This window comes from Heterodontus francisci, chromosome 29 (assembly GCF_036365525.1).
Source record: "Heterodontus francisci isolate sHetFra1 chromosome 29, sHetFra1.hap1, whole genome shotgun sequence".
Lineage (NCBI taxonomy): Eukaryota > Metazoa > Chordata > Chondrichthyes > Heterodontiformes > Heterodontidae > Heterodontus > Heterodontus francisci.
In genome coordinates this window covers 47,839,666-47,911,754 of record NC_090399.1, presented here as the reverse complement: position 1 = coordinate 47,911,754, position 72,089 = coordinate 47,839,666, and the positions used below count along the sequence as shown (strand labels likewise).

At 45.1% G+C, this 72,089-nt stretch overlaps 7 non-coding genes across 7 annotated transcripts; all 7 read right to left on the bottom strand.

Annotated features, from left to right (window-relative positions):
* Window positions 1-11,984: 11,984 nt before the first annotated feature.
* On the bottom strand, window positions 11,985-12,056 carry trnah-gug (transfer RNA histidin (anticodon GUG)). Its single transcript has one exon. It is a non-coding gene; the product is annotated as a tRNA-His (tRNA).
* A 3,161-nt stretch (window positions 12,057-15,217) lies between these two features.
* trnah-gug (transfer RNA histidin (anticodon GUG)) lies at window positions 15,218-15,289 on the bottom strand. The gene has a single exon. It is a non-coding gene; the product is annotated as a tRNA-His (tRNA).
* Window positions 15,290-18,461: 3,172 nt separating this feature from the next.
* On the bottom strand, window positions 18,462-18,533 carry trnah-gug (transfer RNA histidin (anticodon GUG)). Its single transcript has one exon. It is a non-coding gene; the product is annotated as a tRNA-His (tRNA).
* A 9,678-nt stretch (window positions 18,534-28,211) lies between these two features.
* On the bottom strand, window positions 28,212-28,283 carry trnah-gug (transfer RNA histidin (anticodon GUG)). The gene has a single exon. It is a non-coding gene; the product is annotated as a tRNA-His (tRNA).
* A 19,423-nt stretch (window positions 28,284-47,706) lies between these two features.
* On the bottom strand, window positions 47,707-47,778 carry trnah-gug (transfer RNA histidin (anticodon GUG)). Its single transcript has one exon. It is a non-coding gene; the product is annotated as a tRNA-His (tRNA).
* Window positions 47,779-50,955: 3,177 nt separating this feature from the next.
* trnah-gug (transfer RNA histidin (anticodon GUG)) lies at window positions 50,956-51,027 on the bottom strand. Its single transcript has one exon. It is a non-coding gene; the product is annotated as a tRNA-His (tRNA).
* Window positions 51,028-57,454: 6,427 nt separating this feature from the next.
* trnah-aug (transfer RNA histidin (anticodon AUG)) lies at window positions 57,455-57,526 on the bottom strand. The gene has a single exon. It is a non-coding gene; the product is annotated as a tRNA-His (tRNA).
* Between the last annotated feature and the right edge of the window lie 14,563 nt (window positions 57,527-72,089).

Here is a 72,089-nt window from a genome sequence, read left to right as displayed (position 1 = left end):
CCTGACTCTTAATTTGCATTGAACTTGCGGAAAGCTTACCGGAATTTACCATGTGGACCAAAGTCCCACCGTCACACGCAGACAAGGTCTCCACTCCGGCGAAGAATTTACTCCGTGCGCCTCTCGCTTGCAGCATGATTATTTGAAAAGACGGTTGAAAGGTACCTATTGAATGAAAACATTTAACCAAATGCAGATCTAGTGTCAGGAAATTAATCCAGATGATGAGGCAATCCTCCCGTTTCCTCGAGATCGATATTACCCAAATCTTTCCAGAGGGAGCGGGGTAAATAAAATGAGCCTTGTGAAGCAGTGCGTTAAATATTAAGCCGACAGTTGTGAGGGGGTTCGACGCTCCGCGGGGAAATGCGAGCGAATTGCAAATGCAACGCATTAAGGACTCGGCCATCACAACTGTGGCTACTTATTCATCAACAATTTAAACTCTGCTATGACAGCAACACACTGTGGTCACTGGCAGTCCAACTTGCGACAGCAATGTTGGAAATGTTCAGCAATTGAAGCAGCATCGGTGGAGAGAGGAGGGAAGATAACATTTCCGATCAACGACCGTTCACTTTAAAATTAATCCTCACCTCGCTGACTCTGCACTGTGTGTTGAATCTCGGTAACGACAGTTTAGTTGGTTCTCTGATATTCAATTTGCTGCAAATTCCTCAACTCGAAAAGAACTGCAGCGATCCGTGCAATAATCTAATTCCTCTGATATTTAATGGCAATATAACATCAGTATTCTGCTGGATACTGAATGTGAACAGCAGAAATGTGGTGGTCTGCTCCCACAGTGCACAGACCAGCCCCAGTCTCTGTTGCTGCCCGCCGGCTGCTCAAACCTTATCTCTGATTATAAATTGCAACCAGATTCAAGCTAAACGTGCAGGATAGAGATGAATCACCGAGGCAAAGATCAAATATATAAAATAGATTACTTACACCAGAGAAATAATCACACAATATCTATTGACCATTAAAATGCAGCATTATATGAAGACAACAAAGACTTTCAGTACTTTTGGCGATCTGTGATAGGTGTTTAGAGGCAAAGAAAGTCCAGGTCATCAGTAAGCATTGAAATTATCAATAGATTCCGAAGATAATGTTGTGAACAATCGGGCCGCTGCCCTTCGGAAGGCCAGACCTGCTTTTGCAGCGCTTGTCTGCCTAGCCGTCCCACAGGTCTAAATGCATGGACTGGTTTCAAGGGAGAGATGTACATTAGTGCGAATGGGAGATGGACCTCGAGGAAGAGCGGTGGCGGCAAAGCAGCGTAAAGTTGTAAGTATTGATGATTATTATTATAGATGTTAAGGCGGCAGTAAAGTGACAACGAAATGGAAAGACTAAAGTAAAGTGGGGTTAGTGATTGTGGAAGGGAGGAAAATGTGAGGGAAGAGGCAGGTTTGAATTGGGGAGCATCAAGCACAGACATACGACAGTGCGAGGTTTGGATGGAGCAAATTGCTTTTGGTCAGCAAACAAGCATATAGATATAAAGGGATTTGAGTGGATTCTCCAAGTGGGCGTCGAGGAGAAAGTAGAACTGCAAACAGCTTTTGCCGTGACTCGGATTCGAGCCGAGGTTGCTGCGGCCACAACGCAGAGTACTAACCACTATACGGTCACGGCTCCACACACTAGCTGCGGTAACATCGCGGAGCAGCTGCAGCAATGTCACAACCGACACTGCCTCGAAACGATGCATTTTTGCGATGGGACCAACATCAGATCTGCAACAAATTTTGGCAGCAATGTAATACGACACACGCCCCAGGAGCGATTACAGCTTTAATCAACTGCCTTAGACCGTTCGCCCAGGCTGTCCTAAACAACACATTTCAATTTCGAAACTAACTGAAAGCTGCCTTTCCTGATGACTGCCCGCCCAGCCCATAGTTTTGCGTTGCAAGTTGGGGGAAATATCAAACGCTGCGGTTCGAAACGGAGTCGACTTTTTCCGCGTAAAGAGTCATATATTCCCCAACGTCATACAAAGGCGAAATGCTGAAGATGCTGGAACCTTGATATATAAAAAGCCACTGCTTGAGCTAATTAGCAGCTTTGACTTTGTCATGAGAAACAGAGTTAATGTTCCAGGTATATGATATTTAGGAAATTAAACAATGACGAAAGGGTTGACTTGTTCAAATCGCATTGTTGCTGTCAGCAATTTCAACCCCAGGTGTCCCATATGACAGGTGAGGATACTCAGCATTATACCAATGAGGAACGCATCCACAGCCTATATATGGTGGGATTCATCGTTCCTGTTCCACTGAATCTTTCGAAAAAAAAATATTTGATGACACTTGTTTCACCTTCCATCGGACACTGTTGAAAGAAAACTTATAATTCACATTTCCGTCTCTTTGTAAATTAAGATGCAGAGTAACCGGATGTAGGCAGCGAGGAATCTGTCAGGCAAACTGCCACGCAGAAAAGTGTAGAAAATGTGAGGCGCAGAAACATACACATAGACAGAAATAAGCACACAGGCAGACAATTACATTCGCGCCACATAAGTGCCAGGCAATGACCAACTGCAACAAGTGAGTATCCAACCATCTCCGCTAGACAGTCAATGGCATTACCATCGCTGAATCCCGAACTATCAACATCTGCCGGGTTACAACTAGCCAGAAACTGAACTAGATCAGCCATATAAGTACTGTGGCTAGAGGAGCAGGTCACAAGCTGCTAATTTAACTTCTGAATCCCCAAAGCCTGCCCACCATAAACAAGACAGGAAGGCAGGCACCACCAGTTCCGAAGAAGGGTCACTGACCCGAAACGTTAACTCTGCTTCTCTTTCCACTGATGCTGCCAGACCTGCTGAGTGATTCCAGCATTTCTTGTTTTTGTACCAGTCAGGAGTGTTTTGGAATACCCTCCATTTGTTGGTTGAGTGCAGCTCCAGCAACACTCAAGAAGCTCGACCCCATCCAGGACAAACAACGCGCTTGACTGACATCCCCATGAATCAACTTCAACATTCGCTCCTTCCACCACGGACTCACAGTGGCTGCAGTGCACTTTAAAATCCTGATTGCTTTCATCGAGCCTCTGTTGAGTCACTAGCTCGCTAGCTTAGCTTCCTGCTGCAGTAAGTTAAAGCTATTGAACCAACTTCGTTCAGCTGATGGACAAGTAAATGCCACTGCCAGGCAGTTTCTGTTTAACAAGGCAATTTAAGACACTTGAAGTTTGAAAAATCTATGACAATGCCTGACTCTTAATTTGCATTGAACTTGCGGAAAGCTTACCGGAATTTACCATTGTGGACCAAAGTCCCACCGTCACACGCAGACAAGGTCTCCACTCCGGCGAAGAATTTACTCCGTGCGCCTCTCGCTTGCAGCATGATTATTTGAAAAGACGGTTGACCAAATGCAGATCTAGTGTCAGGAAATTAATCCAGATGATGAGGCAATCCTCCCGTTTCCTCGAGATCGATATCGATATTACCCAAATCTTTCCAGAGGGAGCGGGGTAAATAAAATGAGCCTTGTGAAGCAGTGCGTTAAATATTAAGCCGACAGTTGTGAGGGGGTTCGACGCTCCGCGGGGAAATGCGAGCGAATTGCAAATGCAACGCATTAAGGACTCGGCCATCACAACTGTAGCTACTTATTCATCAACAATTTAAACTCTGCTATGACAGCAAAACACTGTGGTCACTGGCAGTCCAACTTGCGACAGCAATGTTGGAAATGTTCAGCAACTGAAGCAGCATCGGTGGGGAGAGGAGGGAAGATAACATTTCCGATCAACGACCGTTCACTTTAAAATTAATCCTCACCTCGCTGACTCTGCACTGTGTGTTGAATCTCGGTAACGACAGTTTAGTTGGTTCTCTGATATTCAATTTGCTGCAAATTCCTCAACTCGAAAAGAACTGCAGCGATCCGTGCAATAAACTAAATCCTCTGATATTTAATGGCAATATAACATCAGTATTCTGCTGGATACTGAATGTGAACAGCAGAAATGTGGTGGTCTGCTCCCACAGTGCACAGACCAGCCCCAGTCTCTGTTGCTGCCCGCCGGCTGCTCAAACCTTATCTCTGATTATAAATTGCAACCAGATTCAAGCTAAACGTGCAGGATAGAGATGAATCACCGAGGCAAAGATCAAATATATAAAATAGATTACTTACACCAGAGAAATAATCACACAATATCTATTGACCATTAAAATGTAGCATTATATGAAGAAGACAACAAAGACTTTCAGTACTTTTGGCGATCTGTGATAGGTGTTTAGAGGCAAAGAAAGTCCAGGTCATCAGGAAGCATTGAAATTATCAATAGATTCCGAAGATAATGTTGTGAACAATCGGGCCGCTGCCCTTCGGAAGGCCAGACCTGCTTTTGCAGCGCTTGTCTGCCTAGCCGTCCCACAGGTCTAAATGCATGGACTGGTTTCAAGGGAGAGATGTACATTAGTGCGAATGGGAGATGGACCTCGAGGAAGAGCGGTGGCGGCAAAGCAGCGTAAAGGCGTAAGTATTGATGGTGATTATTATAGATGTTAAGGCGGCAGTAAAGTGACAACAAAATGGAAGGACTAAAGTAAAGTAGGATTAGTGACTGTGGAAGGGAGGAAATTGTGAGGGAAGATGCAGGTTTGAATTGGGGTTTATCAAGCACAGACATCCAACAGTGCGAGGTTTGGATGGAGCAAATTGCTTTTGTTCAGCAAACAAGCATATAAATAAACACGGATTTTCGTGGGCTCTCCAAGTGGGCGTCGAGGAGAAAGGAGAACTGCAAACAGTTATTGCCGTGACTCGGATTCGAACTGAGGCTGCTGCGGCCACAACGCAGAATACTAACCACTATACGATCAAGGCGCCACACACTAGCTGTGGTTACGAACCCGGGCAGCTGCAGCAATGTCACAACCGACACTGCCTCGAAACGATGCATTTTTGCGATGGGACCATCATCAGATCTGTAAAAAATTTTGGCAGCAATGTAATACGACACACGCCCCAGGAGCGATTACAACTTTAATCCACTGCCTTAGACCGTTCGCCCAGGCTGTCCTAAACAGCACATTTCAATTTCGAAACTAACTGAAAGCTGCCTTTCCTGATGACTGCCCGCCCAGCCCATGGTTTTGCATTGCAAATTAGGGGAAATATCAAACGCTGCGGTTCGAAACGGAGTCGACTTTTTCCGCGAAAAGAGTCATATATTCCCCAACGTCATACAAAGGCAAAATGCTGAAGATGCTGGAACCTTGATATATAAAAAGCCACTGCTTGAGCTAATTAGCAGCTTTGACTTTGTCATAAGAAACAGAGTTAATCTTCCAGGTATATGATATTTAGGAAATTAAACAATGACGAAAGGGTTGACTTGTTCAAATCGCATTGTTGCTGTCAGCAATTTCAACCCCAGGTGTCCAATATGACAGGTGAGGATACTCAGCATTATACCAATGAGGAACGCATCCACAGCCGATATATGGTGGGATGCATCGTTCCTGTTCCACTGAATCTTTCGAAAAAAATATTTGATGACACTTGTTTCACCTTCCATCGGACACTGTTGAAAGAAAACTTATAATTCACATTTCCGTCTCTTTGTAATTTAAGATGCAGAGTAACCGGATGTAGGCAGCGAGGAATCTGTAAGGCAAACTGCCACGCAGAAAAGTGTAGAAAATGTGAGGCGCAGAAAGATACACATAGACAGAAATAAGCACACAGGCAGACAATTACATTCGCGCCACATAAGGGCCAGGCAATGACCAACTGCAACAAGTGAGTATCCAACCATCTCCGCTTGACAGTCAATGGCATTACCATCGCTGAATCCCGAACTATCAACATCTGCCGGGTTACAACTAACCAGAAACTGAACTAGATCAGCCATATAAGTACTGTGGCTACAGGAGCAGGTCACAAGCTGCTAATTTAACTTCTGAATCCCCAAAGCCAGCCCACCATCCACAAGACAGGAAGGCAGGCACCACCAGTTCCGAAGAAGGGTCACTGACCCGAAACGTTAACTCTGCTTCTCTTTCCACAGATGCTGCCAGACCTGCTGAGTGATTCCAGCATTTCTTGTTTTTGTACCAGTCAGGAGTGTTTTGGAATACAAAAACAAGAAATGCTGGATTCACTCAGCAGGTCTGGCAGCATCTGTGGAAAGAGAAGCAGAGTTAACGTTTCGGGTCAGTGACCCTTCTTCGGAACTGACAAATATTGGAAAAGTCACAGATTATAAACAATTGAGGTGGAGGTTGGGCAAGAGATAACAAAGGAGAAGGTGCAGATTGGACCAGGCCACATAGCTGACCAAAAGGTCACGGAGCAAAGGCAAACAATATGTTAATGGTGTTTTGAAAGACAAAGCATTAGTACAGATTAGGTGTGAATATACTGAATATAGAACATCAGCAAGTGCAAACCTGAAGAAAAACAACCTGAAAAAAACAGTGGGTAAGCAAACTGAACAAACTAAGATGAAATGAAATAAATGCAAAAAAAGATTGTAAAATATGTAAAAAGGAATGCAAAAAAAAGGAAGAAAAAATAACTAAAAATGACTAAAAATGAAAGTAAAGTGGGGGGCTGTCATGCTCTGAAATTATTGAACTCAATGTTCAGTCCGGCAGTCTGTAGTGTGCCTAATCGGTAGATGAGATGCTGTTCCTCGAGCTTGCGTTGATGTTCACTGGAACACTGCAGCAATCCCAGGTTTTGAAAGACAAAGCATTAGTACAGATTAGGTGTGAATATACTGAATATAGAACATCAGCAAGTGCAAACCTGAAGAAAAACAAGTTTTGAAAGACAAGGTCTCTTTTACCTTGTTCACCTTCATTGCTTTCTATTTCCCTCCTGGTGTTTGATAAGGTATCTACCAAAACTCGTTTTCACTGCCACATCTCCTTCCTCAGTGACTGTCTCCGGCTCCGACTGATTCCACATGGATTCCAACTGCAGTTTCACCCATCATGCTTTGAAACCACCCAGGATCACAGGTATCTCCGAGAAATACAACGTTCCTCGGACTGCTACTCTCGCCGCATCCTGAGATCTACACTCAGTGCTATGCGCCGCCATATGCACACACTGGACCTCTCTCTCCAGCAGCACCGTCTCACCTTATCTCAAATCTGTTCTACTCCGCAGTTTCATCTCATCTTACGTCTCATCCGACGCATTAACAAAAAACTTTTTTTCTTCCTTTCAGGTGTTAAGGAACGCAAGCTCCAGCAGCTGATGGGGACAAATGCCCCTCCAGATCCTCCTTCCGCTTCACTTCCCTCTGACCCCACCCCTTCTGATCTGACCCCTTGCCGTGTATTCACTATACCCTCTGACCTCCCCCTCTCTGATGCTGAGCGTTCTGTACTCAGCAAAGGACTCAGTTTTATCCCCTTACGCCCCCACCTCAATGAATTTCGCGCTCGGCATGACGTTGAGCTCTTCTTCCGTCGCCTCCGCCTCCGGGCTCACTTCTTTGACCAGGAGTCCTCCCCCCGACCAGCAGACCCATTCACCCGCCTCCAGCATTCTCCCTCTACCTGGACCCCTCACCCTGGCCTCTTACCCGCTCTTGATCTCTTCATTGAAAACTGTCGGCGAGACATTGTTCCTCTCAATTTCTCTGCCCCCCTCACTTACTCTAACCTGTCCCCCTCTGAACTTGAGGCACTCCGTTCTCTCAGGTCTAACCCCGACATGGTCATCAAACCTGCAGACAAGGGTGGTGCTGTTGTTGTATGGCGTACCGACCTCTACCTTGCAGAAGCTCAATGCCAACTCACAGACACCTCTTCCAACCTCCCTCTGGACCATGACCCCACCACCGAACATCAAGCCACCGTCCAAAGGACTGTCACTGACCTCATCTCCTCTGGAGATCTTCCCTCCACAGCTTCCAACCTCATAGTCCCGCAACCCCGGACAGCCCGCTTCTACCTCCTTCCCAAAATCCACAAAAGGGACTGTCCCGGCAGACCCATTGTGTCAGCCTGCTCCTGCCCAACTGAACTTATTTCTTCCTATCTAGACTCTACCTTTTCTCCGCTGGTCCAGTCTCTTCCCACCTACATCCGTGACTCTTCTGATGCCCTACGTCATTTTGACAATTTCCAGTTTCCTGGTCCCAACCGCCTCCTCTTTACTATGGACGTCCAATCGCTCTACACCTCCATCCCCCACCAGGATGGTTTGAGGGCTCTCCGCTTCTTCCTGGAACAGAGGCCCAACCAGTCCCCATCCACCACCACCCTCCTCTGCCTGGCTGAACTTGTTCTCACATTGAACATCTTCTCCTTCAACTCCACGCACTTCCTTCAAGTAAAAGGTGTCGCTATGGGTACCCGCATGGGTCCTAGTTATGCCTGTCTTTTTGTGGGATATGTCGAGCATTCTTTGTTCCAGTCCTACTCAGGCCCCCTCCCCCAACTCTTTTTCCGGTACATTGATGACTGTATCGGTGCCGTTTCCTGCTCCCGCCCCGAACTAGAAAACTTTATCAACTTTGCTTCCAATTTCCACCCTTCTCTCACCTTTACATGGTCCATCTCTGACACTTCCCTTCCCTTCCTCGACTTCTCTGTCTCCATCTCTGGGGATAGGTTGTCTACCAATATCCATTATAAGCCCACTGACTCCCACAGCTACCTCGACTACACTTCTTCACACCCTACCTCCTGTAAGGACTCCATTCCATTCCCCCAGTTTCTCCGTCTCCGACGCATCTGCTCTGATGATGCTACCTTCCATGACGGTGCTTCTGATATGACCTCCTTTTTCCTCAACCGAGGATTTCCCCCCACTGTGGTTGACAGGGCCCTCAACCGTGTCCGACCCATTCCCCGCACCTCTACCCTCACCCCTTCCCCTCCCTCCCAGAACCGTGACAGGGTTCCCCTTGTCCTCACTTTTCATCCCACCAGCCTCCATATCCAAAGGATCATCCTCCGCCATTTTCGCCACCTCCAGCGTGATGCCACTACCAGTCGCATCTTCCCCTCCCTTCCCCTGTCAGTATTCCGAAGGGATCGTTCCCTCCGCGACACCCTGGTCCACTCCTCCATTACCCCCACCACCTCGTCCCCGTCCCAGGGCACCTTCCCTTGCAATCGCAGGAGGTGTAATACCTGCCCATTTACCTCCTCTCTCCTCACTATCCCAGGCCCCAAACACTCCTTTCAGGTGAAGCAGCGATTTACTTGTACTTCTTTCAATGTAGGATACTGCATTCGCTGCTCACAGTGTGGTCTCCTCTACATTGGGGAGACCAAGCGCAGACTGGGTGACCACTTTGCGGAACATCTCCGCTCAGTCCGCAAGCAGGACCCTGAGCTTCCGGTTGCTTGCCATTTCAACACTCCCCCCTGCTCTCATGCTCACATCTCTGTCCTGGGATTGCTGCAGTGTTCCAGTGAACATCAACGCAAGCTCGAGGAACAGCATCTCATCTACCGATTAGGCACACTACAGACTGCCGGACTGAACATTGAGTTCAATAATTTCAGAGCATGACAGCCCCCCACTTTACTTTCATTTTTAGTCATTTTTAGTTAATTTTTCTTCCTTTTTTTTGCATTCCTTTTTACATTTTTTACAATTTTTTTTGCATTTATTTCATTTCATCTTAGTTTGTTCAGTTTGCTTACCCACTGTTTTTTTCAGGTTGTTTTTCTTCAGGTTTGCACTTGCTGATGTTCTATATTCAGTATATTCACACCTAATCTGTACTAATGCTTTGTCTTTCAAAACACCATTAACATATTGTTTGCCTTTGCTCCGTGACCTTTTGGTCAGCTATGTGGCCTGGTCCAATCTGCACCTTCTCCTTTGTTATCTCTTGCCCAACCCCCACCTCACTTGTTTATAATCTGTGACTTTTCTAATATTTGTCAGTTCCGAAGAAGGGTCACTGACCCGAAACGTTAACTCTGCTTCTCTTTCCACAGATGCTGCCAGACCTGCTGAGTGAAACCAGCATTTCTTGTTTTTGTTTCAGATTTCCAGCATCCGCAGCATTTTGCTTTTATTTTAGTGTTTTGGAATACCCTCCATTTGTTGGTTGAGTGCAGCTCCAGCAACACTCAAGAAGCTCGACCCCATCCAGGACAAACAACGCGCTTGACTGACACCCCCATGAATCAACATCAACATTCGCTCCTTCCACCACGGACTCACAGTGGCTGCAGTGCACTTTAAAATCCTGATTGCTTTCATCGAGCCTCTGTTGAGTCACTAGCTCGCTAGCTTAGCTTCCTGCTGCAGTAAGTTAAAGCTATTGAAGCAACTTCGTTCAGCTGATGGACAAGTAAATGCCACTGCCAGGCAGTTTCTGTTTAACAAGGCAATTTAAGACACTTGAAGATTGAAAAATCTATGACAATGCCTGACTCTTAATTTGCATTGAACTTGCGGAAAGCTTACCGGAATTTACCATGTGGACCAAAGTCCCACCGTCACACGCAGACAAGGTCTCCACTCCGGCGCAGAATTTACTCCGTGCGCCTCTCGCTTGCAGCATGATTATTTGAAATGACGGTTGAAAGGTACCTATTGAATGAAAACATTTAACCAAATGCAGATCTAGTGTCAGGAAATTAATCCAGATGATGAGGCAATCCTCCCGTTTCCTCGAGATCGATATCGATATTACCCAAATCTTTCCAGAGGGAGCGGGGTAAATAAAATGAGCCTTGTGAAGCAGTGCGTTAAATATTAAGCCGACAGTTGTGAGGGGGTTCGACGCTCCGCGGGGAAATGCGAGCGAATTGCAAATGCAACGCATTAAGGACTCGGCCATCACAACTGTGGCTACTTATTCATCAACAATTTAAACTCTGCTATGACAGCAAAACACTGTGGTCACTGGCAGTCCAAATTGCGACAGCAATGTTGGAAATGTTCAGCAACTGAAGCAGCATCGGTGGAGAGAGGAGGGAAGATAACATTTCCGATCAACGACCGTTCACTTTAAAATTAATCCTCACCTCGCTGACTCTGCACTGTGTGTTGAATCTCGGTAACGACAGTTTAGTTGGTTCTCTGATATTCAATTTGCTGCAAATTCCTCAACTCGAAAAGAACTGCAGCGATCCGTGCAATAAACTAAATCCTCTGATATTTAATGGCAATATAACATCAGTATTCTGCTGGATACTGAATGTGAACAGCAGAAATGTGGTGGTCTGCTCCCACAGTGCACAGACCAGCCCCAGTCTCTGTTGCTGCCCGCCGGCTGCTCAAACCTTATCTCTGATTATAAATTGCAACCAGATTCAAGCTAAACGTGCAGGATAGAGATGAATCACCGAGGCAAAGATCAAATATATAAAATAGATTACTTACACCAGAGAAATAATCACACAATATCTATTGACCATTAAAATGCAGCATTATATGAACAAGACAACAAAGACTTTCAGTACTTTTGGCGATCTGTGATAGGTGTTTAGAGGCAAAGAAAGTCCAGGTCATCAGTAAGCATTGAAATTATCAATAGATTCCGAAGATAATGTTGTGAACAATCGGGCCGCTGCCCTTCGGAAGGCCAGACCTGCTTTTGCAGCGCTTGTCTGCCTGGCAGTCCCACAGGTCTAAATGCATGGACTGGTTTCAAGGGAGAGATGTACATTAGTGCGAATGGGAGATGGACCTCGAGGAAGAGCGGTGGCGGCAAAGCAGCGTAAAGTTGTAAGTATTGATGGTGATTATTATAGATGTTAAGGCGGCAGTAAAGTGACAACGAAATGGAAGGACTAAAGTAAAGTAGGGTTAGTGATTGTGGAAGGGAGGAAAATGTGAGGGAAGAGGCAGGTTTGAATTGGGGAGCATCAAGCACAGACATCCAACAGTGCGAGGTTTGGATGGAGCAAATTGCTTTTGGTCAGCAAACAAGCATATAAATAAACACAGATTTTAGTGGGCTCTCCAAGTGGTCGTCGAGTAGAAAGGAGAACTGCAAACAGCTTTTGTCATGACTCGGATTCGAACCGAGGTCGCTGCGGCCACAACGCAGAGTACTAACCACTATACGATCACGGCGCCACACACTAGCTGTGGTTACTAACCCTGGCAGCTGCAGCAATGTCACAACCGACACTGCCTCGAAACGATGCATTTTTGCGATGGGACCAACATCAGATCTGTAAAAAATTTTGGCAGCAATGTAATACGACACACGCCCCAGGAGCGATTACAGCTTTAATCCACTGCCTTAGACCGTTCGCCCAGGCTGTCCTAAACAGCACATTTCAATTTCGAAACTAAGTGAAAGCTGCCTTTCCTGATGACTGCCCGCCCAGCCCATGGTTTTGCATTGCAAGTTGGGGGAAATATCAAACGCTGCGGTTCGAAACGGAGTCGACTTTTTCCGCGAAAAGAGTCATATATTCCCCAACGTCATACAAAGGCGAAATGCTGAAGATGCTGGAACCTTGATATATAAAAAGCCACCGCTTGAGCTAATTAGCAGCTTTGACTTTGTCATGAGAAACAGAGTTAATGTTCCAGGTATATGATATTTAGGAAATTAAACAATGACGAAAGGGTTGACTTGTTCAAATCGCACTGTTGCTGTCAGCAATTTCAACCCCAGGTGTCCCATATGACAGGTGAGGATACTCAGCATTATACCAATGAGGAACGCATCCACAGCCTATATATGGTGGGATGCATCGTTCCTGTTCCACTGAATCTTTCGAAAAAAAATATTTGATGACACTTGTTTCACCTTCCATCGGACACTGTTGAAAGAAAACTTATAATTCACATTTCCGTCTCTTTGTAAATTAAGATGCAGAGTAACCGGATGTAGGCAGCGAGGAATCTGTGAGGCAAACTGCCACGCAGAAACGTGTAGAAAATGTGAGGCGCAGAAAGATACACATAGACAGAAATAAGCACACAGGCAATTACATTCGCGCCACATAAGGGCCAGGCAATGACCAACTGCAACAAGTGAGTATCCAACCATCTCCGCTTGACAGTCAATGGCATTACCATCGCTGAATCCCGAACTATCAACATCTGCCGGGTTACAACTAGCCAGAAACTGAACTAGATCAGCCATATAAGTACTGTGGCTACAGTAGCAATTCACAAGCTGCTAATTTAACTTATGAATCCCCAAAGCCTGCCCACCATCCACAAGACAGGAAGGCAGGCACCACCAGTTCCGAAGAAGGGTCACTGACCCGAAACGTTAACTCTGCTTCTCTTTCCACAGATGCTGCCAGACCTGCTGAGTGATTCCAGCATTTCTTGTTTTTGTACCAGTCAGGAGTGTTTTGGAATACCCTCCATTTGTTGGTTGAGTGCAGCTCCAGCAACACTCAAGAAGCTCGACCCCATCCAGGACAAACAAGGCGCTTGACTGACACCCCCATGAATCAACTTCAACATTCGCTCCTTCCACCACGGACTCACAGTGGCTGCAGTGCACTTTAAAATCCTGATTGCTTTCATCGAGCCTCTGTTGAGTCACTAGCTCGCTAGCTTAGCTTCCTGCTGCAGTAAGTTAAAGCTATTGTAGCAACTTCGTTCAGCTGATGGACAAGTAAATGCCACTGCCAGGCAGTTTCTGTTTAACAAGGCAATTTAAGACACTTGAAGTTTGAAAAAACTATGACAATGCCTGACTCTTAATTTGCATTTAACTTGCGGAAAGCTTACCGGAATTTACCATGTGGACCAAAGTCCCACCGTCACACGCAGACAAGGTCTCCACTCCGGCGAAGAATTTACTCCGTGCGCCTCTCGCTTGCAGCATGATTATTTGAAAAGACGGTTGAAAGGTACCTATTGAATGAAAATATTAAACCAAATGCAGATCTAGTGTCAGGAAATTAATCCAGATGATGAGGCAATCCTCCCGTTTCCTCGAGATCGATATCGATATTACCCAAATCTTTCCAGAGGGAGCGGGGTCAATAAAATGAGCCTTGTGAAGCAGTGCGTTAAATATTAAGCCGACAGTTGTGAGGGGGTTCGACGCTCCGCGGGGAAATGCGAGCGAATTGCAAATGCAACGCATTAAGGACTCGGCCATCACAACTGTGGCTACTTATTCATCAACATTAAACTCTGCTATGACAGCAAAACACTGTGGTCACTGGCAGTCCAACTTGCGACAGCAATGTTGGAAATGTTCAGCAAATGAAGCAGCATCGGTGGAGAGAGGAGGGAAGATAACATTTCAGATCAACGACCGTTCACTTTAAAATTAATCCTCATCTCGCTGACTCTGCACTGTGTTGAATCTCGGTAACGACTGTTTAGTTGGTTCTCTGATATTCAATTTTCTGCAAATTCCTCAACTCGAAAAGAACTGCAGCGATCCGTGCAATAATCTAAATCCTCTGATATTTAATGGCAATATAACATCAGTATTCTGCTGGATACTGAATGTGAACAGCAGAAATGTGGTGGTCTGCTCCACAGCGCATAGACCAGCCCCAGTCTCTGTTGCTGCCCGCCGGCTGCTCAAACCTTATCTCTGATTATAAATTGCAACCAGATTCAAGCTAAACGTGCAGGATAGAGATGAATCACCGAGGCAAAGATCAAATATATAAAATAGATTACTTACACCAGAGAAATAATCACACAATATCTATTGACCATTAAAATGCAGCATTATATGAAGAAGACAACAAAGACTTTATGTACTTTTGGCGATCTGTGATAGGTGTTTAGAGGCAAAGAAAGTCCAGGTCATCAGGAAGCATTGAAATTATCAATAGATTCCGAAGATAATGTTGTGAACAATCGGGCCGCTGCCCTTCGGAAGGCCAGACCTGCTTTTGCAGCGCTTGTCTGCCTAGCCGTCCCACAGGTCTAAATGCATGGACTGGTTTCAAGGGAGAGATGCACATTAGTGCGAATGGGAGATGGACCTCGAGGAAGAGCGGTGGCGGCAAAGCAGCGTAAAGTTGTAAGTATTGATGGTGATTATTATAGATGTTAAGGCGGCAGTAAAGTGACAACGAAATGGAAGGACTAAAGTAAAGTAGGGTTAGTGATTGTGGAAGGGAGGAAAATGTGAGGGAAGAGGCAGGTTTGAATTGGGGAGCATCAAGCACAGACATCCAACAGTGCGAGGTTTGGATGGAGCAAATTGCTTTTGGTCAGCAAACAAGCATATAAATAAACAGAGATTTTAGTGGGCTCTAAAAGTGGCGTCGAGGAGAAATGCAAACAGTTATTGCCGTGACTCGGATTCGAACCGAGGTCGCTGGGGCCACAACGCAGAGTACTAACCACTATACGATCACGGCGCCACACACTAGCTGAGGTTACGAACCCTGGCAGCTGCAGCAATGTCACAACCGACACTGCCTCGAAACGATGCATTTTTGCGATGGGACCAACATCAGATCTGTAAAAAATTTTGGCAGCAATGTAATACGACACACGCCCCAGGAGCGATTACAGCTTTAATCCACTGCCTTAGACCGTTCGCCCAGGCTGTCCTAAACAGCACATTTCAATTTCGAAACTAACTGAAAGCTGCCTTTCCTGATGACTGCCCGCCCAGCCCATGGTTTTGCATTGCAAGTTGGGGGAAATATCAAACGCTGCGGTTCGAAACGGAGTCGACTTTTTCCGCGAAAAGAGTCAAATATTCCCCAACGTCATACAAAGGCGAAATGCTGAAGATGCTGGAACCTTGATATATAAAAAGCCACCGCTTGAGCTAATTAGCAGCTTTGACTTTGTCATGAGAAACAGAGTTAATGTTCCAGGTATATGATATTTAGGAAATTAAACAATGACGAAAGGGTTGACTTGTTCAAATCGCATTGTTGCTGTCAGCAATTTCAACCCCAGGTGTCCCATATGACAGGTGAGGATACTCAGCATTATACCAATGAGGAATGCATCCACAGCCTATATATGGTGGGATGCATCGTTCCTGTTCCACTGAATCTTTCGAAAAAAAATATTTGATGACACTTGTTTCACCTTCCATCGGACACTGTTGAAAGAAAACTTATAATTCACATTTCCGTCTCTTTGTAAATTAAGATGCAGAGTAACCGGATGTCGGCAGCGAGGAATCTGTGAGGCAAACTGCCACGCAGAAACGTGTAGAAAATGTGAGGCGCAGAAAGATACACATAGACAGAAATAAGCACACAGGCAGACAATTACATTCGCGCCACATAAGGGCCAGGCAATGACCAACTGCAACAAGTGAGTATCCAACCATCTCCGCTTGACAGTCAATGGCATTACCATCGCTGAATCCCGAACTATCAACATCTGCCGGGTTACAAATAGCCAGAAACTGAACTAGATCAGCCATATAAGTACAGTGGCTACAGTAGCAATTCACAAGCTGCTAATTTAACTTCTGAATCCCCAAAGCCTGCCCACCATCCACAAGACAGGAAGGCAGGCACCACCAGTTCCGAAGAAGGGTCACTGACCCGAAACGTTAACTCTGCTTCTCTTTCCACAGATGCTGCCAGACCTGCTGAGTGATTGCAGCATTTTTTGTTTTTGTACCAGTCAGGAGTGTTTTGGAATACCCTCCATTTGTTGGTTGAGTGCAGCTCCAGCAACACTCAAGAAGCTCGACCCCATCCAGGACAAACAACGCGCTTGACTGACATCCCCATGAATCAACTTCAACATTCGCTCCTTCCACCACGGACTCACAGTGGCTGCAGTGCACTTTAAAATCCTGATTGATTTCATCGAGCCTCTGTTGAGTCACTAGCTCGCTAGCTTAGCTTCCTGCTGCAGTAAGTTAAAGCTATTGAACCAACTTCGTTCAGCTGATGGACAAGTAAATGCCACTGCCAGGCAGTTTCTGTTTAACAAGGCAATTTAAGACACTTGAAGTTTGAAAAAACTATGACAATGCCTGACTCTTAATTTGCATTTAACTTGCGGAAAGCTTACCGGAATTTACCATGTGGACCAAAGTCCCACCGTCACACGCAGACAAGGTCTCCACTCCGGCGAAGAATTTACTCCGTGCGCCTCTCGCTTGCAGCATGATTGTTTGAAAAGACGGTTGAAAGGTACCTATTGAATGAAAATATTTAACCAAATGCAGATCTAGTGTCAGGAAATTAATCCAGATGATGAGGAAATCCTCCCGTTTCCTCGAGATCGATATCGATGTTACCCAAATCTTTCCAGAGGGAGCGTGGTCAATAAAATGAGCCTTGTGAAGCAGTGCGTTAAATATTAAGCCGACAGTTGTGAGGGGGTTCGACGCTCCGCGGGGAAATACGAGCGAATTGCAAATGCAACGCATTACGGACTCGGCCATCACAACTGTGGCTACTTATTCATCAACATTAAACTCTGCTATGACAGCAAAACACTGTGGTCACTGGCAGTCCAACTTGCGACAGCAATGTTGGAAATGTTCAGCAAATGAAGCAGCATCGGTGGAGAGAGGAGGGAAGATAACATTTCAGATCAACGACCGTTCACTTTAAAATTAATCCTCATCTCGCTGACTCTGCACTGTGTTGAATCTCGGTAACGACTGTTTAGTTGGTTCTCTGATATTCAATTTTCTGCAAATTCCTCAACTCGAAAAGAACTGCAGCGATCCGTGCAATAATCTAAATCCTCTGATATTTAATGGCAATATAACATCAGTATTCTGCTGGATACTGAATGTGAACAGCAGAAATGTGGTGGTCTGCTCCACAGCGCATAGACCAGCCCCAGTCTCTGTTGCTGCCCGCCGGCTGCTCAAACCTTATCTCTGATTATAAATTGCAACCAGATTCAAGCTAAACGTGCAGGATAGAGATGAATCACCGAGGCAAAGATCAAATATATAAAATAGATTACTTACACCAGAGAAATAATCACACAATATCTATTGACCATTAAAATGCAGCATTATATGAAGAAGACAACAAAGACTTTCAGTACTTTTGGCGATCTGTGATAGGTGTTTAGAGGCAAAGAAAGTCCAGGTCATCAGGAAGCATTGAAATTATCAATAGATTCCGAAGATAATGTTGTGAACAATCGGGCCGCTGCCCTTCGGAAGGCCAGACCTGCTTTTGCAGCGCTTGTCTGCCTAGCCGTCCCACAGGTCTAAATGCATGGACTGGTTTCAAGGGAGAGATGCACATTAGTGCGAATGGGAGATGGTCCTCGAGGAAGAGCGGTGGCGGCAAAGCAGCGTAAAGTTGTAAGTATTGATGGTGATTATTATAGATGTTAAGGCGGCAGTAAAGTGACAACGAAATGGAAGGACTAAAGTAAAGTAGGGTTAGTGATTGTGGAAGGGAGGAAAATGTGAGGGAAGAGGCAGGTTTGAATTGGGGAGCATCAAGCACAGACATCCAACAGTGCGAGGTTTGGATGGAGCAAATTGCTTTTGGTCAGCAAACAAGCATATTAATAAACAGGGATTTTAGTGGGCTTTCCAAGCGGCGTCGAGGAGAAAGGAGAACTGCAAACAGTTATTGCCGTGACTCGGATTCGAACCGAGGTTGCTGCGACCACAACGCAGAGTACTAACCACTATACGATCACAGCGCCACACACTAGCTGTGGTTACGAACACGGGCAGCTGTAGCAATGTCACAACCGACACTGCCTCGAAACGATGCATTTTTGCGATGGGACCAACATTAGATCTGTAAAAAGTTTTGGCAGCAATGAAATACGACACACGCCCCAGGAGCGATTACAGCTTTAATCCACTGCCTTAGACCGTTCGCCCAGGCTGTCCTAAACAGCACATTTCAATTTCGAAACTAACTGAAAGCTGCCTTTCCTGATGACTGCCCGCCCAGCCCATGGTTTTGCATTGCAAGTTGGGGGAAACATCAAACGCTGCGGTTCGAAACGGAGTCGACTTTTTCCGCGAAAAGAGTCATATATTCCCCAACGTCATACAAAGGCGAAATGCTGAAGATGCTGGAACCTTGATATATAAAAAGCCACCGCTTGAGCTAATTAGCAGCTTTGACTTTGTCATGAGAAACAGAGTTAATGTTCCAGGTATATGATATTTAGGAAATTAAACAATGACGAAAGGGTTGACTTGTTCAAATCGCATTGTTGCTGTCAGCAATTTCAACCCCAGGTGTCCCATATGACAGGTGAAGATACTCAGCATTATACCAATGAGGAACGCATCCACAGCCTATATATGGTGGGATGCATCGTTCCTGTTCCACTGAATCTTTCGAAAAAAAATATTTGATGACACTTGTTTCACCTTCCATCGGACACTGTTGAAAGAAAACTTATAATTCACATTTCCGTCTCTTTGTAAATTAAGATGCAGAGTAACCGGATGTAGGCAGCGAGGAATCTGTGAGGCAAACTGCCACGCAGAAAAGTGTAGAAAATGTGAGGCGCAGAAACATACACATAGACAGAAATAAGCACACAGGCAGACAATTACATTCGCGCCACATAAGTGCCAGGCAATGACCAACTGCAACAAGTGAGTATCCAACCATCTCCGCTTGACAGTCAATGGCATTACCATCGCTGAATCCCGAACTATCAACATGTGCCGGGTTACAACTAGCCAGAAACTGAACTAAATCAGCCATATAAGTACTGTGGCTACAGGAGCAGGTCACAAGCTGCTAATTTAACTTCTGAATCCCCAAAGCCTGCCCACCATCCACAAGACAGGAAGGCAGGCACCACCAGTTCCGAAGAAGGGTCACTGACCCGAAACGTTAACTCTGCTTCTCTTTCCACAGATGCTGCCAGACCTGCTGAGTGATTCCAGCATTTCTTGTTTTTGTACCAGTCAGGAGTGTTTTGGAATACCCTCCATTTGTTGGTTGAGTGCAGCTCCAGCAACACTCAAGAAGCTCGACCCCATCCAGGACAAACAACGCGCTTGACTGACATCCCCATGAATCAACTTCAACATTCGCTCCTTCCACCACGGACTCACAGTGGCTGCAGTGCACTTTAAAATCCTGATTGCTTTCATCGAGCCTCTGTTGAGTCACTAGCTCGCTAGCTTAGCTTCCTGCTGCAGTAAGTTAAAGCTATTGAAGCAACTTCGTTCAGCTGATGGACAAGTAAATGCCACTGCCAGGCAGTTTCTGTTTAACAAGGCAATTTAAGACACTTGAAGTTTGAAAAAACTATGACAATGCCTGACTCTTAATTTGCATTTAACTTGCGGAAAGCTTACCGGAATTTACCATGTGGACCAAAGTCCCACCGTCACACGCAGACAAGGTCTCCACTCCGGCGAAGAATTTACTCCGTGCGCCTCTCGCTTGCAGCATGATTATTTGAAAAGACGGTTGAAAGGTACCTATTGAATGAAAACATTTAACCAAATGCAAATCTAGTGTCAGGAAATTAATCCAGATGATGAGGCAATCCTCCCGTTTCCTCGAGATCGATATCGATATTACCCAAATCTTTCCAGAGGGAGCGGGGTCAATAAAATGAGCCTTGTGAAGCAGTGCGTTAAATATTAAGCCGACAGTGGTGAGGGGGTTTGACGCTCCGCGGGGAAATACGAGCGAATTGCAAATGCAACGCATTAAGGACTCGGCCATCACAACTGTGGCTACTTATTCATCAACAATTTAAACTCTGCTGTGACAGCAAAACACTGTGGTCACTGGCAGTCCAACTTGCGACAGCAATGTTGGAAATGTTCAGCAAATGAAGCAGCATCGGTGGAGAGAGGAGGGAAGATAACATTTCAGATAAACGACCGTTCACTTTAAAATTAATCCTCACCTCGCTGACTCTGCACTGTGTGTTGAATCTCGGTAACGACAGTTTAGTTGGTTCTCTGATATTCAATTTGCTGCAAATTCCTCAACTCGAAAAGAACTGCAGCGATCCGTGCAATAATCTAAATCCTCTGATATTTAATGGCAATATAACATCAGTATTCTGCTGGATACTGAATGTGAACAGCAGAAATGTGGTGGTCTGCTCCCACAGCGCACAGACCAGCCCCAGTCTCTGTTGCTGCCCGCCGGCTGCTCAAACCTTATCTCTGATTATAAATTGCAACCAGATTCAAGCTAAACGTGCAGGATAGAGATGAATCACCGAGGCAAAGATCAAATATATAAAATAGATTACTTACACCAGAGAAATAATCACACAATATCTATTGACCATTAAAATGCAGCATTATATGAAGAAGACAACAAAGACTTTCAGTACTTTTGGCGATCTGTGATAGGTGTTTAGAGGCAAAGAAAGTCCAGGTCATCAGTAAGCATTGAAATTATCAATAGATTCCGAAGATAATGTTGTGAACAATCGGGCCACTGCCCTTCGGAAGGCCAGACCTGCTTTTGCAGCGCTTGTCTGCCTAGCCGTCCCACAGGTCTAAATGCATGGACTGGTTTCAAGGGAGAGATGCACATTAGTGCGAATGGGAGATGGACCTCGAGGAAGAGCGGTGGCGGCAAAGCATCGTAAAGTTGTAAGTATTGATGGTGATTATTATAGATGTTAAGGCGGCAGTAAAGTGACAACGAAATGGAAGGACTAAAGTAAAGTGGGGTTAGTGATTGTGGAAGGGAGGAAAATGTGAGGGAAGAGGCAGGTTTGAATTGGGGAGCATCAAGCACAGACACCCAACAGTGCGAGGTTTGGATGGAGCAAATTGCTTTTGTTCAGCAAACCAGCATATAAATAAACACGGATTTTAGTGGGCTCTCCAAGTGGGCGTCGAGGAGAAAGGAAAACTGCAAACAGTTATTGCCGTGATGCGGATTTGAATCCAGGTCGCTGGGGCCACAACGCAGACTACTAACCACTATACGATCACGGCGCCACACACTAGCTGTGGCTACATACCCGGGCAACTGCAGCAATGTCACAACCGACACAGCCTCGAAACGATGCATTTTTGCGATGGGACCAACATCAGATCTGTAAAAATTTTTGGCAGCAATGTAATACGACACACGCCCCAGGAGCGATTACAGCTTTAATCCACTGCCTTAGACCGTTCGCCCAGGCTGTCCTAAACAGCACATTTCAATTTCGAAACTAACTGAAAGCTGCCTTTCCTGATGACTGCCCGCCCAGCCCATGGTTTTGCATTGCAAATTGGGGGAAATATCAAACGCTGCGGTTCGAAACGGAGTCGACTTTTTCCGCGAAAAGAGTCATATATTCCCCAACGTCATACAAAGGCGAAATGCTGAAGATGCTGGAACCTTGATATATAAAAATCCACTGCTTGAGCTAATTAGCATCTTTGACTTTGTCATGAGAAACAGAGTTAATGTTCCAGGTATATGATATTTAGGAAATTAAACAATGAAGGAAGGGTTGACTTGTTCAAATCGCATTGTTGCTGTCAGCAATTTCAACCCCAGGTGTCCCATATGACAGGTGAGGATACTCAGCATTATACCAATGAGGAACGCATCCACAGCCTATATATGGTGGGATGCATCGTTACTGTTCCACTGAATCTTTCGAAAAAAAATATTTGATGACACTTGTTTCACCTTCCATCGGACACTGCTGAAAGAAAACTTATAATTCACATTTCCGTCTCTTTGTAAATTAAGATGCAGAGTAACCGGATGTAGGCAGCGAGGAATCTGTGAGGCAAACTGCCACGCAGAAAAGTGTAGAAAATGTGAGGCGCAGAAAGATACACATAGACGGAAATAAGCACACAGGCAGACAATTACATTCGCGCCACATAAGGGCCAGGCAATGACCAACTGCAACAAGTGAGTATCCAACCATCTCCTCTTGACAGTCAATGGCATTACCATCGCTGAATCCCGAACTATCAACATGTGCCGGGTTACAACTAGCCAGAAACTGAACTAAATCAGCCATCTAAGTACTGTGGCTACAGGAGCAGGTCACAAGCTGCTAATTTAACTTCTGAATCCCCAAAGCCTGCCCACCATCCACAAGACAGGAAGGCAGGCACCACCAGTTCCGAAGAAGGGTCACTGACCCGAAACGTTAACTCTGCTTCTCTTTCCACAGATGCTGCCAGACCTGCTGAGTGATTCCAGCATTTCTTGTTTTTGTACCAGTCAGGAGTGTTTTGGAATACCCTCCATTTGTTGGTTGAGTGCAGCTCCAGCAACACTCAAGAAGCTCGACCCCATCCAGGACAAACAAGGCGCTTGACTGACACCCCCATGAATCAACTTCAACATTCGCTCCTTCCACCACGGACTCACAGTGGCTGCAGTGCACTTTAAAATCCTGATTGCTTTCATCGAGCCTCTGTTGAGTCACTAGCTCGCTAGCTTAGCTTCCTGCTGCAGTAAGTTAAAGCTATTGAACCAACTTCGTTCAGCTGATGGACAAGTAAATGCCACTGCCAGGCAGTTTCTGTTTAACAAGGCAATTTAAGACACTTGAAGTTTGAAAAATCTATGACAATGCCTGACTCTTAATTTGCATTTAACTTGCGGAAAGCTTACCGGAATTTACCATGTGGACCAAAGTCCCACCGTCACACGCAGACAAGGTCTCCACTCCGGCGAAGAATTTACTCCGTGCGCCTCTCGCTTGCAGCATGATTGTTTGAAAAGACGGTTGAAAGGTACCTATTGAATGAAAACATTTAACCAAATGCAGATCTAGTGTCAGGAAATTAATCCAGATGATGAGGCAATCCTCCCGTTTCTCTCGAGATCGATATCGATATTACCCAAATCTTTCCAGAGGGAGCGGGGTCAATAAAATGAGCCTTGTGAAGCAGTGCGTTAAATATTAAGCCGACAGTTGTGAGGGGGTTCGACGCTCCCCGGGGAAATACGAGCGAATTGCAAATGCAACGCATTAAGGACTCGGCCATCACAACTGTGGCTACTTATTCATCAACAATTTAAACTCTGCTATGACAGCAAAACACTGTGGTCACTGGCAGTCCAACTTGCGACAGCAATGTTGGAAATGTTCAGCAAATGAAGCAGCATCGGTGGAGAGAGGAGGGAAGATAACATTTCAGATCAACGACCGTTCACTTTAAAATTAATCCTCACCTCGCTGACTCTGCACTGTGTGTTGAATCTCGGTAACGACAGTTTAGTTGGTTCTCTGATATTCAATTTGCTGCAAATTCCTCAACTCGAAAAGAACTGCAGCGATCCGTGCAATAATCTAAATCCTCTGATATTTAATGGCAATATAACATCAGTATTCTGCTGGATACTGAATGTGAACAGCAGAAATGTGGTGGTCTGCTCCCACAGCGCACAGACCAGCCCCAGTCTCTGTTGCTGCCCGCCGGCTGCTCAAACCTTATCTCTGATTATAAATTGCAACCAGATTCAAGCTAAACGTGCAGGATAGAGATGAATCACCGAGGCAAAGATCAAATATATAAAATAGATTACTTACACCAGAGAAATAATCACACAATATCTATTGACCATTAAAATGCAGCATTATATGAAGAAGACAACAAAGACTTTCAGTACTTTTGGCGATCTGTGATAGGTGTTTAGAGGCAAAGAAAGTCCAGGTCATCAGTAAGCATTGAAATTATCAATGGATTCCGAAGATAATGTTGTGAACAATCGGGCCAATGCCCTTCGGAAGGCCAGACCTGCTTTTGCAGCGCTTGTCTGCCTTGCCGTCCCACAGGTCTAAATGCATGGACTGGTTTCAAGGGTGAGATGTACATTAGTGCGAATGGGAGATGGACCTCGAGGAAGAGCGGTGGCGGCAAAGCAGCGTAAAGTTGTAAGTATTGATGGTGATTATTATAGTTGTTAAGGCGGCAGTAAAGTGACAACGAAATGGAAGGACTAAAGTAAAGTAGGGTTAGTGATTGTGGAAGGGAGGAAAATGTGAGGGAAGAGGCAGGTTTGAATTGGGGAGCATCAAGCACAGACATCCAACAGTGTGAGGTTTGGATGGAGCAAATTGCTTTTGGTCAGCAAACAAGCATATAAATAAACAGGGATTTTAGTGGGCTCTAAAAGTGGCGTCGAGGAGAAAGGAGAACTGCAAACAGCTATTGCCGTGACTCGGATTCGAACCGAGGTTGCTGCGACCACAACGCAGAGGACCAACCACTATACGATCACGGCGCCACACACTAGCTGTGGTTATGAACCAGGGCAGCTGTAGCAATGTCACAACCGACACTGCCTCGAAACGATGCATTTTTGCGATGGGACCAACATTAGATCTGTAAAAATTTTTGGCAGCAATGTAATACGACACACGCCCCAGGAGCGATTACAGCTTTAATCCACTGCCTTAGACCGTTCGCCCAGGCTGTCCTAAACAGCACATTTCAATTTCGAAACTAACTGAAAGCTGCCTTTCCTGATGACTGCCCGCCCAGCCCATGGTTTTGCATTGCAAGTTGGGGGAAATATCAAACGCTGCGGTTCGAAACGGAGTCGACTTTTTCCGCGAAAAGAGTCATATATTCCCCAACGTCATACAAAGGCGAAATGCTGAAGATGCTGGAACCTTGATATATAAAAAGCCACCGCTTGAGCTAATTAGCAGCTTTGACTTTGTCATGAGAAACAGAGTTAATGTTCCAGGTATATGATATTTAGGAAATTAAACAATGACGAAAGGGTTGACTTGTTCAAATCGCATTGTTGCTGTCAGCAATTTCAACCCCAGGTGTCCCATATGACAGGTGAAGATACTTAGCATTATACCAATGAGGAACGCATCCACAGCCTATATATGGTGGGATGCATCGTTCCTGTTCCACTGAATCTTTCGAAAAAAAATATTTGATGACACTTGTTTCACCTTCCATCGGACACTGTTGAAAGAAAACTTATAATTCACATTTCCGTCTCTTTGTAAATTAAGATGCAGAGTAACCGGATGTAGGCAGCGAGGAATCTGTGAGGCAAACTGCCACGCAGAAAAGTGTAGAAAATGTGAGGCGCAGAAACATACACATAGACAGAAATAAGCACACAGGCAGACAATTACATTCGCGCCACATAAGTGCCAGGCAATGACCAACTGCAACAAGTGAGTATCCAACCATCTCCGCTTGACAGTCAATGGCATTACCATCGCTGAATCCAGAACTATCAACATGTGCCGGGTTACAACTAGCCAGAAACTGAACTAAATCAGCCATATAAGTACTGTGGCTACAGGAGCAGGTCACAAGCTGCTAATTTAACTTCTGAATCCCCAAAGCCTGCCCACCATCCACAAGACAGGAAGGCAGGCACCACCAGTTCCGAAGAAGGGTCACTGACCCGAAACGTTAACTCTGCTTCTCTTTCCACAGATGCTGCCAGACCTGCTGAGTGATTCCAGCATTTCTTGTTTTTGTACCAGTCAGGAGTGTTTTGGAATACCCTCCATTTGTTGGTTGAGTGCAGCTCCAGCAACACTCAAGAAGCTCGACCCCATCCAGGACAAACAAGGCGCTTGACTGACACCCCCATGAATCAACTTCAACATTCGCTCCTTCCACCACGGACTCACAGTGGCTGCAGTGCACTTTAAAATCCTGATTGCTTTCATCGAGCCTCTGTTGAGTCACTAGCTCGCTAGCTTAGCTTCCTGCTGCAGTAAGTTAAAGCTATTGAACCAACTTCGTTCAGCTGATGGACAAGTAAATGCCACTGCCAGGCAGTTTCTGTTTAACAAGGCAATTTAAGACACTTGAAGTTTGAAAAATCTATGACAATGCCTGACTCTTAATTTGCATTTAACTTGCGGAAAGCTTACCGGAATTTACCATGTGGACCAAAGTCCCACCGTCACACGCAGACAAGGTCTCCACTCCGGCGAAGAATTTACTCCGTGCGCCTCTCGCTTGCAGCATGATTGTTTGAAAAGACGGTTGAAAGGTACCTATTGAATGAAAACATTTAACCAAATGCAGATCTAGTGTCAGGAAATTAATCCAGATGATGAGGCAATCCTCCCGTTTCTCTCGAGATCGATATCGATATTACCCAAATCTTTCCAGAGGGAGCGGGGTCAATAAAATGAGCCTTGTGAAGCAGTGCGTTAAATATTAAGCCGACAGTTGTGAGGGGGTTCGACGCTCCCCGGGGAAATACGAGCGAATTGCAAATGCAACGCATTAAGGACTCGGCCATCACAACTGTGGCTACTTATTCATCAACAATTTAAACTCTGCTATGACAGCAAAACACTGTGGTCACTGGCAGTCCAACTTGCGACAGCAATGTTGGAAATGTTCAGCAAATGAAGCAGCATCGGTGGAGAGAGGAGGGAAGATAACATTTCAGATCAACGACCGTTCACTTTAAAATTAATCCTCACCTCGCTGACTCTGCACTGTGTGTTGAATCTCGGTAACGACAGTTTAGTTGGTTCTCTGATATTCAATTTGCTGCAAATTCCTCAACTCGAAAAGAACTGCAGCGATCCGTGCAATAATCTAAATCCTCTGATATTTAATGGCAATATAACATCAGTATTCTGCTGGATACTGAATGTGAACAGCAGAAATGTGGTGGTCTGCTCCCACAGCGCACAGACCAGCCCCAGTCTCTGTTGCTGCCCGCCGGCTGCTCAAACCTTATCTCTGATTATAAATTGCAACCAGATTCAAGCTAAACGTGCAGGATAGAGATGAATCACCGAGGCAAAGATCAAATATATAAAATAGATTACTTACACCAGAGAAATAATCACACAATATCTATTGACCATTAAAATGCAGCATTATATGAAGAAGACAACAAAGACTTTCAGTACTTTTGGCGATCTGTGATAGGTGTTTAGAGGCAAAGAAAGTCCAGGTCATCAGTAAGCATTGAAATTATCAATGGATTCCGAAGATAATGTTGTGAACAATCGGGCCAATGCCCTTCGGAAGGCCAGACCTGCTTTTGCAGCGCTTGTCTGCCTTGCCGTCCCACAGGTCTAAATGCATGGACTGGTTTCAAGGGTGAGATGTACATTAGTGCGAATGGGAGATGGACCTCGAGGAAGAGCGGTGGCGGCAAAGCAGCGTAAAGTTGTAAGTATTGATGGTGATTATTATAGTTGTTAAGGCGGCAGTAAAGTGACAACGAAATGGAAGGACTAAAGTAAAGTAGGGTTAGTGATTGTGGAAGGGAGGAAAATGTGAGGGAAGAGGCAGGTTTGAATTGGGGAGCATCAAGCACAGACATCCAACAGTGCGAGGTTTGGATGGAGCAAATTGCTTTTGGTCAGCAAACAAGCATATAAACAAACAGGGATTTTAGTGGGCTCGAAAAGTGGCGTCGAGGAGAAAGGAGAACTGCAAACAGTTATTGCCGTGACTCGGATTCGAACCGAGGTTGCTGCGACCACAACGCAGAGTACTAACCACTATACGATCACGGCGCCACACACTAGCTGTGGTTACGAGCTCGGGCAGCTGTAGCAATGTCACAACCGACACAGCCTCGAAACGATGCATTTTTGCGATGGGACCAACATCAGATCTGTAAAAAATTTTGGCAGCAATGTAATACGACACACGCCCCAGGAGCGATTACAGCTTTAATCCACTGCCTTAGACCGTTCGCCCAGGCTGTCCTAAACAGCACATTTCAATTTCGAAACTAACTGAAAGCTGCCTTTCCTGATGACTGCCCGCCCAGCCCATGGTTTTGCATTGCAAGTTGGGGGAAATATCAAACGCTGCGGTTCGAAACGGAGTCGACTTTTTCCGCGAAAAGAGTCATATATTCCCCAACGTCATACAAAGGCGAAATGCTGAAGATGCTGGAACCTTGATATATAAAAAGCCACTGCTTGAGCTAATTAGCATCTTTGACTTTGTCATGAGAAACAGAGTTAATGTTCCAGGTATATAATATTTAGGAAATTAAACAATGACGGAAGGGTTGACTTGTTCAAATCGCATTGTTGCTGTCAGCAATTTCAACCCCAGGTGTCCCATATGACAGGTGAGGATACTCAGCATTATACCAATGAGGAACGCATCCACAGCCTATATATGGTGGGATGCATCGTTACTGTTCCACTGAATCTTTCGAAAAAAAATATTTGATGACACTTGTTTCACCTTCCATCGGACACTGTTGAAAGAAAACTTATAATTCACATTTCCGTCTCTTTGTAAATTAAGATGCAGAGTAACCGGATGTAGGCAGCGAGGAATCTGTGAGGCAAACTGCCACGCAGAAAAGTGTAGAAAATGTGAGGCGCAGAAAGATACACATAGACTGAAATAAGCACACAGGCAGACAATTACATTCGCGCCACATAAGTGCCAGGCAATGACCAACTGCAACAAGTGAGTATCCAACCATCTCCGCTTGACAGTCAATGGCATTACCATCGCTGAATCCCGAACTATCAACATGTGCCGGGTTACAACTAGCCAGAAACTGAACTAAATCAGCCATATAAGTACAGTGGCTACAGGAGCAGGTCACAAGCTGCTAATTTAACTTCTGAATCCCCAAAGCCTGCCCACCATCCACAAGACAGGAAGGCAGGCACCACCAGTTCCGAAGAAGGGTCACTGACCCGAAACGTTAACTCTGCTTCTCTTTCCACAGATGTTGCCAGACCTGCTGAGTGATTCCAGTATTTCTTGTTTTTGTACCAGTCAGGAGTGTTTTGGAATACCCTCCATTTGTTGGTTGAGTGCAGCTCCAGCAACACTCAAGAAGCTCGACCCCATCCAGGACAAACAACGCGCTTGACTGACACCCCCATGAATCAACTTCAACATTCGCTCCTTCCACCACGGACTCACAGTGGCTGCAGTGCACTTTAAAATCCTGATTGCTTTCATCGAGCCTCTGTTGAGTCACGAGCTCGCTGGCTTAGCTTCCTGCTGCAGTAAGTTAAAGCTATTGAACCAACTTCGTTCAGCTGATGGACAAGTAAATGCCACTGCCAGGCAGTTTCTGTTTAACAAGGCAATTTAAGACACTTGAAGTTTGAAAAAACTATGACAATGCCTGACTCTTAATTTGCATTGAACTTGCGGAAAGCTTACCGGAATTTACCATGTGGACCAAAGTCCCACCGTCACACGCAGACAAGGTCTCCACTCCGGCGAAGAATTTACTCTGTGCGCCTCTCGCTTGCAGCATGATTATTTGAAAAGACGGTTGAAAGGTACCTATTGAATGAAAACATTTAACCAAATGCAGATCTAGTGTCAGGAAATTAATCCAGATGATGAGGCAATCCTCCCGTTTCCTCGAGATCGATATCGATATTACCCAAATATTTCCAGAGGGAGCGGGGTCAATAAAATGAGCCTTGTGAAGCAGTGCGTTAAATATTAAGCCGACAGTTGTGAGTGGGTTCGACGCTCCGCGGGCAAATACGAGCGAATTGCAAATGCAACGCATTAAGGACTCGGCCATCACAACTGTGGCTACTTATTCATCAACAATTTAAACTCTGCTATGACAGCAAAACACTGTGGTCACTGGCAGTCCAACTTGCGACAGCAATGTTGGAAATGTTCAGCAAATGAAGCAGCATCGGTGGAGAGAGGAGGGAAGATAACATTTCAGATCAACGACCGTTCACTTTAAAATTAATCCTCACCTCGCTGACTCCGCACTGTGTGTTGAATCTCGGTAACGACAGTTTAGTTGGTTCTCTGATATTCAATTTGCTGCAAATTCCTCAACTCGAAAAGAACTGCAGCGATCCGTGCAATAATCTAAATCCTCTGATATTTAATGGCAATATAACATCAGTATTCTGCTGGATACTGAATGTGAACAGCAGAAATGTGGTGGTCTGCTCCCACAGCGCACAGACCAGCCCCAGTCTCTGTTGCTGCCCGCCGGCTGCTCAAACCTTATCTCTGATTATAAATTGCAACCAGATTCAAGCTAAACGTGCAGGATAGAGATGAATCACCGAGGCAAAGATCAAATATATAAAATAGATTACTTACACCAGAGAAATAATCACACAATATCTATTGACCATTAAAATGCAGCATTATATGAAGAAGACAACAAAGACTTTCAGTACTTTTGGCGATCTGTGATAGGTGTTTAGAGGCAAAGAAAGTCCAGGTCATCAGTAAGCATTGAAATTATCAATAGATTCCGAAGATAATGTTGTGAACAATCGGGCCACTGCCCTTCGGAAGGCCAGACCTGCTTTTGCAGCGCTTGTCTGCCTAGCCGTCCCACAGGTCTAAATGCATGGACTGGTTTCAAGGGTGAGATGTACATTAGTGCGAATGGGAGATGGACCTCGAGGAAGAGCGGTGGCGGCAAAGCAGCGTAAAGTTGTAAGTATTGATGGTGATTATTATAGTTGTTAAGGCGGCAGTAAAGTGACAACGAAATGGAAGGACTAAAGTAAAGTAGGGTTAGTGATTGTGGAAGGGAGGAAAATGTGAGGGAAGAGGCAGGTTTGAATTGGGGAGCATCAAGCACAGACACCCAACAGTGTGAGGTTTGGATGGAGCAAATTGCTTTTGGTCAGCAAACAAGCATATAAATAAACAGGGATTTTAGTGGGCTCTCCAAGTGGCGTCGAGGAGAAAGGAGAACTGCAAACAGTTATTGCCGTGATGTGGATTCGAACCGAGGTCGCTGGGGCCACAACGCAGAGTACTAACCACTATACGATCACGGCGCCACACACTAGCTGCGGCTACATACCCTGCCAGCTGCAGCAATGTCACAACCGACACAGCCTCGAAACGATGCATTTTTGCGATGGGACCAACATCAGATCTGTAAAAAATTTTGGCAGCAATGTAATACGACACACGCCCCAGGAGCGATTACAGCTTTAATCCACTGCCTTAGACCGTTCGCCCAGGCTGTCCTAAACAGCACATTTCAATTTCGAAACTAACTGAAAGCTGCCTTTCCTGATGACTGCCCGCCCAGCCCATGGTTTTGCATTGCAAATTGGGGGAAATATCAAACGCTGCGGTTCGAAACGGAGTCGACTTTTTCCGCGAAAAGAGTCATATATTCCCCAACGTCATACAAAGGCGAAATGCTGAAGATGCTGGAACCTTGATATATAAAAAGCCACTGCTTGAGCTAATTAGCATCTTTGACTTTGTCATGAGAAACAGAGTTAATGTTCCAGGTATATGATATTTAGGAAATTAAACAATGACGGAAGGGTTGACTTGTTCAAATCGCATTGTTGCTGTCAGCAATTTCAACCCCAGGTGTCCCATATTACAGGTGAGGATACTCAGCATTATACCAATGAGGAACGCATCAACAGCCTATATATGGTGGGATGCATCGTTACTGTTCCACTGAATCTTTCGAAAAAAAATATTTGATGACACTTGTTTCACCTTCCATCGGACACTGCTGAAAGAAAACTTATAATTCACATTTCCGTCTCTTTGTAAATTAAGATGCAGAGTAACCGGATGTAGGCAGCGAGGAATCTGTGAGGCAAACTGCCACGCAGAAAAGTGTAGAAAATGTGAGGCGCAGAAAGATACACATAGACGGAAATAAGCACACAGGCAGACAATTACATTCGCGCCACATAAGTGCCAGGCAATGACCAACTGCAACAAGTGAGTATCCAACCATCTCCGCTTGACAGTCAATGGCATTACCATCGCTGAATCCCGAACTATCAACATGTGCCGGGTTACAACTAGCCAGAAACTGAACTAAATCAGCCATATAAGTACAGTGGCTACAGGAGCAGGTCACAAGCTGCTAATTTAACATCTGAATCCCCAAAGCCTGCCCACCATCCACAAGACAGGAAGGCAGGCACCACCAGTTCCGAAGAAGGGTCACTGACCCGAAACGTTAACTCTGCTTCTCTTTCCACAGATGCTGCCAGACCTGCTGAGTGATTCCAGTATTTCTTGTTTTTGTACCAGTCAGGAGTGTTTTGGAATACCCTCCATTTGTTGGTTGAGTGCAGCTCCAGCAACACTCAAGAAGCTCGACCCCATCCAGGACAAACAACGCGCTTGACTGACACCCCCATGAATCAACTTCAACATTCGCTCCTTCCACCACGGACTCACAGTGGCTGCAGTGCACTTTAAAATCCTGATTGCTTTCATCGAGCCTCTGTTGAGTCACTAGCTCGCTAGCTTAGCTTCCTGCTGCAGTAAGTTAAAGCTATTGAACCAACTTCGTTCAGCTGATGGACAAGTAAATGCCACTGCCAGGCAGTTTCTGTTTAACAAGGCAATTTAAGACACTTGAAGTTTGAAAAAACTATGACAATGCCTGACTCTTAATTTGCATTGAACTTGCGGAAAGCTTACCGGAATTTACCATGTGGACCAAAGTCCCACCGTCACACTCAGACAAGGTCTCCACTTCGGCGAAGAATTTACTCCGTGCGCCTCTCGCTTGTAGCATGATTATTTGAAAAGACGGTTGAAAGGTACCTATTGAATGAAAATATTAAACCAAATGCAGATCTAGTGTCAGGAAATTAATCCAGATGATGAGGCAATCCTCCCGTTTCCTCGAGATCGATATCGATATTACCCAAATATTTCCAGAGGGAGCGGGGTCAATAAAATGAGCCTTGTGAAGCAGTGCGTTAAATATTAAGCCGACAGTTGTGAGGGGGTTCGACGCTCCGCGGGGAAATACGAGCGAATTGCAAATGCAACGCATTAAGGACTCGGCCATCAAAACTGTGGCTACTTATTCATCAACAATTTAAACTCTGCTATGACAGCAAAACACTGTGGTCACTGGCAGTCCAACTTGCGACAGCAATGTTGGAAATGTTCAGCAAATGAAGCAGCATCGGTGGAGAGAGGAGGGAAGATAACATTTCAGATCAACGACCGTTCACTTTCAAATTAATCCTCACCTCGCTGACTCTGCACTGTGTGTTGAATCTCGGTAACGACAGTTTAGTTGGTTCTCTGATATTCAATTTGCTGCAAATTCCTCAACTCGAAAAGAACTGCAGCGATCCGTGCAATAATCTAAATCCTCTGATATTTAATGGCAATATAACATCAGTATTCTGCTGGATACTGAATGTGAACAGCAGAAATGTGGTGGTCTGCTCCCACAGCGCACAGACCAGCCCCAGTCTCTGTTGCTGCCCGCCGGCTGCTCAAACCTTATCTCTGATTATAAATTGCAACCAGATTCAAGCTAAACGTGCAGGATAGAGATGAATCACCGAGGCAAAGATCAAATATATAAAATAGATTACTTACACCAGAGAAATAATCACACAATATCTATTGACCATTAAAATGCAGCATTATATGAAGAAGACAACAAAGACTTTCAGTACTTTTGGCGATCTGTGATAGGTGTTTAGAGGCAAAGAAAGTCCAGGTCATCAGTAAGCATTGAAATTATCAATAGATTCCGAAGATAATGTTGTGAACAATCGGGCCACTGCCCTTCGGAAGGCCAGACCTGCTTTTGCAGCGCTTGTCTGCCTAGCCGTCCCACAGGTCTAAATGCATGGACTGGTTTCAAGGGTGAGATGTACATTAGTGCGAATGGGAGATGGACCTCGAGGAAGAGCGGTGGCGGCAAAGCAGCGTAAAGTTGTAAGTATTGATGGTGATTATTATAGTTGTTAAGGCGGCAGTAAAGTGACAACGAAATGGAAGGACTAAAGTAAAGTAGGGTTAGTGATTGTGGAAGGGAGGAAAATGTGAGGGAAGAGGCAGGTTTGAATTGGGGAGCATCAAGCACAGACATCCAACAGTGTGAGGTTTGGATGGAGCAAATTGCTTTTGGTCAGCAAACAAGCATATAAATAAACAGGGATTTTAGTGGGCTCTCCAAGTGGCGTCGAGGAGAAAGGAGAACTGCAAACAGTTATTGCCGTGACTCGGATTCGAACCGAAGTTGCTGCGACCACAACGCAAAGTACTAACCACTATACGATCACGGCGCCACACACTAGCTGTGGTTATGAACCAGGGCAGCTGTAGCAATGTCACAACCGACACTGCCTCGAAACGATGCATTTTTGCGATGGGACCAACATTAGATCTGTAAAAATTTTTGGCAGCAATGTAATACGACACACGCCCCAGGAGCGATTACAGCTTTAATCCACTGCCTTAGACCGTTCGCCCAGGCTGTCCTAAACAGCACATTTCAATTTCGAAACTAACTGAAAGCTGCCTTTCCTGATGACTGCCCGCCCAGCCCATGGTTTTGCATTGCAAGTTGGGGGAAATATCAAACGCTGCGGTTCGAAACGGAGTCGACTTTTTCCGCGAAAAGAGTCATATATTCCCCAACGTCATACAAAGGCGAAATGCTGAAGATGCTGGAACCTTGATATATAAAAAGCCACCGCTTGAGCTAATTAGCAGCTTTGACTTTGTCATGAGAAACAGAGTTAATGTTCCAGGTATATGATATTTAGGAAATTAAACAATGACGAAAGGGTTGACTTGTTCAAATCGCATTGTTGCTGTCAGCAATTTCAACCCCAGGTGTCCCATATGACAGGTGAAGATACTCAGCATTATACCAATGAGGAACGCATCCACAGCCTATATATGGTGGGATGCATCGTTCCTGTTCCACTGAATCTTTCGAAAAAAAATATTTGATGACACTTGTTTCACCTTCCATCGGACACTGTTGAAAGAAAACTTATAATTCACATTTCCGTCTCTTTGTAAATTAAGATGCAGAGTAACCGGATGTAGGCAGCGAGGAATCTGTGAGGCAAACTGCCACGCAGAAAAGTGTAGAAAATGTGAGGCGCAGAAACATACACATAGACAGAAATAAGCACACAGGCAGACAATTACATTCGCGCCACATAAGTGCCAGGCAATGACCAACTGCAACAAGTGAGTATCCAACCATCTCCGCTTGACAGTCAATGGCATTACCATCGCTGAATCCAGAACTATCAACATGTGCCGGGTTACAACTAGCCAGAAACTGAACTAAATCAGCCATATAAGTACTGTGGCTGCAGGAGCAGGTCACAAGCTGCTAATTTAACTTCTGAATCCCCAAAGCCTGCCCACCATCCACAAGACAGGAAGGCAGGCACCACCAGTTCCGAAGAAGGGTCACTGACCCGAAACGTTAACTCTGCTTCTCTTTCCACAGATGCTGCCAGACCTGCTGAGTGATTCCAGCATTTCTTGTTTTTGTACCAGTCAGGAGTGTTTTGGAATACCCTCCATTTGTTGGTTGAGTGCAGCTCCAGCAACACTCAAGAAGCTCGACCCCATCCAGGACAAACAACGCGCTTGACTGACACCCCCATGAATCAACTTCAACATTCGCTCCTTCCACCACGGACTCACAGTGGCTGCAGTGCACTTTAAAATCCTGATTGCTTTCATCGAGCCTCTGTTGAGTCACTAGCTCGCTAGCTTAGCTTCCTGCTGCAGTAAGTTAAAGCTATTGAACCAACTTCGTTCAGCTGATGGACAAGTAAATGCCACTGCCAGGCAGTTTCTGTTTAACAAGGCAATTTAAGACACTTGAAGTTTGAAAAATCTATGACAATGCCTGACTCTTAATTTGCATTTAACTTGCGGAAAGCTTACCGGAATTTACCATGTGGACCAAAGTCCCACCGTCACACGCAGACAAGGTCTCCACTCCGGCGAAGAATTTACTCCGTGCGCCTCTCGCTTGCAGCATGATTGTTTGAAAAGACGGTTGAAAGGTACCTATTGAATGAAAATATTAAACCAAATGCAGATCTAGTGTCAGGAAATTAATCCAGATGATGAGGCAATCCTCCCGTTTCTCTCGAGATCGATATCGATATTACCCAAATCTTTCCAGAGGGAGCGGGGTCAATAAAATGAGCCTTGTGAAGCAGTGCGTTAAATATTAAGCCGACAGTTGTGAGGGGGTTCGACGCTCCGCGGGGAAATACGAGCGAATTGCAAATGCAACGCATTAAGGACTCGGCCATCACAACTGTGGCTACTTATTCATCAACAATTTAAACTCTGCTATGACAGCAAAACACTGTGGTCACTGGCAGTCCAACTTGCGACAGCAATGTTGGAAATGTTCAGCAAATGAAGCAGCATCGGTGGAGAGAGGAGGGAAGATAACATTTCAGATCAACGACCGTTCACTTTAAAATTAATCCTCACCTCGCTGACTCTGCACTGTGTGTTGAATCTCGGTAACGACAGTTTAGTTGGTTCTCTGATATTCAATTTGCTGCAAATTCCTCAACTCGAAAAGAACTGCAGCGATCCGTGCAATAATCTAAATCCTCTGATATTTAATGGCAATATAACATCAGTATTCTGCTGGATACTGAATGTGAACAGCAGAAATGTGGTGGTCTGCTCCCACAGCGCACAGACCAGCCCCAGTCTCTGTTGCTGCCCGCCGGCTGCTCAAACCTTATCTCTGATTATAAATTGCAACCAGATTCAAGCTAAACGTGCAGGATAGAGATGAATCACCGAGGCAAAGATCAAATATATAAAATAGATTACTTACACCAGAGAAATAATCACACAATATCTATTGACCATTAAAATGCAGCATTATATGAAGAAGACAACAAAGACTTTCAGTACTTTTGGCGATCTGTGATAGGTGTTTAGAGGCAAAGAAAGTCCAGGTCATCAGTAAGCATTGAAATTATCAATAGATTCCGAAGATAATGTTGTGAACAATCGGGCCAATGCCCTTCGGAAGGCTAGACCTGCTTTTGCAGCGCTTGTCTGCCTTGCCGTCCCACAGGTCTAAATGCATGGACTGGTTTCAAGGGTGAGATGTACATTAGTGCGAATGGGAGATGGACCTCGAGGAAGAGCGGTGGCGGCAAAGCAGCGTAAAGTTGTAAGTATTGATGGTGATTATTATAGTTGTTAAGGCGGCAGTAAAGTGACAACGAAATGGAAGGACTAAAGTAAAGTAGGGTTAGTGATTGTGGAAGGGAGGAAAATGTGAGGGAAGAGGCAGGTTTGAATTGGGGAGCATCAAGCACAGACATCCAACAGTGCGAGGTTTGGATGGAGCAAATTGCTTTTGGTCAGCAAACAAGCATATAAATAAACAGGGATTTTAGTGGGCTCTAAAAGTGGCGTCGAGGAGAAAGGAGAACTGCAAACAGTTATTGCCGTGCCTCGGATTCGAACCGAGGTTGCTGCGACCACAACGCAGAGTACGAACCACTATACGATCACGGCGCCACACACTAGCTGTGGTTACGAACACGGGCAGCTGTAGCAATGTCACAACCGACACTGCCTCGAAACGATGCATTTTTGCGATGGGACCAACATTAGATCTGTAAAAATTTTTGGCAGCAATGTAATACGACACACGCCCCAGGAGCGATTACAGCTTTAATCCACTGCCTTAGACCGTTCGCCCAGGCTGTCCTAAACAGCACATTTCAATTTCGAAACTAACTGAAAGCTGCCTTTCCTGATGACTGCCCGCCCAGCCCATGGTTTTGCATTGCACGTTGGGGGAAATATCAAACGCTGCGGTTCGAAACGGAGTCGACTTTTTCCGCGAAAAGAGTCATATATTCCCCAACGTCATACAAAGGCGAAATGCTGAAGATGCTGGAACCTTGAGATATAAAAAGCCACTGCTTGAGCTAATTAGCAGCTTTGACTTTGTCATGAGAAACAGAGTTAATGTTCCAGGTATATGATATTTAGGAAATTAAACAATGACGAAAGGGTTGACTTGTTCAAATCGCATTGTTGCTGTCAGCAATTTCAACCCCAGGCGTCCCATATGACAGGTGAAGATACTCAGCATTATACCAATGAGGAACGCATCCACAGCCTATATATGGTGGGATGCATCGTTCCTGTTCCACTGAATCTTTCGAAAAAAAATATTTGATGACACTTGTTTCACCTTCCATCGGACACTGTTGAAAGAAAACTTATAATTCACATTTCCGTCTCTTTGTAAATTAAGATGCAGAGTAACCGGATGTAGGCAGCGAGGAATCTGTGAGGCAAACTGGCACGCAGAAAAGTGTAGAAAATGTGAGGCGCAGAAACATACACATAGACAGAAATAAGCACACAGGCAGACAATTACATTCGCGCCACATAAGTGCCAGGCAATGACCAACTGCAACAAGTGAGTATCCAACCATCTCCGCTTGACAGTCAATGGCATTACCATCGCTGAATCCCGAACTATCAACATGTGCCGGGTTACAACTAGCCAGAAACTGAACTAAATCAGCCATATAAGTACTGTGGCTACAGGAGCAGGTCACAAGCTGCTAATTTAACTTCTGAATCCCCAAAGCCTGCCCACCATCCACAAGACAGGAAGGCAGGCACCACCAGTTCCGAAGAAGGGTCACTAACCCGAAACGTTAACTCTGCTTCTCTTTCCACAGATGCTGCCAGACCTGCTGAGTGATTCCAGCATTTCTTGTTTTTGTACCAGTCAGGAGTGTTTTGGAATACCCTCCATTTGTTGGTTGAGTGCAGCTCCAGCAACACTCAAGAAGCTCGACCCCATCCAGGACAAACAACGCGCTTGACTGACATCCCCATGAATCAACTTCAACATTCGCTCCTTCCACCACGGACTCACAGTGGCTGCAGTGCACTTTAAAATCCTGATTGCTTTCATCGAGCCTCTGTTGAGTCACTAGCTCGCTAGCTTAGCTTCCTGCTGCAGTAAGTTAAAGCTATTGAAGCAACTTCGTTCAGCTGATGGACAAGTAAATGCCACTGCCAGGCAGTTTCTGTTTAACAAGGCAATTTAAGACACTTGAAGTTTGAAAAAACTATGACAATGCCTGACTCTTAATTTGCATTTAACTTGCGGAAAGCTTACCGGAATTTACCATGTGGACCAAAGTCCCACCGTCACACGCAGACAAGGTCTCCACTCCGGCGAAGAATTTACTCCGTGCGCCTCTCGCTTGCAGCATGATTGTTTGAAAAGACGGTTGAAAGGTACCTATTGAATGAAAACATTTAACCAAATGCAGATCTAGTGTCAGGAAATTAATCCAGATGATGAGGCAATCCTCCCGTTTCCTCGAAATCGATATCGATATTACCCAAATCTTTCCAGAGGGAGCGGGGTCAATGAAATGAGCCTTGTGAAGCAGTGCGTTAAATATTAATCCGACAGTTGTGAGGGGGTTCGACGCTCCGCGGGGAAATACGAGCGAATTGCAAATGCAACGCATTAAGGACTCGGCCATCACAACTGTGGCTACTTATTCATCAACAATTTAAACTCTGCTATGACAGCAAAACACTGTGGTCACTGGCAGTCCAACTTGCGACAGCAATGTTGGAAATGTTCAGCAAATGAAGCAGCATCGGTGGAGAGAGGAGGGAAGATAACATTTCAGATCAACGACCGTTCACTTTAAAATTAATCCTCACCTCGCTGACTCTGCACTGTGTGTTGAATCTCGGTAACGACAGTTTAGTTGGTTCTCTGATATTCAATTTGCTGCAAATTCCTCAACTCGAAAAGAACTGCAGCGATCCGTGCAATAATCTAAATCCTCTGATATTTAATGGCAATATAACATCAGTATTCTGCTGGATACTGAATGTGAGCAGCAGAAATGTGGTGGTCTGCTCCCACAGCGCACAGACCAGCCCCAGTCTCTGTTGCTGCCCGCCGGCTGCTCAAACCTTATCTCTGATTATAAATTGCAACCAGATTCAAGCTAAACGTGCAGGATAGAGATGAATCACCGAGGCAAAGATCAAATATATAAAATAGATTACTTACACCAGAGAAATAATCACACAATATCTATTGACCATTAAAATGCAGCATTATATGAAGAAGACAACAAAGACTTTCAGTACTTTTGGCGATCTGTGATAGGTGTTTAGAGGCAAAGAAAGTCCAGGTCATCAGTAAGCATTGAAATTATCAATAGATTCCGAAGATAATGTTGTGAACAATCGGGCCACTGCCCTTCGGAAGGCCAGACCTGCTTTTGCAGCGCTTGTCTGCCTAGCCGTCCCACAGGTCTAAATGCATGGACTGGTTTCAAGGGTGAGATGTACATTAGTGCGAATGGGAGATGGACCTCGAGGAAGAGCGGTGGCGGCAAAGCAGCGTAAAGTTGTAAGTATTGATGGTGATTATTATAGTTGTTAAGGCGGCAGTAAAGTGACAACGAAATGGAAGGACTAAAGTAAAGTAGGGTTAGTGATTGTGGAAGGGAGGAAAATGTGAGGGAAGAGGCAGGTTTGAATTGGGGAGCATCAAGCACAGACATCCAACAGTGTGAGGTTTGGATGGAGCAAATTGCTTTTGGTCAGCAAACAAGCATATAAATAAACAGGGATTTTAGTGGGCTCTCCAAGTGGCGTCGAGGAGAAAGGAGAACTGCAAACAGTTATTGCCGTGACTCGGATTCGAACCGAGGTTGCTGCGACCACAACGCAGAGTACGAACCACTATACGATCACGGCGCCACACACTAGCTGTGGTTACGAACCCGGGCAGCTGCAGCAATGTCACAACCGACACTGCCTCGAAACGATGCATTTTTGCGATGGGACCAACATCAGATCTGTAAAAATTTTTGGCAGCAATGTAATACGACACACGCCCCAGGAGCGATTACAGCTTTAATCCACTGCCTTAGACCGTTCGCCCAGGCTGTCCTAAACAGCACATTTCAATTTCGAAACTAACTGAAAGCTGCCTTTCCTGATGACTGCCCGCCCAGCCCATGGTTTTGCATTGCAAGTTGGGGGAAATATCAAACGCTGCGGTTCGAAACGGAGTCGACTTTTTCCGCGAAAAGAGTCATATATTCCCCAACGTCATACAAAGGCGAAATGCTGAAGATGCTGGAACCTTGATATATAAAAAGCCACTGCTTGAGCTAATTAGCAGCTTTGACTTTGTCATGAGAAACAGAGTTAATGTTCCAGGTATATGATATTTAGGAAATTAAACAATGACGAAAGGGTTGAATTGTTCAAATCGCATTGTTGCTGTCAGCAATTTCAACCCCAGGTGTCCCATATGACAGGTGAAGATACTCAGCATTATACCAATGAGGAACGCATCCACAGCCTATATATGGTGGGATGCATCGTTACTGTTCCACTGAATCTTTCGAAAAAAAATATTTGATGACACCTGTTTCACCTTCCATCGGACACTGCTGAAAGAAAACTTATAATTCACATTTCCGTCTCTTTGTAAATTAAGATGCAGAGTAACCGGATGTAGGCAGCGAGGAATCTGTGAGGCAAACTGCCACGCAGAAAAGTGTAGAAAATGTGAGGCGCAGAAAGATACACATAGACTGAAATAAGCACACAGGCAGACAATTACATTCGCGCCACATAAGTGCCAGGCAATGACCAACTGCAACAAGTGAGTATCCAACCATCTCCGCTTGACAGTCAATGGCATTACCATCGCTGAATCCCGAACTATCAACATGTGCCGGGTTACAACTAGCCAGAAACTGAACTAAATCAGCCATATAAGTACAGTGGCTACAGGAGCAGGTCACAAGCTGCTAATTTAACTTCTGAATCCCCAAAGCCTGCCCACCATCCACAAGACAGGAAGGCAGGCACCACCAGTTCCGAAGAAGGGTCACTGACCCGAAACGTTAACTCTGCTTCTCTTTCCACAGATGCTGCCAGACCTGCTGAGTGATTCCAGTATTTCTTGTTTTTGTACCAGTCAGGAGTGTTTTGGAATACCCTCCATTTGTTGGTTGAGTGCAGCTCCAGCAACACTCAAGAAGCTCGACCCCATCCAGGACAAACAACGCGCTTGACTGACACCCCCATGAATCAACTTCAACATTCGCTCCTTCCACCACGGACTCACAGTGGCTGCAGTGCACTTTAAAATCCTGATTGCTTTCATCGAGCCTCTGTTGAGTCACTAGCTCGCTGGCTTAGCTTCCTGCTGCAGTAAGTTAAAGCTATTGAACCAACTTCGTTCAGCTGATGGACAAGTAAATGCCACTGCCAGGCAGTTTCTGTTTAACAAGGCAATTTAAGACACTTGAAGTTTGAAAAAACTATGACAATGCCTGACTCTTAATTTGCATTGAACTTGCGGAAAGCTTACCGGAATTTACCATGTGGACCAAAGTCCCACCGTCACACGCAGACAAGGTCTCCACTTCGGCGAAGAATTTACTCCGTGCGCCTCTCGCTTGCAGCATGATTATTTGAAAAGACGGTTGAAAGGTACCTCTTGAATGAAAACATTTAACCAAATGCAGATCTAGTGTCAGGAAATTAATCCAGATGATGAGGCAATCCTCCCGTTTCCTCGAGATCGATATCGATATTACCCAAATATTTCCAGAGGGAGCGGGGTCAATAAAATGAGCCTTGTGAAGCAGTGCGTTAAATATTAAGCCGACAGTTGTGAGTGGGTTCGACGCTCCGCGGGGAAATACGAGCGAATTGCAAATGCAACGCATTAAGGACTCGGCCATCACAACTGTGGCTACTTATTCATCAACAATTTAAACTCTGCTATGACAGCAAAACACTGTGGTCACTGGCAGTCCAACTTGCGACAGCAATGTTGGAAATGTTCAGCAAATGAAGCAGCATCGGTGGAGAGAGGAGGGAAGATAACATTTCAGATCAACGACCGTTCACTTTAAAATTAATCCTCACCTCGCTGACTCCGCACTGTGTGTTGAATCTCGGTAACGACAGTTTAGTTGGTTCTCTGATATTCAATTTGCTGCAAATTCCTCAACTCGAAAAGAACTGCAGCGATCCGTGCAATAATCTAAATCCTCTGATATTTAATGGCAATATAACATCAGTATTCTGCTGGATACTGAATGTGAACAGCAGAAATGTGGTGGTCTGCTCCCACAGCGCACAGACCAGCCCCAGTCTCTGTTGCTGCCCGCCGGCTGCTCAAACCTTATCTCTGATTATAAATTGCAACCAGATTCAAGCTAAACGTGCAGGATAGAGATGAATCACCGAGGCAAAGATCAAATATATAAAATAGATTACTTACACCAGAGAAATAATCACACAATATCTATTGACCATTAAAATGCAGCATTATATGAAGAAGACAACAAAGACTTTCAGTACTTTTGGCGATCTGTGATAGGTGTTTAGAGGCAAAGAAAGTCCAGGTCATCAGTAAGCATTGAAATTATCAATAGATTCCGAAGATAATGTTGTGAACAATCGGGCCAATGCCCTTCGGAAGGCCAGACCTGCTTTTGCAGCGCTTGTCTGCCTAGCCGTCCCACAGGTCTAAATGCATGGACTGGTTTCAAGGGTGAGATGTACATTAGTGCGAATGGGAGATGGACCTCGAGGAAGAGCGGTGGCGGCAAAGCAGCGTAAAGTTGTAAGTATTGATGGTGATTATTATAGTTGTTAAGGCGGCAGTAAAGTGACAACGAAATGGAAGGACTAAAGTAAAGTAGGGTTAGTGATTGTGGAAGGGAGGAAAATGTGAGGGAAGAGGCAGGTTTGAATTGGGGAGCATCAAGCACAGACACCCAACAGTGTGAGGTTTGGATGGAGCAAATTGATTTTGGTCAGCAAACAAGCATATAAATAAACAGGGATTTTAGTGGGCTCTCCAAGTGGCGTCGAGGAGAAAGGAGAACTGCAAACAGTTATTGCCGTGACTCGGAATCGAACCGAAGTTGCTGCGACCACAACGCAGAGTACTAACCACTATACGATCACGGCGCCACACACTAGCTGTGGTTACGAACCCGGGTAGCTGTAGCAATGTCACAACCGACACTGCCTCGAAACGATGCATTTTTGCGATGGGACCAACATCAGATCTGTAAAAATTTTTGGCAGCAATGTAATACGACACACGCCCCAGGAGCGATTACAGCTTTAATCCACTGCCTTAGACCGTTCGCCCAGGCTGTCCTAAACAGCACATTTCAATTGCGAAACTAACTGAAAGCTGCCTTTCCTGATGACTGCCCGCCCAGCCCATGGTTTTGCATTGCAAGTTGGGGGAAATATCAAACGCTGCGGTTCGAAACGGAGTCGACTTTTTCCGCGAAAAGAGTCATATATTCCCCAACGTCATACAAAGGCGAAATGCTGAAGATGCTGGAACCTTGATATATAAAAAGCCACTGCTTGAGCTAATTAGCAGCTTTGACTTCGTCATGAGAAACAGAGTTAATGTTCCAGGTATATGATATTTAGGAAATTAAACAATGACGAAAGGGTTGAATTGTTCAAATCGCATTGTTGCTGTCAGCAATTTCAACCCCAGGTGTCCCATATGACAGGTGAGGATACTCAGCATTATACCAATGAGGAACGCATCCACAGCCTAAAGATGGTGGGATGCATCGTTCCTGTTCCACTGAATCTTTCGAAAAAAAATATTTGATGACACTTGTTTCACCTTCCATCGGACACTGTTGAAAGAAAACTTATAATTCACATTTCCGTCTCTTTGTAAATTAAGATGCAGAGTAACCGGATGTAGGCAGCGAGGAATCTGTGAGGCAAACTGCCACGCAGAAAAGTGTAGAAAATGTGAGGCGCAGAAACATACACATAGACAGAAATAAGCACACAGGCAGACAATTACATTCGCGCCACATAAGTGCCAGGCAATGACCAACTGCAACAAGTGAGTATCCAACCATCTCCGCTTGACAGTCAATGGCATTACCATCGCTGAATCCCGAACTATCAACATGTGCCGGGTTACAACTAGCCAGAAACTGAACTAAATCAGCCATATAAGTACTGTGGCTACAGGAGCAGGTCACAAGCTGCTAATTTAACTTCTGAATCCCCAAAGCCTGCCCACCATCCACAAGACAGGAAGGCAGGCACCACCAGTTCCGAAGAAGGGTCACTGACCCGAAACGTTAACTCTGCTTCTCTTTCCACAGATGCTGCCAGACCTGCTGAGTGATTCCAGCATTTCTTGTTTTTGTACCAGTCAGGAGTGTTTTGGAATACCCTCCATTTGTTGGTTGAGTGCAGCTCCAGCAACACTCAAGAAGCTGGACCCCATCCAGGACAAACAACGCGCTTGACTGACACCCCCATGAATCAACTTCAACATTCGCTCCTTCCACCACGGACTCACAGTGGCTGCAGTGCACTTTAAAATCCTGATTGCTTTCATCGAGCCTCTGTTGAGTCACTAGCTCGCTAGCTTAGCTTCCTGCTGCAGTAAGTTAAAGCTATTGAACAAACTTCGTTCAGCTGATCGACAAGTAAATGCCACTGCCAGGCAGTTTCTGTTTAACAAGGCAATTTAAGACACTTGAAGTTTGAAAAAACTATGACAATGCCTGACTCTTAATTTGCATTTAACTTGCGGAAAGCTTACCGGAATTTACCATGTGGACCAAAGTCCCACCGTCACACGCAGACAAGGTCTCCACTCCGGCGAAGAATTTACTCCGTGCGCCTCTCGCTTGCAGCATGATTGTTTGAAAAGACGGTTGAAAGGTACCTATTGAATGAAAACATTTAACCAAATGCAGATCTAGTGTCAGGAAATTAATCCAGATGATGAGGCAATCCTCCGGTTTCCTCGAGATCGATATCGATATTACCCAAATCTTTCCAGAGGGAGCGGGGTCAATAAAATGAGCCTTGTGAAGCAGTGCGTTAAATATTAAGCCGACAGTTGTGAGGGGGTTCGACGCTCCGCGGGGAAATACGAGCGAATTGCAAATGCAACGCATTAAGGACTCGGCCATCACAACTGTGGCTACTTATTCATCAACAATTTAAACTCTGCTATGACAGCAAAACACTGTGGTCACTGGCAGTCCAACTTGCGACAGCAATGTTGGAAATGTTCAGCAAATGAAGCAGCATCGGTGGAGAGAGGAGGGAAGATAACATTTCAGATCAACGACCGTTCACTTTAAAATTAATCCTCACCTCGCTGACTCTGCACTGTGTGTTGAATCTCGGTAACGACAGTTTAGTTGGTTCTCTGATATTCAATTTGCTGCAAATTCCTCAACTCGAAAATAACTGCAGCGATCCGTGCAATAATCTAAATCCTCTGATATTTAATGGCAATATAACATCAGTATTCTGCTGGACACTGAATGTGAACAGCAGAAATGTGGTGGTCTGCTCCCACAGCGCACAGACCAGCCCCAGTCTCTGTTGCTGCCCGCCGGCTGCTCAAACCTTATCTCTGATTATAAATTGCAACCAGATTCAAGCTAAACGTGCAGGATAGAGATGAATCACCGAGGCAAAGATCAAATATATAAAATAGATTACTTACACCAGAGAAATAATCACACAATATCTATTGACCATTAAAATGCAGCATTATATGAAGAAGACAACAAAGACTTTCAGTACTTTTGGCGATCTGTGACAGGTGTTTAGAGGCAAAGAAAGTCCAGGTCATCAGTAAGCATTGAAATTATCAATAGATTCCGAAGATAATGTTGTGAACAATCGGGCCACTGCCCTTCGGAAGGCCAGACCTGCTTTTGCAGCGCTTGTCTGCCTAGCCGTCCCACAGGTCTAAATGCATGGACTGGTTTCAAGGGAGAGATGCACATTAGTGCGAATGGGAGATGGACCTCGAGGAAGAGCGGTGGCGGCAAAGCAGCGTAAAGTTGTAAGTATTGATGGTGATTATTATAGATGTTAAGGCGGCAGTAAAGTGACAACGAAATGGAAGGACTAAAGTAAAGTAGGGTTAGTGATTGTGGAAGGGAGGAAAATGTGAGGGAAGAGGCAGGTTTGAATTGGGGAGCATCAAGCACAGACATCCAACAGTGCGAGGTTTGGATGGAGCAAATTGCTTTTGGTCAGCAAACAAGCATATAAATAAACAGGGATTTTAGTGGGCTCTAAAAGTGGCGTCGAGGAGAAAGGAGAACTGCAAACAGTTATTGCCGTGACTCGGATTCGAACCGAGGTTGCTGCGACCACAACGCAGAGTACTAACCACTATACGATCACGGCGCCACACACTAGCAGTGCTTGCGAACACGGGCAGCTGTAGCAATGTCACAACCGACACTGCCTCGAAACGATGCATTTTTGCGATGGGACCAACATTAGATCTGTAAAAATTTTTGGCAGCAATGTAATACGACACACGCCCCAGGAGCGATTACAGCTTTAATCCACTGCCTTAGACCGTTCGCCCAGGCTGTCCTAAACAGCACATTTCAATTTCGAAACTAACTGAAAGCTGCCTTTCCTGATGACTGCCCGCCCAGCCCATGGTTTTGCATTGCAAGTTGGGGGAAATATCAAACGCTGCGGTTCGAAACGGAGTCGACTTTTTCCGCGAAAAGAGTCATATATTCCCCAACGTCATACAAAGGCGAAATGCTGAAGATGCTGGAACCTTGATATATAAAAAGCCACTGCTTGAGCTAATTAGCAGCTTTGACTTTGTCATGAGAAACAGAGTTAATGTTCCAGGTATATGATATTTAGGAAATTAAACAATGACGAAAGGGTTGACTTGTTCAAATCGCATTGTTGCTGTCAGCAATTTCAACCCCAGGTGTCCCATATGACAGGTGAAGATACTCAGCATTATACCAATGAGGAACGCATCCACAGCCTATCTTTGGTGGGATGCATCGTTCCTGTTCCACTGAATCTTTCGAAAAAAAATATTTGATGACACTTGTTTCACCTTCCATCGGACACTGTTGAAAGAAAACTTATAATTCACATTTCCGTCTCTTTGTAAATTAAGATGCAGAGTAACCGGATGTAGGCAGCGAGGAATCTGTGAGGCAAACTGGCAAGCAGAAAAGTGTAGAAAATGTGAGGCGCAGAAACATACACATAGACAGAAATAAGCACACAGGCAGACAATTACATTCGCGCCACATAAGTGCCAGGCAATGACCAACTGCAACAAGTGAGTATCCAACCATCTCCGCTTGACAGTCAATGGCATTACCATCGCTGAATCCCGAACTATCAACATGTGCCGGGTTACAACTAGCCAGAAACTGAACTAAATCAGCCATATAAGTACTGTGGCTACAGGAGCAGGTCACAAGCTGCTAATTTAACTTCTGAATCCCCAAAGCCTGCCCACCATCCACAAGACAGGAAGGCAGGCACCACCAGTTCCGAAGAAGGGTCACTGACCCGAAACGTTAACTCTGCTTCTCTTTCCACAGATGCTGCCAGACCTGCTGAGTGATTCCAGCATTTCTTGTTTTTGTACCAGTCAGGAGTGTTTTGGAATACCCTCCATTTGTTGGTTGAGTGCAGCTCCAGCAACACTCAAGAAGCTCGACCCCATCCAGGACAAACAACGTGCTTGACTGACACCCCCATGAATCAACTTCAACATTCGCTCCTTCCACCACGGACTCACAGTGGCTGCAGTGCACTTTAAAATCCTGATTGCTTTCATCGAGCCTCTGTTGAGTCACTAGCTCGCTAGCTTAGCTTCCTGCTGCAGTAAGTTAAAGCTATTGAACCAACTTCGTTCAGCTGATGGACAAGTAAATGCCACTGCCAGGCAGTTTCTGTTTAACAAGGCAATTTAAGACACTTGAAGTTTGAAAAAACTATGACAATGCCTGACTCTTAATTTGCATTGAACTTGCGGAAAGCTTACCGGAATTTACCATGTGGACCAAAGTCCCACCGTCACACGCAGACAAGGTCTCCACTCCGGCGAAGAATTTACTCCGTGCGCCTCTCGCTTGCAGCATGATTATTTGAAAAGACGGTTGAAAGGTACCTATTGAATGAAAATATTAAACCAAATGCAGATCTAGTGTCAGGAAATTAATCCAGATGATGAGGCAATAGTCCCGTTTCCTCGAGATCGATATCGATATTACCCAAATCTTTCCAGAGGGAGCGGGATAAATAAAATGAGCCTTGTGAAGCAGTGCGTTAAATATTAAGCCGACAGTTGTGAGGGGGTTCGACGCTCCGCGGGGAAATACGAGCGAATTGCAAATGCAACGCATTAAGGACTCGGCCATCACAACTGTGGCTACTTATTCATCAACAATTTAAACTCTGCTATGACAGCAAAACACTGTGGTCACTGGCAGTCCAACTTGCGACAGCAATGTTGGAAATGTTCAGCAAATGAAGCAGCATCGGTGGAGAGAGGAGGGAAGATAACATTTCAGATAAACGACCGTTCACTTTAAAATTAATCCTCACCTCGCTGACTCTGCACTGTGTGTTGAATCTCGGTAACGACTGTTTAGTTGGTTCTCTGATATTCAATTTGCTGCAAATTCCTCAACTCGAAAATAACTGCAGCGATCCGTGCAATAATCTAAATCCTCTGATATTTAATGGCAATATAACATCAGTATTCTGCTGGACACTGAATGTGAACAGCAGAAATGTGGTGGTCTGCTCCCACAGCGCACAGACCAGCCCCAGTCTCTGTTGCTGCCCGCCGGCTGCTCAAACCTTATCTCTGATTATAAATTGCAACCAGATTCAAGCTAAACGTGCAGGATAGAGATGAATCACCGAGGCAAAGATCAAATATATAAAATAGATTACTTACACCAGAGAAATAATCACACAATATCTATTGACCATTAAAATGCAGCATTATATGAAGAAGACAACAAAGACTTTCAGTACTTTTGGCGATCTGTGACAGGTGTTTAGAGGCAAAGAAAGTCCAGGTCATCAGTAAGCATTGAAATTATCAATAGATTCCGAAGATAATGTTGTGAACAATCGGGCCACTGCCCTTCGGAAGGCCAGACCTGCTTTTGCAGCGCTTGTCTGCCTAGCCGTCCCACAGGTCTAAATGCATGGACTGGTTTCAAGGGAGAGATGCACATTAGTGCGAATGGGAGATGGACCTCGAGGAAGAGCGGTGACGGCAAAGCAGCGTAAAGTTGTAAGTATTGATGGTGATTATTATAGATGTTAAGGCGGCAGTAAAGTGACAACGAAATGGAAGGACTAAAGTAAAGTAGGGTTAGTGATTGTGGAAGGGAGGAAAATGTGAGGGAAGAGGCAGGTTTGAATTGGGGAGCATCAAGCACAGACATCCAACAGTGCGAGGTTTGGATGGAGCAAATTGCTTTTGGTCAGCAAACAAGCATATAAATAAACAGGGATTTTAGTGGGCTCTAAAAGTGGCGTCGAGGAGAAAGGAGAACTGCAAACAGTTATTGCCGTGACTCGGATTCGAACCGAGGTTGCTGCGACCACAACGCAGAGTACTAACCACTATACGATCACGGCGCCACACACTAGCAGTGCTTGCGAACACGGGCAGCTGTAGCAATGTCACAACCGACACTGCCTCGAAACGATGCATTTTTGCGATGGGACCAACATTAGATCTGTAAAAATTTTTGGCAGCAATGTAATACGACACACGCCCCAGGAGCGATTACAGCTTTAATCCACTGCCTTAGACCGTTCGCCCAGGCTGTCCTAAACAGCACATTTCAATTTCGAAACTAACTGAAAGCTGCCTTTCCTGATGACTGCCCGCCCAGCCCATGGTTTTGCATTGCAAGTTGGGGGAAATATCAAACGCTGCGGTTCGAAACGGAGTCGACTTTTTCCGCGAAAAGAGTCATATATTCCCCAACGTCATACAAAGGCGAAATGCTGAAGATGCTGGAACCTTGATATATAAAAAGCCACTGCTTGAGCTAATTAGCAGCTTTGACTTTGTCATGAGAAACAGAGTTAATGTTCCAGGTATATGATATTTAGGAAATTAAACAATGACGAAAGGGTTGACTTGTTCAAATCGCATTGTTGCTGTCAGCAATTTCAACCCCAGGTGTCCCATATGACAGGTGAAGATACTCAGCATTATACCAATGAGGAACGCATCCACAGCCTATCTTTGGTGGGATGCATCGTTCCTGTTCCACTGAATCTTTCGAAAAAAAATATTTGATGACACTTGTTTCACCTTCCATCGGACACTGTTGAAAGAAAACTTATAATTCACATTTCCGTCTCTTTGTAAATTAAGATGCAGAGTAACCGGATGTAGGCAGCGAGGAATCTGTGAGGCAAACTGGCAAGCAGAAAAGTGTAGAAAATGTGAGGCGCAGAAACATACACATAGACAGAAATAAGCACACAGGCAGACAATTACATTCGCGCCACATAAGTGCCAGGCAATGACCAACTGCAACAAGTGAGTATCCAACCATCTCCGCTTGACAGTCAATGGCATTACCATCGCTGAATCCCGAACTATCAACATGTGCCGGGTTACAACTAGCCAGAAACTGAACTAAATCAGCCATATAAGTACTGTGGCTACAGGAGCAGGTCACAAGCTGCTAATTTAACTTCTGAATCCCCAAAGCCTGCCCACCATCCACAAGACAGGAAGGCAGGCACCACCAGTTCCGAAGAAGGGTCACTGACCCGAAACGTTAACTCTGCTTCTCTTTCCACAGATGCTGCCAGACCTGCTGAGTGATTCCAGCATTTCTTGTTTTTGTACCAGTCAGGAGTGTTTTGGAATACCCTCCATTTGTTGGTTGAGTGCAGCTCCAGCAACACTCAAGAAGCTCGACCCCATCCAGGACAAACAACGTGCTTGACTGACACCCCCATGAATCAACTTCAACATTCGCTCCTTCCACCACGGACTCACAGTGGCTGCAGTGCACTTTAAAATCCTGATTGCTTTCATCGAGCCTCTGTTGAGTCACTAGCTCGCTAGCTTAGCTTCCTGCTGCAGTAAGTTAAAGCTATTGAACCAACTTCGTTCAGCTGATGGACAAGTAAATGCCACTGCCAGGCAGTTTCTGTTTAACAAGGCAATTTAAGACACTTGAAGTTTGAAAAAACTATGACAATGCCTGACTCTTAATTTGCATTGAACTTGCGGAAAGCTTACCGGAATTTACCATGTGGACCAAAGTCCCACCGTCACACGCAGACAAGGTCTCCACTCCGGCGAAGAATTTACTCCGTGCGCCTCTCGCTTGCAGCATGATTATTTGAAAAGACGGTTGAAAGGTACCTATTGAATGAAAATATTAAACCAAATGCAGATCTAGTGTCAGGAAATTAATCCAGATGATGAGGCAATAGTCCCGTTTCCTCGAGATCGATATCGATATTACCCAAATCTTTCCAGAGGGAGCGGGATAAATAAAATGAGCCTTGTGAAGCAGTGCGTTAAATATTAAGCCGACAGTTGTGAGGGGGTTCGACGCTCCGCGGGGAAATACGAGCGAATTGCAAATGCAACGCATTAAGGACTCGGCCATCACAACTGTGGCTACTTATTCATCAACAATTTAAACTCTGCTATGACAGCAAAACACTGTGGTCACTGGCAGTCCAACTTGCGACAGCAATGTTGGAAATGTTCAGCAAATGAAGCAGCATCGGTGGAGAGAGGAGGGAAGATAACATTTCAGATAAACGACCGTTCACTTTAAAATTAATCCTCACCTCGCTGACTCTGCACTGTGTGTTGAATCTCGGTAACGACTGTTTAGTTGGTTCTCTGATATTCAATTTGCTGCAAATTCCTCAACTCGAAAAGAACTGCAGCGATCCGTGCAATAATCTAAATCCTCTGATATTTAATGGCAATATAACATCAGTATTCTGCAGGATACTGAATGTGAACAGCAGAAATGTGGTGGTCTGCTCCCACAGTGCACAGACCAGCCCCAGTCTTTGTTGCTGCCCGCCGGCTGCTCAAACCTTATCTCTGATTATAAATTGCAACCAGATTCAAGCTAAACGTGCAGGATAGAGATGAATCACCGAGGCAAAGATTAAATATATAAAATAGATTACTTACACCAGAGAAATAATCACACAATATCTATTGACCATTAAAATGCAGCATTATATGAAGAAGACAACAAAGACTTTATGTACTTTTGGCGATCTGTGATAGGTGTTTAGAGGCAAAGAAAGTCCAGGTCATCAGTAAGCATTGAAATTATCAATAGATTCCGAAGATAATGTTGTGAACAATCGGGCCGCTGCCCTTCGGAAGGCCAGACCTGCTTTTGCAGCGCTTGTCTGCCTAGCCGTCCCACAGGTCTAAATGCATGGACTGGTTTCAAGGGAGAGATGCACATTAGTGCGAATGGGAGATGGACCTCGAGGAAGAGCGGTGGCGGCAAAGCAGCGTAAAGTTGTAAGTATTGATGGTGATTATTATAGATGTTAAGGCGGCAGTAAAGTGACAACGAAATGGAAGGACTAAAGTAAAGTAGGGTTAGTGATTGTGGAAGGGAGGAAAATGTGAGGGAAGAGGCAGGTTTGAATTGGGGAGCATCAAGCACAGACATCCAACAGTGCGAGGTTTGGATGGAGCAAATTGCTTTTGGTCAGCAAACCAGCATATAAATAAACACGGATTTTAGTGGGCTCTCCAAGTGGGCGTCGAGGAGAAAGGAAAACTGCAAACAGTTATTGCCGTGATGCGGATTCGAATCGAGGTCGCTGGGGCCACAACGCAGAGTACTAACCACTATACGATCACGGCGCCACACACTAGCTGCGGCTACATACCCGGGCAGCTGCAGCAATGTCACAACCGACACAGCCTCGAAACGATGCATTTTTGCGATGGGACCAACATCAGATCTGTAAAAAATTTTGGCAGCAATGTAATACGACACACGCCCCAGGAGCGATTACAGCTTTAATCCACTGCCTTAGACCGTTCGCCCAGGCTGTCCTAAACAGCACATTTCAATTTCGAAACTAACTGAAAGCTGCCTTTCCTGATGACTGCCCGCCCAGCCCATGGTTTTGCATTGCAAGTTGGGGGAAATATCAAACGCTGCGGTTCGAAACGGAGTCGACTTTTTCCGCGAAAAGAGTCATATATTCCCCAACGTCATACAAAGGCGAAATGCTGAAGATGCTGGAACCTTGATATATAAAAAGCCACTGCTTGAGCTAATTAGCATCTTTGACTTTGTCATGAGAAACAGAGTTAATGTTCCAGGTATATGATATTTAGGAAATTAAACAATGACGGAAGGGTTGACTTGTTCAAATCGCATTGTTGCTGTCAGCAATTTCAACCCCAGGTGTCCCATATTACAGGTGAGGATACTCAGCATTATACCAATGAGGAACGCATCAACAGCCTATATATGGTGGGATGCATCGTTACTGTTCCACTGAATCTTTCGAAAAAAAATATTTGATGACACTTGTTTCACCTTCCATCGGACACTGCTGAAAGAAAACTTATAATTCACATTTCCGTCTCTTTGTAAATTAAGATGCAGAGTAACCGGATGTAGGCAGCGAGGAATCTGTGAGGCAAACTGCCACGCAGAAAAGTGTAGAAAATGTGAGGCGCAGAAAGATACACATAGACGGAAATAAGCACACAGGCAGACAATTACATTCGCGCCACATAAGTGCCAGGCAATGACCAACTGCAACAAGTGAGTATCCAACCATCTCCGCTTGACAGTCAATGGCATTACCATCGCTGAATCCCGAACTATCAACATGTGCCGGGTTACAACTAGCCAGAAACTGAACTAAATCAGCCATATAAGTACAGTGGCTACAGGAGCAGGTCACAAGCTGCTAATTTAACATCTGAATCCCCAAAGCCTGCCCACCATCCACAAGACAGGAAGGCAGGCACCACCAGTTCCGAAGAAGGGTCACTGACCCGAAACGTTAACTCTGCTTCTCTTTCCACAGATGCTGCCAGACCTGCTGAGTGATTCCAGTATTTCTTGTTTTTGTACCAGTCAGGAGTGTTTTGGAATACCCTCCATTTGTTGGTTGAGTGCAGCTCCAGCAACACTCAAGAAGCTCGACCCCATCCAGGACAAACAACGCGCTTGACTGACACCCCCATGAATCAACTTCAACATTCGCTCCTTCCACCACGGACTCACAGTGGCTGCAGTGCACTTTAAAATCCTGATTGCTTTCATCGAGCCTCTGTTGAGTCACTAGCTCGCTAGCTTAGCTTCCTGCTGCAGTCAGTTAAAGCTATTGAACAAACTTCGTTCAGCTGATGGACAAGTAAATGCCACTGCCAGGCAGTTTCTGTTTAACAAGGCAATTTAAGACACTTGAAGTTTGAAAAAACTATGACAATGCCTGACTCTTAATTTGCATTTAACTTGCGGAAAGCTTACCGGAATTTACCATGTGGACCAAAGTCCCACCGTCACACGCAGACAAGGTCTCCACTCCGGCGAAGAATTTACTCCGTGCGCCTCTCGCTTGCAGCATGATTGTTTGAAAAGACGGTTGAAAGGTACCTATTGAATGAAAATATTAAACCAAATGCAGATCTAGTGTCAGGAAATTAATCCAGATGATGAGGCAATCCTCCCGTTTCCTCGAGATCGATATCGATATTACCCAAATCTTTCCAGAGGGAGCGGGGTCAATAAAATGAGCCTTGTGAAGCAGTGCGTTAAATATTAAGCCGACAGTTGTGAGGGGGTTCGACGCTCCGCGGGGAAAAACGAGCGAATTGCAAATGCAACGCATTAAGGACTCGGCCATCACAACTGTGGCTACTTATTCATCAACAATTTAAACTCTGCTATGACAGCAAAACACTGTGGTCACTGGCAGTCCAACTTGCGACAGCAATGTTGGAAATGTTCAGCAAATGAAGCAGCATCGGTGGAGAGAGGAGGGAAGATAACATTTCAGATAAACGACCGTTCACTTTAAAATTAATCCTCACCTCGCTGACTCTGTACTGTGTGTTGAATCTCGGTAACGACAGTTTAGTTGGTTCTCTGATATTCAATTTGCTGCAAATTCCTCAACTCGAAAAGAACTGCAGCGATCCGTGCAATAATCTAAATCCTCTGATATTTAATGGCAATATAACATCCGTATTCTGCTGGATACTGAATGTGAACAGCAGAAATGTGGTGGTCTGCTCCCACAGCGCACAGACCAGCCCCAGTCTCTGTTGCTGCCCGCCGGCTGCTCAACCCTTATCTCTGATTATAAATTGCAACCAGATTCAAGCTAAACGTGCAGGATAGAGATGAATCACCGAGGCAAAGATCAAATATATAAAATAGATTACTTGCACCAGAGAAATAATCACACAATATCTATTGACCATTAAAATGCAGCATTATATGAAGAAGACAACAAAGACTTTCAGTACTTTTGGCGATCTGTGATAGGTGTTTAGAGGCAAAGAAAGTCCAGGTCATCAGTAAGCATTGAAATTATCAATAGATTCCGAAGATAATGTTGTGAACAATCGGGCCACTGCCCTTCGGAAGGCCAGACCTGCTTTTGCAGCGCTTGTCTGCCTAGCCGTCCCACAGGTCTAAATGCATGGACTGGTTTCAAGGGTGAGATGTACATTAGTGCGAATGGGAGATGGACCTCGAGGAAGAGCGGTGGCGGCAAAGCAGCGTAAAGTTGTAAGTATTGATGGTGATTATTATAGTTGTTAAGGCGGCAGTAAAGTGACAACGAAATGGAAGGACTAAAGTAAAGTGGGGTTAGTGATTGTGGAAGGGAGGAAAATGTGAGGGAAGAGGCAGGTTTGAATTGGGGAGCATCAAGCACAGACATTCAACAGTGCGAGGTTTGGATGGAGCAAATTGCTTTTGGTCAGCAAACTAGCATATAAATAAACAGGGATTTTAGTGGGCTCTCCAAGTGGCGTCGAGGAGAAAGGAGAACTGCAAACAGTTATTGCCGTAACTCGGATTCGAACCGAGGTTGCTGCGACCATAACGCAGAGTACTAACCACTATACGATCACGGCGCCACACACTAGCTGTGGTTACAATCCCGGGCAGCTGCAGCAATGTCACAACCGACACTGCCTCGAAACGATGCATTTTTGCGATGGGACCAACATCAGATCTGTAAAAAATTTTGGCACCAATGTAATACGACACACGCCCCAGGAGCGATTACAGCTTTAATCCACTGCCTTAGACCGTTCGCCCAGGCTGTCCTAAACAGCACATTTCAATTTCGAAACTAACTGATAGCTGCCTTTCCTGATGACTGCCCGCCCAGCCCATGGTTTTGCATTGCAAGTTGGGGGAAATATCAAACGCTGCGGTTCGAAACGGAGTCGACTTTTTCCGCGAAAAGAGTCATATATTCCCCAACGTCATACAAAGGCGAAATGCTGAAGATGCTGGAACCTTGATATATAAAAAGCCACTGCTTGAGCTAATTAGCAGCTTTGACTTTGTCATGAGAAACAGAGTGAATGTTCCAGGTATATGATATTTAGGAAATTAAACAATGACGGAAGGGTTGACTTGTTCAAATCGCATTGTTGCTGTCAGCAATTTCAACCCCAGGTGTCCCATATGACAGGTGAGGATACTCAGCATTATACCAATGAGGAACGCATCAACAGCCTATATATGGTGGGATGCATCGTTCCTGTTCCACTGAATCTTTCGAAAAAAAAATATTTGATGACACTTGTTTCACCTTCCATCGGACACTGCTGAAAGAAAACTTATAATTCACATTTCCGTCTCTTTGTAAATTAAGATGCAGAGTAACCGGATGTAGGCAGCGAGGAATCTGTGAGGCAAACTGCCACGCAGAAAAGTGTAGAAAATGTGAGGCGCAGAAACATACACATAGACAGAAATAAGCACACAGGCAGACAATTACATTCGCGCCACATAAGTGCCAGGCAATGACCAACTGCAACAAGTGAGTATCCAACCATCTCCGCTTGACAGTCAATGGCATTACCATAGCTGAATCCCGAACTATCAACATGTGCCGGGTTATAACTAGCCAGAAACTGAACTAGATCAGCCATATAAGTACTGTGGCTACAGGAGCAGGTCACAAGCTGCTAATTTAACTTCTGAATCCCCAAAGCCTGCCCACCATCCACAAGACAGGAAGGCAGGCACCACCAGTTCCGCAGAAGGGTCACTGACCCGAAACGTTAATTCTGCTTCTCTTTCCACAGATGCCGCCAGATCTGCTGAGTGATTCCAGCATTTCTTGTTTTTGTACCAGTCAGGAGTGTTTTGGAATACCCTCCATTTGTTGGTTGAGTGCAGCTCCAGCAACACTCAAGAAGCTCGACCCCATCCAGGACAAACAACGCGCTTGACTGACACCCCCATGAATCAACTTCAACATTCGCTCCTTCCACCACGGACTCACAGTGGCTGCAGTGCACTTTAAAATCCTGATTGCTTTCATCGAGCCTCTGTTGAGTCACTAGCTCGCTAGCTTAGCTTCCTGCTGCAGTAAGTTAAAGCTATTGAAGCAACTTCGTTCAGCTGATGGACAAGTAAATGCCACTGCCAGGCAGTTTCTGTTTAACAAGGCAATTTAAGACACTTGAAGTTTGAAAAAACTATGACAATGCCTGACTCTTAATTTGCATTTAACTTGCGGAAAGCTTACCGGAATTTACCATGTGGACCAAAGTCCCACCGTCACACGCAGACAAGGTCTCCACTCCGGCGAAGAATTTACTCCGTGCGCCTCTCGCTTGCAGCATGATTGTTTGAAAAGACGGTTGAAAGGTACCTATTGAATGAAAATATTTAATCAAATGCAGATCTAGTGTCAGGAAATTAATCCAGATGATGAGGCAATCCTCCCGTTTCCTCGAGATCGATATCGATATTACCCAAATCTTTCCAGAGGGAGCGGGGTCAATAAAATGAGCCTTGTGAAGCAGTGCGTTAAATATTAAGCCGACACTTGTGAGGGGGTTCGACGCTCCGCGGGGAAATACGAGCGAATTGCAAATGCAACGCATTAAGGACTCGGCCATCACAACTGTGGCTACTTATTCATCAACAATTTAAACTCTGCTATGACAGCAAAACACTGTGGTCACTGGCAGTCCAACTTGCGACAGCAATGTTGGAAATGTTCAGCAAATGAAGCAGCATCGGTGGAGAGAGGAGGGAAGATAACATTTCAGATCAACGACCGTTCACTTTAAAATTAATCCTCACCTCGCTGCCTCCGCACTGTGTGTTGAATCTCGGTAACGACAGTTTAGTTGGTTCTCTGATATTCAATTTGCTGCAAATTCCTCAACTCGAAAAGAACTGCAGCGATCCGTGCAATAATCTAAATCCTCTGATATTTAATGGCAATATAACATCCGTATTCTGCTGGATACTGAATGTGAACAGCAGAAATGTGGTGGTCTGCTCCCACAGCGCACAGACCAGCCCCAGTCTCTGTTGCTGCCCGCCGGCTGCTCAAACCTTATCTCTGATTATAAATTGCAACCAGATTCAAGCTAAACGTGCAGGATAGAGATGAATCACCGAGGCAAAGATCAAATATATAAAATAGATTACTTACACCAGAGAAATAATCACACAATATCTATTGACCATTAAAATGCAGCATTATATGAAGAAGACAACAAAGACTTTCAGTACTTTTGGCGATCTGTGATAGGTGTTTAGAGGCAAAGAAAGTCCAGGTCATCAGTAAGCATTGAAATTATCAATAGATTCCGAAGATAATGTTGTGAACAATCGGGCCACTGCCCTTCGGAAGGCCAGACCTGCTTTTGCAGCGCTTGTCTGCCTAGCCGTCCCACAGGTCTAAATGCATGGACTGGTTTCAAGGGTGAGATGTACATTAGTGCGAATGGGAGATGGACCTCGAGGAAGAGCGGTGGCGGCAAAGCAGCGTAAAGTTGTAAGTATTGATGGTGATTATTATAGTTGTTAAGGCGGCAGTAAAGTGACAACGAAATGGAAGGACTAAAGTAAAGTGGGGTTAGTGATTGTGGAAGGGAGGAAAATGTGAGGGAAGAGGCAGGTTTGAATTGGGGAGCATCAAGCACAGACATCCAACAGTGCGAGGTTTGGATGGAGCAAATTGCTTTTGGTCAGCAAACAAGCATATAAATAAACACAGATTTTAGTGGGCTCTCCAAGTGGCGTCGAGGATAAAGGAGAACTGCAAACAGTTATTGCCGTGACTCGGATTCGAGCCGAGGTTGCTGCGACCACAACGCAGAGTACTAACCACTATACGATCACGGCGCCACACACTAGCTGTGGTTACGAACACGGGCAGCTGTAGCAATGTCACAACCGACACTGCCTCGAAACGATGCATTTTTGCGATGGGACCAACATTAGATCTGTAAAAATTTTTGGCAGCAATGTAATACGACACACGCCCCAGGAGCGATTACAGCTTTAATCCACTGCCTTAGACCGTTCGCCCAGGCTGTCCTAAACAGCACATTTCAATTTCGAAACTAACTGAAAGCTGCCTTTCCTGATGACTGCCCGCCCAGCCCATGGTTTTGCATTGCAAGTTGGGGGAAATATCAAACGCTGCGGTTCGAAACGGAGTCGACTTTTTCCGCGAAAAGAGTCATATATTCCCCAACGTCATACAAAGGCGAAATGCTGAAGATGCTGGAACCTTGATATATAAAAAGCCACTGCTTGAGCTAATTAGCAGCTTTGACTTTGTCATGAGAAACAGAGTTAATGTTCCAGGTATATGATATTTAGGAAATTAAACAATGACGAAAGGGTTGACTTGTTCAAATCGCATTGTTGCTGTCAGCAATTTCAACCCCAGGTGTCCCATATGACAGGTGAGGATACTCAGCATTATACCAATGAGGAACGCATCCACAGCCTATATATGGTGGGATGCATCGTTCCTGTTCCACTGAATCTTTCGAAAAAAAATATTTGATGACACTTGTTTCACCTTCCATCGGACACTGTTGAAAGAAAACTTATAATTCACATTTCCGTCTCTTTGTAAATTAAGATGCAGAGTAACCGGATGTAGGCAGCGAGGAATCTGTGAGGCAAACTGGCACGCAGAAAAGTGTAGAAAATGTGAGGCGCAGAAACATACACATAGACAGAAATAAGCACACAGGCAGACAATTACATTCGCGCCACATAAGTGCCAGGCAATGACCAACTGCAACAAGTGAGTATCCAACCATCTCCGCTTGACAGTCAATGGCATTACCATCGCTGAATCCCGAACTATCAACATGTGCCGGGTTACAACTAGCCAGAAACTGAACTAAATCAGCCATATAAGTACTGTGGCTACAGGAGCAGGTCACAAGCTGCTAATTTAACTTCTGAATCCCCAAAGCCTGCCCACCATCCACAAGACAGGAAGGCAGGCACCACCAGTTCCGAAGAAGGGTCACTGACCCGAAACGTTAACTCTGCTTCTCTTTCCACAGATGCTGCCAGACCTGCTGAGTGATTCCAGCATTTCTTGTTTTTGTACCAGTCAGGAGTGTTTTGGAATACCCTCCATTCGTTGGTTGAGTGCAGCTCCAGCAACACTCAAGAAGCTCGACCCCATCCAGGACAAACAACGCGCTTGACTGACACCCCCATGAATCAACTTCAACATTCGCTCCTTCCACCACGGACTCACAGTGGCTGCAGTGCACTTTAAAATCCTGATTGCTTTCATCGAGCCTCTGTTGAGTCACTAGCTCGCTAGCTTAGCTTCCTGCTGCAGTAAGTTAAAGCTATTGAACCAACTTCGTTCAGCTGATGGACAAGTAAATGCCACTGCCAGGCAGTTTCTGTTTAACAAGGCAATTTAAGACACTTGAAGTTTGAAAAAACTATGACAATGCCTGACTCTTAATTTGCATTGAACTTGCGGAAAGCTTACCGGAATTTACCATGTGGACCAAAGTCCCACCGTCACACGCAGACAAGGTCTCCACTCCGGCGAAGAATTTACTCCGTGCGCCTCTCGCTTGCAGCATGATTATTTGAAAAGACGGTTGAAAGGTACCTATTGAATGAAAACATTTAATCAAATGCAGATCTAGTGTCAGGAAATTAATCCAGATGATGAGGCAATCCTCCCGTTTCCTCGAGATCGATATCGATATTACCCAAATCTTTCCAGAGGGAGCGGGATAAATAAAATGAGCCTTGTGAAGCAGTGCGTTAAATATTAAGCCGACAGTTGTGAGGGGGTTCGACGCTCCGCGGGGAAATACGAGCGAATTGCAAATGCAACGCATTAAGGACTCGGCCATCACAACTGTGGCTACTTATTCATCAACAATTTAAACTCTGCTATGACAGCAAAACACTGTGGTCACTGGCAGTCCAACTTGCGACAGCAATGTTGGAAATGTTCAGCAAATGAAGCAGCATCGGTGGAGAGAGGAGGGAAGATAACATTTCAGATAAACGACCGTTCACTTTAAAATTAATCCTCACCTCGCTGACTCTGCACTGTGTGTTGAATCTCGGTAACGACTGTTTAGTTGGTTCTCTGATATTCAATTTGCTGCAAATTCCTCAACTCGAAAAGATCTGCAGCGATCCGTGCAATAATCTAAATCCTCTGATATTTAATGGCAATATAACATCAGTATTCTGCAGGATACTGAATGTGAACAGCAGAAATGTGGTGGTCTGCTCCCACAGTGCACAGACCAGCCCCAGTCTTTGTTGCTGCCCGCCGGCTGCTCAAACCTTATCTCTGATTATAAATTGCAACCAGATTCAAGCTAAACGTGCAGGATAGAGATGAATCACCGAGGCAAAGATCAAATATATAAAATAGATTACTTACACCAGAGAAATAATCACACAATATCTATTGACCATTAAAATGCAGCATTATATGAAGAAGACAACAAAGACTTTATGTACTTTTGGCGATCTGTGATAGGTGTTTAGAGGCAAAGAAAGTCCAGGTCATCAGTAAGCATTGAAATTATCAATAGATTCCGAAGATAATGTTGTGAACAATCGGGCCGCTGCCCTTCGGAAGGCCAGACCTGCTTTTGCAGCGCTTGTCTGCCTAGCCGTCCCACAGGTCTAAATGCATGGACTGGTTTCAAGGGAGAGATGCACATTAGTGCGAATGGGAGATGGACCTCGAGGAAGAGCGGTGGCGGCAAAGCAGCGTAAAGTTGTAAGTATTGATGGTGATTATTATAGATGTTAAGGCGGCAGTAAAGTGACAACGAAATGGAAGGTCTAAAGTAAAGTAGGGTTAGTGATTGTGGAAGGGAGGAAAATGTGAGGGAAGAGGCAGGTTTGAATTGGGGAGCATCAAGCACAGACATCCAACAGTGCGAGGTTTGGATGGAGCAAATTGCTTTTGGTCAGCAAACCAGCATATAAATAAACACTCATTTTCGGGGGCTCTCCAAGTGGGCGTCGAGGAGAAAGGAAAACTGCAAACAGTTATTGCCGTGATGCGGATTCGAATCGAGGTCGCTGGGGCCACAACGCAGAGTACTAACCACTATACGATCACGGCGCCACACACTAGCTGCGGCTACATACCCGGGCAGCTGCAGCAATGTCACAACCGACACAGCCTCGAAACGATGCATTTTTGCGATGGGACCAACATCAGATCTGTAAAAAATTTTGGCAGCAATGTAATACGACACACGCCCCAGGAGCGATTACAGCTTTAATCCACTGCCTTAGACCGTTCGCCCAGGCTGTCCTAAACAGCACATTTCAATTTCGAAACTAACTGAAAGCTGCCTTTCCTGATGACTGCCCGCCCAGCCCATGGTTTTGCATTGCAAGTTGGGGGAAATATCAAACGCTGCGGTTCGAAACGGAGTCGACTTTTTCCGCGAAAAGAGTCATATATTCCCCAACGTCATACAAAGGCGAAATGCTGAAGATGCTGGAACCTTGATATATAAAAAGCCACTGCTTGAGCTAATTAGCATCTTTGACTTTGTCATGAGAAACAGAGTTAATGTTCCAGGTATATGATATTTAGGAAATTAAACAATGACGGAAGGGTTGACTTGTTCAAATCGCATTGTTGCTGTCAGCAATTTCAACCCCAGGTGTCCCATATGACAGGTGAGGATACTCAGCATTATACCAATGAGGAACGCATCCACAGCCGATATGTGGTGGGATGCATCGTTACTGTTCCACTGAATCTTTCGAAAAAAAATATTTGATGACACTTGTTTCACCTTCCATCGGACACTGCTGAAAGAAAACTTATAATTCACATTTCCGTCTCTTTGTAAATTAAGATGCAGAGTAACCGGATGTAGGCAGCGAGGAATCTGTGAGGCAAACTGCCACGCAGAAAAGTGTAGAAAATGTGAGGCGCAGAAAGATACACATAGAAGGAAATAAGCACACAGGCAGACAATTACATTCTCGCCACATAAGTGCCAGGCAATGACCAACTGCAACAAGTGAGTATCCAACCATCTCCGCTTGACAGTCAATGGCATTACCATCGCTGAATCCCGAACTATCAACATGTGCCGGGTTACAACTAGCCAGAAACTGAACTAAATCAGCCATATAAGTACAGTGGCTACAGGAGCAGGTCACAAGCTGCTAATTTAACATCTGAATCCCCAAAGCCTGCCCACCATCCACAAGACAGGAAGGCAGGCACCACCAGTTCCGAAGAAGGGTCACTGACCCGAAACGTTAACTCTGCTTCTCTTTCCACAGATGCTGCCAGACCTGCTGAGTGATTCCAGTATTTCTTGTTTTTGTACCAGTCAGGAGTGTTTTGGAATACCCTCCATTTGTTGGTTGAGTGCAGCTCCAGCAACACTCAAGAAGCTCGACCCCATCCAGGACAAACAACGCGCTTGACTGACACCCCCATGAATCAATTTCAACATTCGCTCCTTCCACCACGGACTCACAGTGGCTGCAGTGCACTTTAAAATCCTGATTGCTTTCATCGAGCCTCTGTTGAGTCACTAGCTCGCTAGCTTAGCTTCCTGCTGCAGTAAGTTAAAGCTATTGAACCAACTTCGTTCAGCTGATGGACAAGTAAATGCCACTGCCAGGCAGTTTCTGTTTAACAAGGCAATTTAAGACACTTGAAGTTTGAAAAAACTATGACAATGCCTGACTCTTAATTTGCATTTAACTTGCGGAAAGCTTACCGGAATTTACCATGTGGACCAAAGTCCCACCGTCACACGCAGACAAGGTCTCCACTTCGGCGAAGAATTTACTCCGTGCGCCTCTCGCTTGCAGCATGATTATTTGAAAAGACGGTTGAAAGGTACCTATTGAATGAAAACATTTAACCAAATGCAGATCTAGTGTCAGGAAATTAATCCAGATGATGAGGCAATCCTCCCGTTTCCTCGAGATCGATATCGATATTACCCAAATCTTTCCAGAGGGAGCGGGGTCAATAAAATGAGCCTTGTGAAGCAGTGCGTTAAATATTAAGCCGACAGTTGTGAGGGGGTTCGACGCTCCGCGGGGAAATACGAGCGAATTGCAAATGCAAAGCATTAAGGACTCGGCCATCACAACTGTGGCTACTTATTCATCAACAATTTAAACTCTGCTATGACAGCAAAACACTGTGGTCACTGGCAGTCCAACTTGCGACAGCAATGTTGGAAATGTTCAGCAAATGAAGCAGCATCGGTGGAGAGAGGAGGGAAGATAACATTTCAGATCAACGACCGTTCACTTTAAAATTAATCCTCACCTCGCTGACTCCGCACTGTGTGTTGAATCTCGGTAACGACAGTTTAGTTGGTTCTCTGATATTCAATTTGCTGCAAATTCCTCAACTCGAAAAGAACTGCAGCGATCCGTGCAATAATCTAAATCCTCTGATATTTAATGGCAATATAACATCAGTATTCTGCTGGATACTGAATGTGAACAGCAGAAATGTGGTGGTCTGCTCCCACAGCGCACAGACCAGCCCCAGTCTCTGTTGCTGCCCGCCGGCTGCTCAAACCTTATCTCTGATTATAAATTGCAACCAGATTCAAGCTAAACGTGCAGGATAGAGATGAATCACCGAGGCAAAGATCAAATATATAAAATAGATTACTTACACCAGAGAAATAATCACACAATATCTATTGACCATTAAAATGCAGCATTATATGAAGAAGACAACAAAGACTTTCAGTACTTTTGGCGATCTGTGATAGGTGTTTAGAGGCAAAGAAAGTCCAGGTCATCAGGAAGCATTGAAATTATCAATAGATTCCGAAGATAATGTTGTGAACAATCGGGCCACTGCCCTTCGGAAGGCCAGACCTGCTTTTGCAGCGCTTGTCTGCCTAGCCGTCCCACAGGTCTAAATGCATGGACTGGTTTCAAGGGTGAGATGTACATTAGTGCGAATGGGAGATGGACCTCGAGGAAGAGCGGTGGCGGCAAAGCAGCGTAAAGTTGTAAGTATTGATGGTGATTATTATAGTTGTTAAGGCGGCAGTAAAGTGACAACGAAATGGAAGGACTAAAGTAAAGTAGGGTTAGTGATTGTGGAAGGGAGGAAAATGTGAGGGAAGAGGCAGGTTTGAATTGGGGAGCATCAAGCACAGACATCCAACAGTGTGAGGTTTGGATGGAGCAAATTGCTTTTGGTCAGCAAACCAGCATATAAATAAACAGGGATTTTAGTGGGCTCTCCAAGTGACGTCGAGGAGAAAGGAGAACTGCAAACAGTTATTGCTGTGATTCGGATTCGAACCGAGGTTGCTGCGACCACAAGGCAGAGTACTAACCACTATACGATCACGGCGCCACACACTAGCTGTAGTTACGAACCCGGGCAGCTGTAGCAATGTCACAACCGACACTGCCTCGAAACGATGCATTTTTGCGATGGGACCAACATCAGATCTGTAAAAAATTTTGGCAGTAATGTAATACGACACACGCCCCAGGAGCGATTACAGCTTTAATCCACTGCCTTAGACCGTTCGCCCAGGCTGTCCAAAACAGCACATTTCAATTTCGAAACTAACTGAAAGCTGCCTTTCCTGATGACTGCCCGCCCAGCCCATGGTTTTGCATTGCAAGTTGGGGGAAATATCAAACGCTGCGGTTCGAAACGGAGTCGACTTTTTCCGCGAAAAGAGTCATATATTCCCCAACGTCATACAAAGGCGAAATGCTGAAGATGCTGGAACCTTGATATATAAAAAGCCACTGCTTGAGCTAATTAGCAGCTTTGACTTTGTCATGAGAAACAGAGTTAATGTTCCAGGTATATGATATTTAGGAAATTAAACAATGACGAAAGGGTTGAATTGTTCAAATCGCATTGTTGCTGTCAGCAATTTCAACCCCAGGTGTCCCAATTGACAGGTGAAGATACTCAGCATTATACCAATGAGGAACGCATCCACAGCCTATATATGGTGGGATGCATCGTTCCTGTTCCACTGAATCTTTCGAAAAAAAATATTTGATGACACTTGTTTCACCTTCCATCGGACACTGTTGAAAGAAAACTTATAATTCACATTTCCGTCTCTTTGTAAATTAAGATGCAGAGTAACCGGATGTAGGCAGCGAGGAATCTGTGAGGCAAACTGCCACGCAGAAAAGTGTAGAAAATGTGAGGCGCAGAAAGATACACATAGACAGAAATAAGCACACAGGCAGACAACTACATTCGCGCCACATAAGGGCCAGGCAATGACCAACTGCAACAAGTGAGTATCCAACCATCTCCGCTTGACAGTCAATGGCATTACCATCGCTGAATCCCGAACTATCAACATGTGCCGTGTTACAACTAGCCAGAAACTGAACTAAATCAGCCATATAAGTACTGTGGCTACAGGAGCAGGTCACAAGCTGCTAATTTAACTTCTGAATCCCCAAAGCCTGCCCACCATCCACAAGACAGGAAGGCAGGCACCACCAGTTCCGAAGAAGGGTCACTGACCCGAAACGTTAACTCTGCTTCTCTTTCCACAGATGCTGCCAGACCTGCTGAGTGATTCCAGCATTTCTTGTTTTTGTACCAGTCAGGAGTGTTTTGGAATACCCTCCATTTGTTGGTTGAGTGCAGCTCCAGCAACACTCAAGAAGCTCGACCCCATCCAGGACAAACAACGCGCTTGACTGACATCCCCATGAATCAACTTCAACATTCGCTCCTTCCACCACGGACTCACAGTGGCTGCAGTGCACTTTAAAATCCTGATTGCTTTCATCGAGCCTCTGTTGAGTCACTAGCTCGCTAGCTTAGCTTCCTGCTGCAGTAAGTTAAAGCTATTGAAGCAACTTCGTTCAGCTGATGGACAAGTAAATGCCACTGCCAGGCAGTTTCTGTTTAACAAGGCAATTTAAGACACTTGAAGTTTGAAAAAACTATGACAATGCCTGACTCTTAATTTGCATTTAACTTGCGGAAAGCTTACCGGAATTTACCATGTGGACCAAAGTCCCACCGTCACACGCAGACAAGGTCTCCACTCCGGCGAAGAATTTACTCCGTGCGCCTCTCGCTTGCAGCATGATTATTTGAAAAGACGGTTGAAAGGTACCTATTGAATGAAAACATTTAATCAAATGCAGATCTAGTGTCAGGAAATTAATCCAGATGATGAGGCAATCCTCCCGTTTCCTCGAGATCGATATCGATATTACCCAAATCTTTCCAGAGGGAGCGGGGTCAATAAAATGAGCCTTGTGAAGCAGTGCGTTAAATATTAAGCCGACAGTGGTGAGGGGGTTTGACGCTCCGCGGGGAAATACGAGCGAATTGCAAATGCAACGCATTAAGGACACGGCCATCACAACTGTGGCTACTTATTCATCAACAATTTAAACTCTGCTGTGACAGCAAAACACTGTGGTCACTGGCAGTCCAACTTGCGACAGCAATGTTGGAAATGTTCAGCAAATGAAGCAGCATCGGTGGAGAGAGGAGGGAAGATAACATTTCAGATCAACGACCGTTCACTTCAAAATTAATCCTCACCTCGCTGACTCTGCACTGTGTGTTGAATCTCGGTAACGACAGTTTAGTTGGTTCTCTGATATTCAATTTGCTGCAAATTCCTCAACTCGAAAAGAACTGCAGCGATCCGTGCAATAATCTAAATCCTCTGATATTTAATGGCAATATAACATCAGTATTCTGCTGGATACTGAATGTGAACAGCAGAAATGTGGTGGTCTGCTCCCACAGCGCACAGACCAGCCCCAGTCTCTGTTGCTGCCCGCCGGCTGCTCAAACCTTATCTCTGATTATAAATTGCAACCAGATTCAAGCTAAACGTGCAGGATAGAGATGAATCACCGAGGCAAAGATCAAATATATAAAATAGATTACTTACACCAGAGAAATAATCACACAATATCTATTGACCATTAAAATGCAGCATTATATGAAGAAGACAACAAAGACTTTCAGTACTTTTGGCGATCTGTGATAGGTGTTTAGAGGCAAAGAAAGTCCAGGTCATCAGTAAGCATTGAAATTATCAATAGATTCCGAAGATAATGTTGTGAACAATCGGGCCACTGCCCTTCGGAAGGCCAGACCTGCTTTTGCAGCGCTTGTCTGCCTAGCCGTCCCACAGGTCTAAATGCATGGACTGGTTTCAAGGGAGAGATGCACATTAGTGCGAATGGGAGATGGACCTCGAGGAAGAGCGGTGGCGGCAAAGCATCGTAAAGTTGTAAGTATTGATGGTGATTATTATAGATGTTAAGGCGGCAGTAAAGTGACAACGAAATGGAAGGACTAAAGTAAAGTGGGGTTAGTGATTGTGGAAGGGAGGAAAATGTGAGGGAAGAGGCAGGTTTGAATTGGGGAGCATCAAGCACAGACACCCAACAGTGCGAGGTTTGGATGGAGCAAATTGCTTTTGTTCAGCAAACCAGCATATAAATAAACACGGATTTTAGTGGGCTCTCCAAGTGGGCGTCGAGGAGAAAGGAAAACTGCAAACAGTTATTGCCGTGATGCGGATTCGAATCCAGGTCGCTGGGGCCACAACGCAGACTACTAACCACTATACGATCACGGCGCCACACACTAGCTGTGGCTACATACCCGGGCAACTGCAGCAATGTCACAACCGACACAGCCTCGAAACGATGCATTTTTGCGATGGGACCAACATCAGATCTGTAAAAATTTTTGGCAGCAATGTAATACGACACACGCCCCAGGAGCGATTACAGCTTTAATCCACTGCCTTAGACCGTTCGCCCAGGCTGTCCTAAACAGCACATTTCAATTTCGAAACTAACTGAAAGCTGCCTTTCCTGATGACTGCCCGCCCAGCCCATGGTTTTGCATTGCAAATTGGGGGAAATATCAAACGCTGCGGTTCGAAACGGAGTCGACTTTTTCCGCGAAAAGAGTCATATATTCCCCAACGTCATACAAAGGCGAAATGCTGAAGATGCTGGAACCTTGATATATAAAAATCCACTGCTTGAGCTAATTAGCATCTTTGGCTTTGTCATGAGAAACAGAGTTAATGTTCCAGGTATATGATATTTAGGAAATTAAACAATGAAGGAAGGGTTGACTTGTTCAAATCGCATTGTTGCTGTCAGCAATTTCAACCCCAGGTGTCCCATATGACAGGTGAGGATACTCAGCATTATACCAATGAGGAACGCATCCACAGCCTATATATGGTGGGATGCATCGTTACTGTTCCACTGAATCTTTCGAAAAAAAATATTTGATGACACTTGTTTCACCTTCCATCGGACACTGCTGAAAGAAAACTTATAATTCACATTTCCGTCTCTTTGTAAATTAAGATGCAGAGTAACCGGATGTAGGCAGCGAGGAAACTGTGAGGCAAACTGCCACGCAGAAAAGTGTAGAAAATGTGAGGCGCAGAAAGATACACATAGACGGAAATAAGCACACAGGCAGACAATTACATTCGCGCCACATAAGGGCCAGGCAATGACCAACTGCAACAAGTGAGTATCCAACCATCTCCTCTTGACAGTCAATGGCATTACCATCGCTGAATCCCGAACTATCAACATGTGCCGGGTTACAACTAGCCAGAAACTGAACTAAATCAGCCATCTAAGTACTGTGGCTACAGGAGCAGGTCACAAGCTGCTAATTTAACTTCTGAATCCCCAAAGCCTGCCCACCATCCACAAGACAGGAAGGCAGGCACCACCAGTTCCGAAGAAGGGTCACTGACCCGAAACGTTAACTCTGCTTCTCTTTCCACAGATGCTGCCAGACCTGCTGAGTGATTCCAGCATTTCTTGTTTTTGTACCAGTCAGGAGTGTTTTGGAATACCCTCCATTTGTTGGTTGAGTGCAGCTCCAGCAACACTCAAGAAGCTCGACCCCATCCAGGACAAACAACGCGCTTGACTGACACCCCCATGAATCAACTTCAACATTCGCTCCTTCCACCACGGACTCACAGTGGCTGCAGTGCACTTTAAAATCCTGATTGCTTTCATCGAGCCTCTGTTGAGTCACTAGCTCGCGAGCTTAGCTTCCTGCTGCAGTAAGTTAAAGCTATTGAACCAACTTCGTTCAGCTGATGGACAAGTAAATGCCACTGCCAGGCAGTTTCTGTTTAACAAGGCAATTTAAGA